This window comes from Impatiens glandulifera, chromosome 2 (genome assembly GCF_907164915.1).
Source record: "Impatiens glandulifera chromosome 2, dImpGla2.1, whole genome shotgun sequence".
Lineage (NCBI taxonomy): Eukaryota > Viridiplantae > Streptophyta > Magnoliopsida > Ericales > Balsaminaceae > Impatiens > Impatiens glandulifera.
The window spans coordinates 57128731-57183847 of NC_061863.1; the positions used below are offsets into that span (position 1 = coordinate 57128731).

Below are 55117 nucleotides of genomic sequence, written 5' to 3' on the forward strand. Positions count from 1 at the left end.
ATAATTTCTCTCTCTTCTCCTACTTAATAATTTATATTTTATATCTTTAATCTTTATTAATAATTTATTTTAAATATTAATAGGAACAATAATAAATCAAATAAAAAAATAGCAAAAATATATATTATATTTGATAAATATATATTTAAGAGAATAAAAAATTAAATATAATTTTTTTATATTTTTTAATTAATTATTTTTGACACCCTCTATATTTTTTTATTTTTTATAATATATATTTTAAATTTAATCAATTAACTCAAACGTTTATATATTATATTCTTTTATATTAACTCTTATTATAAAGTTTTTTTTTTTTATTTAGGTTAAATAGTAATAGTGGATAATTTGAGTTAGATGTAACAAATTCTTATTTTTTTATTATAATTTATTTTAAAAACAACAAATTCTTTTTTTTATTATAATTTATTTTAAAAACAACAAATTCATATTTTTTGTTATTATAACTTATTTTAAAAATAAATAAATAAATAAATTATTAACCATATATATATATATTTTAATAGAGAAAAGAAATAATTAATTAAAAAAGTTAAGAATTTTTATATTTATTTTATTATTTATTTATTTGATTTATTATTGTTCCTATTTTTATTCTAATTTTTTATAAATAAAAATGGTAAATAATAAAATATATAAATATATAAGATTAAAGAGATAAAAAAATAAATTATTAATAAAGGGAAGAGAGAGAAATTATTAATAAACATGAGAGAGATAAATAAACATTTAAAGTTATAATTAGTCATCCGCCTAGTCACCATTCCACATAAGTTCGCTACACATTCGCTGCAAAACTTTCGCTCCCCCTATCATTACTCATATATATATATATTTCATAACTCTAATAATTAATTAATTTTTTATTTTCGAAGAGAGATAAAATACACAAATTAATTATATATATATATATAAATATTATATTTTATCATTAATTTTATAATAATAATAAAAAATATATTGTCTTAAAAATAAATTTTATATTTATTTAAAAAATAAAATTTTAAAAATCAATATTAAACATATTTCTACACATTTTATAAGAATTTCTCTCTCTTATCATAATTACCTATATATAATTATTAATTTATTTCTCTTACTATAATTATTAATTTATATTTCCTAATTAAATTTTATTTTATTTTATTAATTTTTCTTTCTTAATTATATTTTTTTTATTATTATATCTCTTATATATATTATTTTTATTTATTAATTTTATATAAACTTATATTTAATATTAAATATTTTTTAATTTTTTATATAAATATTTATGATATAATAATAATAATAATATATATAATGACGTTTAATATGATTGATTAAACTCACACTAAAATTACAAATTTTTCCATCTTAAATATTAAATATTCATTCTTTTTTCATATTAATAATATATCTTTCTTAATTAATTTCCTTTTATACTTTCTTTCTCATCCTATATATATATTTCATAACTCTAATAATTAATTAGTTTTTTATTTTCTTCTTCCTTAATATGATAAAAGAGAAACAATTATAAAATGTTTAAAAAATATAATAAGCATATGTGAACTGTGGTGAGAAAGTGGATGTCACCCTACATTTATTTTCGTCATAATATATTATATATACTGTAAGAGATAAAATACACAAATTAATTATGAGAGATAAATTATATATATATTTATACATAATAAATATGAGGAGAAAATAAATATATATATTTTAACTATTTTTTTAAAATTAATTTAATAAATATGGAAACTAATAATTTTAAATAAATAATTTTCATTACTTAAGAAGGAAACTTAATATATAAATGAAAAAGTGATAAAATAAAAAATAAATTAATTATTAGCTATACAAAATTAATTAATTATATATATACATACAATGAGAGAGAGAAACTCATATAAAATAAGGAAAATAATAATTATATTAAAGAAGAGAAATATATATATATATATATATTAGGAGAGAGAAAATAATTAAAATAATTAAATTAGGAAAGAAAAATGACTTGATTTGTGAATGATTGTGAAGAGAGGTGTTGTTCACGTGGTCTAAAGAGGGAGTGAAATCTTCGAAATCCATCAGCTCCAATTCGAAATTGGCAACTGGTCAGAGGTTAGATTTAACACAAAAGGTTCGAAATTGGCAACTGTCAAAGGTTAGATTTAACACAAAAGGCCAATGAGACCATTCTCCCGTTAGCATTGTATCCTCATAACCGTAAAAGATAAATAGTTTAGGGTTCATAAGATATATGTTGTTTATTTTTTTAAAAAAGAGAAGGAATAGAAAACTTACCACAGGTAGAGGAGAGAGTGAAATTGCTTTTAAAATTTATCCGCTCCAGTTCAAAAATCTCAACGTTGAAGTTGTCACTCAGCGTGAGCTCATCTAGTGCATGATAATGATAGTGTCTTGCCCGTCCAAAATCCTAAGTAAAAAAATGAATAGATGAGAAACTTACAAAATCCTAAGTAAGAAAATGAATAGATGAGAAACGGAAAAGTAAAAAATGAAAATGTGAGAATGAAAAAATTCACAAATATTTGTATTATTTTTCTCTTATTTATGTTTAATTCTCATTAATTTATCATTTATTAAATTTAACGTTTTTCTCTTATTTATTTCTAATTTTTCATTTAAAAGATAAATAGTTTAGGGTTCATAAGATATATGTTGTTTATTTTTTTTTTGAAAAAGAGAAGGAATAAAAAGTTTACCAAGGAGAGAGTGAAATTGCTTTTAAATTTTATCCGCTCCAGTTCAAAATCCTCAACGTTGAAGCTGTCCCTAGCGCCTGCGGATCGAAGATCGCTCATCTAGTGCATGATAATGGTCTGCGGATCGAAGATCGCTCATCTAGTGCATGATAATGGTCTGCGGATCGAAGATCGCTCATCTAGTGCATGATAATGATAGTGTATCGCCCGGAAAAGTAAAAAATGAAAATGTGAGAAAGAAAAATCCTAAGTAAAAAAATGAATAGATGAGAAATGGAAAAGTAAAAAATGAAAATGTGAGAAAGAAAAAGTTCATAAATATTTTTATTATTTTTCTCTTATTTATGTTAAATTCCCATTAATTTATCATTTATTAAATTTAACTTTTTTCTCTTATTTATTTCTAATTTTTCATTTATTAAATTGAACGTTTTTTATATTAAGATAAAATAATAAAAATAATAATTAGGAAAGAGAAATTAATAAAATAAAATAAAAATGAATTAGTAAAGATAAATTAATAATTATGGTAATTATAATAAGAGAGAAACAGTTATAAAATGTTAAAAAAATATAATAAGTCTATGTGAGCTGTGGTGAGAGCGTTGATGTCACCTTACATTTATTTTCGTAATAATTTAAAAAATATTTTTCATTACTTAGTAAGGAAACTTAATATATAAATAAAAAAAGTGATAAAATAAAAAATAAATTAATTATTAGCTATACAAAATTAATTAATTATATATATATAATGAGAGAGAAAATAAAAACAGAAATTAATTAGGAAATATATTAGAGATAAATTAGTAATTATGAAAATATAAATATGATAGGAGAGAGAAACTCATATAAAATGAGAAAAATAATAATTATATTACGGAAGAGAAATATATATATATATATATTTATGAAATAAATGTATATATATATATTAGGAGAGAGAAAATAATTAAATTAAGAAAGAGAAATGACTTAATTTGTGGATTATATTATTGATAAATTAGTAATTATGGAAATATAATTATGATAGGGGATAGAAACTCATATAAAATAAAGGAAAATAATAATTATATTAAAGAAGAAAAATATATATATATATATATATTATGAAATAAATGTATATATATATATATTAGGAGAGAGAAAATAATTAAATTAGGAAAGAAAAATGATTTGATTTGTGGATTATTGTGGAAAGAGCGTCTTGTGCACCTTCAACATTTTAAATTAAGCGTCATTAGTTATATATAGATTTGTAAATAATTTAATTATTGTTATATTATTTAATATAAAATTTTATTTCTAGATTATATTAATTTTAGTATTACTTTTAAATTAAATCTATATAAAATTATAAAACTAATTTAAATTTAATATTTAATTTATTGAAAAAATATAAAGAGTCAAATTTAAATTTAAAGTGTAACCTAATAATATTACATAAAACTTGTTAATAATAATTAAAGATAAATTAAAAAATATTTAAACATAAACAAATTTTTATTATCAATTAAAGAACTTTATTTATGAATACTTGAATTTTATTGCATTTTCATCCTTTCTAAAAATAAATTAGAGATATGAGTATCGTGGATTTGTTTTTGTAACAATATGCCAACCTTTTGAGGTATTATCTTTAACATAAAACACTTGTTTTGCTTGAGTGGCTAAAACGAAAGGTTCATTAGATTTCAGCATTCTTTGACAATTGATACTCACAAAACCATATTTATCTTCTTTGATTCCCCTTTCCGTTTCAACATCAAACCACCTACATTTGAAGAGCACAATACGATTTCCACCAAGATATTGCAATTCAATAATATGTGTCAACACTCCATAATAGTCAATAGTTTTTATGCCATTGTTCCCAACCACATAAATATCACTATTTTGTGTCGTTAAGCCTTCATCGTGCTCTTCTGTGTTGAATTTATACCCATTTACTTTACAACATACTAATGTTTTTGCATACTCCAAAGGACCCCGTGCCAAAGATAATAAATCTTCCATTCTCTGACTTTTTTCTTCTCGGTACAACTCTTCGACCTATCAAATTAAAAAAATTAAAGACAAATATTAAATCTAAAATATAATTATTTTAAATATATTAACAAGTTCATAAAAATTATCACTCACTTTTGTTTTGAACCAATTAATATATTGGGTATCCCATTCCTCTTCGGACAAAACCATTCCACTAGAAATACGTTTTTGCAAATACTCACTACACAGAAAAAATTAAATTTCATCATAATTGAAAAATATGTATAGAGAATATTAGATAAGTTAATTAAAAAAATACATACTTGTAAAATGGTTCAACTTCTTCACAATTTTTTAATACGTATATACGAGCCAATTTTCGATCAACACGATCCAAATTAATTCCTACTCCTCCTGATAAATCTTCTATGGAAAGGAATATAGAAAGAGAAGTTTTGTTTTCAGTTAATCCACAATCTGATGTGTCAAAATATCTTGAGCATAAACTGATACACTCATTTGTGAGATAACTCTCAACAATTGAAGCCTCGGGATGGGATTGGTTTCGAACATATGATTTCAATGTACCCATATATTGTTCAATTGGATACATCCATCTATATTGAACAGGTCCCCCAAGTATAGCTTCCGTTGCTAAATGAATTGGTAAATGTACCATGATATCAAAAAATGAGGGTGGAAATATTTTTTCCAACTTACAAAGTGTGATAGGAATTTGTGTTTCAAGTTGTTTCAAGTCCTCCATCTTGAGTGATTTTGAACATAACTTAGAAAAAAACATTGATAGCTCAACAAGAGCTTCATATATTGGTTCCAAAGTTAATCCACGTGTTGCAAGAGGAATAAGATATTCTAGTAAGATGTGACAATCATGACTCTTTAAACCCGAAAACTTTTTATCATCAACATTTATACAAGGTGCAAGGTTTGAACAAAAACCTTCAGGCATTTTTAATTGTTTAAGAAATAAACAAAGTTGTTTTTTTTCATCGGAGGATAACATATAAGGAGCAACTGGAATCTGAAGAACACCTCCGATATCAATAGGATGTAATTCAGGTCTTATATTCAAGAGTTGTAAATCGAGACGCGTTTTAAGATTATCTTTAGTCTTGCCTTGAAGATTCATAATTATTCCAAGAATGCTATCGCAAATATTCTTTTCAATATGCATCACATCCAAATTATGTCGTAATAATAATGATTCCCAATAAGGTAACTCAAAAATATACTCTTCTTATTCCAATTATCGCCTCGTTTCTCATGATATAATCTTGTCTTCTTAGTAATATCCCTACTTAAAATTATGTCTTCCAAATCCTGAACTTGACTTAAAATATCTTTTCCTGAAAAAGATTTAGGTGGCAATCTCTTTTCAGCTTTACCATCAAACAAGTTTTTATTTGCACGCCATTTATGGTCCAATGGAAGAAAACGTCGATGACACATATAACACTCTTTACCACCATTTTGCAATCTCATTGATAAAGTGTCCTTATTACAACATGGACAAGCTAATTTTCCTTTTGTACTCCATCCAGATAAGTTTGCATAAGCCGGAAAATCATTAATTGTCCATAATAAAGCAGCACGCAAAGTAAAATGTTGAGAAATTGATGCATCAAATGTAACTACTCCAATGTTCCACAACTCGCTCAATTCATCTATCAACGGTTGTAGAAATATATCAATTGTATCTCCAGGACTCTCTGGGCCTGGAATGACCATAGATAATATGAAATTAGACGAATTCATACATATCATTGGTGATAAATTATAAGGAATAATTATCACAGGCTAAATACTATATGATGTTTACCCATTTGTAAATGGTTGAAACCCATCACTTGCGAGACCAAGTCTCACATTACGAGGCTCTGAAGAAAAATCTTTATATTTTTCATCAAACGATTTCCATGTCATAGAATCAGCTGGATGCCTTAAAATTCCATCATTAATTCTTGTATCACTATGCCATCTCATTGAAGGAGCTGTTTTTGAACACAAAAATAACCTTTGTAGTCTTGGTATTAGGGGAAAATAACGTAATATCTTATTCGGAATATTTTTTCCGTTGGCCTTAACTAGATTTTTTCCATTCTCATTCTTCCACCTAGATATTCCACACACTTCACAAGATTGTAAATTCTCACGATCTTTCCAAAATAACATACAATTATTTTTACACGCATCTATACTTTTATAAGATAGACCGGTATCTCTAATGAACTTCTTAGCCTCATAATATGAATCCGGGAGATTAGCATTTTCTGGTAATATTTTTTCCTTCAACAATTTTAACAACATGCTAAAAGACTTATTTGAAATCCTTGATTCTTGATATAAAGGTTCTTTCGAATCATTTAACAATCTGTAAAACTTTTTTGCATCCTCATGCGGTTCTTCATTATTATTAAGATCGCGGTTTGAAGCGTCGAAATGTGGATATAAATCATTTAAAATATCTTCCATGTAATCATCATCATTATCATCTTTTTCGTCATCAATGACATCTTCTTCATTATTATTATCATCTTCGTTATCATATTCTTCATTATTATCATCTTCCAAATTATGATCCTCTGTCCTTTCTCCATGATGATACCAAAATGTATAATTCGGAAGTATTCCCCGTACTATCAAGTGTGATGTTACAAAATTTCTATCCCCGAAACTAGCATTACAACATTTAACACATGGACATCGAATTTGAGTTGTTACACCCGTTTTCTCATATGCATAGTCTAAAAACGCTTCAATTCCTTGCATATATTCTTCTGTATTTCGACCATTAATGGTAAAATTCATCCATTTTTTTATCTGGTGTCATTCTCTCCCAAAAAAACTACAAACACATTTGAAATAATAGAATTAAAGAACAATTAAATTTAATAAGAAAATATTTTCATAAAACTATAATTTGTCTAATGTTAAAAAAATAAATAAAACAGTTATTGAGTCTGTAATAGTTTATGCATAATTTCATCAAATACAATATAAAATATTTTCTTATAAAACAAGTTCAATAAACATAACTTATTAGATGAATTAACAATGAAAAAAAACATTGAAATTGAAGGACTACCTTATTAGATGAATTAACAATGAAAAAAGAAGCAAAGAAATTGAAGGACTACCTTATTAGATGAATTAACAATGAAAAAAGAAGTAAAGAAAAGAAATTGAAAGACTAAGAAATATTATATTGAGATTTCATATTTATATATAACTATATATCTTAAAAAATCTGATTTAACTTATAAATAATACTAAAAATAATATTAAATCTTGTTAAAATATTTCTCTCTCCTAATTAATCACTAATTAAATAATTGATTAATTCATCCCACTATTATATTTTTAAGTAAAATAAATTCTAAAATAATGACTTATTATTAATTAACAATATTAAAACTTTTAAACGTAAATGTAAATGGAAATAGTCTTTTCATTATTTCAGGAATTTAATAAGAATATAAGAAAATATTTGTATGAATCTATAATGTTAAATATTATACTAAGACTTTATATTTATTTATAATTTTATATTCTAAAAACTTTATTTAATTTATAAATAATAATAAACTCATTCTTTGACTATTTCATCGCACTATTATATTGCACTATTATATTTTTAAGTAAAATAAATTCTAAAATTATGGAAAAGTAGTTATTTTTATTTCATTAAAATTTTTAAAATAAGTTTGATGGATATTTGATATGTAATTATATTCTAAATCATTATTTAATTAACAATATTAAAGAGACTTTTAAATGTAAATAGTCTTTGCAACACATCTGAAAATAATAGAATATAAGAAAATATTTTTATAAAACAGTAACTTGTCAAATTTTTCATTATTATAAATTCATACATTAAAAAAATTAAAAAATAAATAAAACAGTTATTGAGTCTGTAATAGTGTATGCATAATTTCATCAAATACATAATAAAATATTTTCTTATAAAATAAGTTCAATAAACATAACTTATTAACTTATTAGATGAATTAACAATGAAAAAAAACAAAGAAATTGAAGGACTACCTTATTAGATGAATTAACAATGAAAAAAGAAGAAGCAAAAAATTGAAGAACTACCTTATTACTTATTAGATGAATTAACAATGGAAAAAAAGCAAAGAAATTGAAGGACTAAGATAACGAAATTGAGATCTCATATTTATATATAAATATATATCCTAAAAAATCTGATTTAACTTATAAATAATACTAAAAATAATATTAAATCTTAATAAAATATTTCTCTCTCATAATTAATCACTAATTAAATAATTGATTAATTCATCACACTATTATATTATTAAGTAAAATAAATTCTAAAATAATTGACTTATTATTAATTAACAATATTAAGACTTTTAAATGTAAATGGAAATAGTCTTTTCATTATTTAAGGAATTTAATAAGAATATAAGAAAATATTTTTATAAATCTATAATGTCCATTTTTTTAAAAAATTAAAAACTTTATTAAGTTAATAATTTAGTTTATGCACAATTTTATCAAATACATACTAAAACATTATTTTATTTCAATAAACCTACCTTATTAGATTAATTAACAATGAAGAAAGAGAAAAAAAAATATTATTAAAGGATGAAGGACGAAGATAATTAAATATTATAATAAGACTTTATATTCTAAATTTTGTATTTAATTTATAAATAATATTAAAAATAATAATAACTCATTCTTTGACTATTTCATAGCACTATTATATTTTTAAGTAAAATAAATTTTAAAAATATGGAGAAGTAGTTATTTTTATTTTATTTAAAATTTTAAAATAAGTTTGATGGATATTTGATATGTAATTATATTCTAAATTATTATTTAACTAACAATATTAAAGAGACTTTTAAATGTAAATAGTCTTTGCATTATTTCTGAAAAATAATAGAATATAAGAAAATATTTTTATAAAACAGTAACTTGTCAAATTTTTCATTATTATAAATTTATACATTAAAAAAATTAAAAAAATTTATTGATTCAATAATTTAGTTTATGCATAATTTTATATAAAACTGTATATTCTACACATCTTGATTTAGTTTATAAATAATACTAAAAAAATATTAAATTTTATTAATATTTTTCTCTCTTATAATTAATTACTAAATAAAATAATTGACTAATTCATCACAAATATTATATTTTCAAATCAAATAAATTCTAAAAATATGAAGAATTAGTCATTTTATCTCATTTGAATGGAGATTTGTTATAGTCAAGATTATTTTCTTATTGATTAATGGAGATTAATTGTTATTAATTATTTATTTATCATATATTTTAATTGACATGTACTTTTTATCATTTTAATCAAAATTTAAATCTTAATTACTTTTATAAAATAATATATATATATATATATATATATAACTTATCATTTTATCTAATTTAGATTTCTAAAATATATTTAACGAAGATTTGATATTGTAAAGATTATTTTCTTATTTATTAATGGAGATAATTTTTTTATTAATTATTTACTTAACATTTTTGTAGTATTATTATTTAAATTTATTTTCTAATTAAATTCATTAAATAATATATATATATATATATATTAACAATGCTAAAACTTTTAAACCTAAGTATATATATGACTAATATATTTATTAATAAAAATGAGATATTAAATACTCAATTAATATATATATAAAATTTGAAAATAAATGTTAACTTGATTTTAGGAAGTTAAATAAGATTATTTCTGGAAATTAATTAGAATATAAGTTACTAAAAAGTAATGGAATCAATAATTATATATATTATTATAAATTTAAATATTAACCTATTATATCGGTTAAATTTAAATTAAATTAAAATTCTTAATTTTATATTCATTTAATTTATAAATAATACTAAATATAATATTAAATCTTACTTATATTTTTCTCTCTCTTACTTAATCGCTTATTAACTAATTGACTAATTCATTCATCGCATTATATTTTGAAGTGAAATAAATTCTAAAAATATGGAGAATTAGTCATTTTTATCTCATTTACATCTAAAAACAATTTTAATGGAGATTTGATATTGAAGAGTGAGCATAAAATCCCCTGTAAACAATTTTAATGGAGATTTGATATTATCAAGACTAAGAGTGAGCATAAAATCCCCTATCCAAGTCCTTATCCGATTTTTTTTTTCAAAGATTCGGATAGTATTCGGAATTAAAAAAATATTTTTGGATATCCAAATTATCCGAAATTAAAAGTGAGTGCTGTTCACAACCAATTGACAAGTCATTTTTTTTTTTTTTTTTTTTTAAAAGATGCACGTGACTTTTTACATTTAGGGATGGCAATTTGAAACTGCCCCGCGAAAACCGAACCGAATTGCCCCGTTTGGGATGGTTTTTCCCCGAAACCGAATGGGAATGGAGCGGGGATGATATTTGTGTCCCCCGCCCCCCCCCCAATTTCACCCCGAATCTGCCCCGAACACCATAAACATAATTAAATATATTAAATTATCAATATATTTATTTATTCACTATATTTTATAAGAGTAATAATGTTATTTCTTTATAATAATATAAAGTTTAATATATTATAATATATATTATATTAAAAAACTTGTTTATATAATTTTATTTTAAATAAAAATAATTATTAACGGTGCCCCGCGGGATTCCCCGAAACCGAAAAAAACCGAACGGGGCGGGGATGGTATTAAAAAATTCTCCGAAATTAAAACGGTGCGGGGACGGTAAATGCATTCCCCGACCCGAACCGCCCCATTGCCATCCCTATTTACATTCTTTATATAATATTTTTGATTTTGACTAATTTATAATTGTGTGGATCATTATATTTGAAATATGTGGTGTTTTGACATATTAATTTCTTTAATATTTTTAATAGTGATTATTGCATTGTGCAAAATATTTAGGATAATTTGAATTATTTGTATTCGTACGAAAAAATTCTAATAGTTCGGGATTGGATAGTTCAAGACTCGAACTCGTATAGTTCTGACTCAAACTCAATGCAGATAGTTCGAAATTCAGATAGTTCAAATTCTCTTAGAATGCTCACTCTTAATCAAGACTATTTTGTTGTATTATTTTTAAACTTACACTCTAATTAAATTACTAAAATAATGATATATATATATATTAATTAATAATATTAAGAATTTAAAATTTAAAATAAATTTAATATTATATCGATTAAATTTAAAATAAATTTAGTTTCATAATTTTATATAAATTTAGTTTATATATAATATTAAAAATATAATTAATATTTTTCTTTCTCATAATCATTATTAATTATTATATTTATATATATAACAAATATCATAATGATTATTAATTTATTCAGTGCATCACAATTATATAAAAGATTTTTTATTTTTATTTAAGATTAGTTCATGTAATTATCACAATTATATATATATATATATATATTATTTATTTAAGATTAATTCATGTAAGGTAAATTTTAATCACATTTACAAATAATATTATGAAAATATAATATTTTATATATATATATATATATATTATTTATACATTTGAAGTGACAATAAACTTTATCATTTTAATCAAAATTTAAATCTAAAATACTTGTATATATATTAAAATAAATTCTTTATTATTTTGTGTAAACTCATATAATATTTAATATTGAGGTATGCACTATTATCTATTTAATTAAATAAATTCTAAAAATATAAATAATTAGTTATTGTATTATTCCTAAAATATGTTTAATAGAGATTTGATATTGTAAAATTATTTTTTTTTATTGATTAATGGAGATAAATAGTTATTTAAGACATATTATTATTTAAACTTATATTCTAATTAAATTTCTGAAATAGTGTGTATATATTATATTAATTAAAAATATTAAAAATTTTAAACTAGTTACAAGTATACATATGACTAATATATTTATTAATAAAAATGAAATATTAAATATCTAGTTAAAGTATCTTATCATATATATATATATATATATATATATATATATATATATATATATATATATATATATATATATATATATATATATATATATATATATATATATATATATATATATATATATATATATATATATATATATATATATATATATTGAAAATGTATTTGTTTTTGAATTTATTTTAAACACAAAGGTATTTAAAATTGTTGTTTGCTTAATTCTTAATAATATTAGTGTGTATTTTTTTATAATATTTGTAATTATAAGTTGATAAAATAAAATAATTTTTATAATTTTTAAATATTTATAAAAAAAATAAATATAAGAATTATTTAAAAAATGAAATGCATACAATATTTTTAATTATATAATGTGTAAATTTATAAATATAATTTAAAATTATTGCATTTAATATTATGTAATTTTTAATTATATAAAATTATAAAATATTAAGAAATTAGATTTATTCCTCCATTTCCTTCTCCACGGTTTCACCATCCTCTTTGTGCGGAGCTTAACCTACTCATGGTATGCACTTGCTACTTTACCCACTACCTACCTTCCCCATTCTCTTTCGCGCTTTCTCTTCTCTTTTCGCGCTTCACCCTGCTGCTCCCCCTAAGTACATTCGAGAAGAAATTTCAGAGATGCACCATTTTCTTTTGCGCTTTCTCGCGCTTCACCCTGTTCCTTGAGTACATTCGAGAAGAAGATTTCAGAGGTGCATAACTGTAAGTAAGTATAGTACATTTTTGTTCATAATGATTATTTTTAGATTTTACCTTTCTTCATCATGATTATTTGTAAGTTTGTGAGGATGCATTTATTTATTAAGAAATTCTTTGCTAAAAATTTGAATATAGATATAAGAATATAAGGGGTCCAAAAATGGAGTCATTGAATATAATTAACTTTATTTATAAATTTCATATATACCTTTCAAACTAAACTGGTTGTCCTTATTATAAATTTGAAATAATTGCTTAATGTTGAAGGGATAAATTTATTCCCTCATTTTTTGCTTCATATTTGTTTAAGGGCTAAATTCGTTTCATCATTTTTCTCCTTATTTATTCAGGATCTATTTTGGCCTAGTGTAATTTCAAGAGAAGGATAAATAAAGGGAAACATTATCAGGTTAGTATGAACTCTCAAATTAGATTATTACATGTATTTTTTTGGGTGATATTTATTTAAGTGTGAAAATTTTGAAAGTAATTAGTATGGATGACTAAGTATAATTCAAAAAATATATTTTTTTTCATTAATAATTTTTTACTTTTATCTTTTTTCATATTTTTTCTCTTTTTAAAGAAATAGTCATCATCGTTCATTGTATCCAAATGTGAGAATTCCATTTTTTGAACCAATATTCATAACTTGTGAATGTTAGATTTTATAAGATTAATGTATTACATTAAAAAATTTAAACTTTGATTAAAATAATTGGTCATATTTTTTTATTGTTTTGTTATAGGAATAATGGTTAAGAAAAAAGACAATAATATTGTAGCCCCAGGTTTCATAGGGATGATAGTTAATAAGAGGTTACGTGCGACGCCGACGCCGACGCCGACGCCCACGCCCACGCCCACGCCCATTTTGAATGTACGAGAAGATGCTCTTGAGCCTCCATCACATCATGATTCTCCATCAAATCAAGGTATGTAAACTAATTTAAAGTTGATTTAGATGTTATGTTGCTAATAATTGTTCTTATATTGAAGCATGTACAACAAAAAACACACGACGAAAAAACAAAAACATTTTTGTGTGTAAATTGAGGCCGGGAGAGAGGCTTCCAATAATATTTAATAGTAAGAGAAGACGTCCTATTGGAAACAATCAAGATAAATTTTTGCGTCATTTAGGCATGATTGTTCGAGATCCCACAATTTGTCCCATTAAGGTTCTAGCATGAAAATACATTAGTGAAAATGATAGAGAACACATGTGGGCGTTAATAAAGGTGAGTTAAATTTATTTTTAGAATATATCAAATATTTTTATTGAAACATTTTTTTTTTGTTCTATGAAAAATTCTATAGTGATGATATTGATGAATATCGTAAGGATATCTTTCAACACATGCAAAAGAGATGGAGAGATTGGAGATGTTTATTGTATACACAATATGTAAAGAAATGTGATAGAAGACGTGGCACAATTCTACAAAATGTTCCACCTGGAATTGAAAAAGGAAGATTGGCAATGACTTGTAACCCATCACTTTTTAAGCGAAGATTACAAGGTTAAGTAATCTTATCTCATTTCTTTTTGTTATATATATTGTTTTGTAATTTAAATATTTATATTTTCTAAATTATATTAATCGCAGAAAAAAAGCAAAACAAATTCAAACAATAACAAATTTAAGAGTATGGTGCATCGAACCGGAAGCAAGTCCATTCCACAACTTGAATATGAAATGGTAAGACATTATATTTGTTTTTTAGATTATCTACAACATAAAATTGATTTTGTGTTTTTTTAATATTTATAGGAAATAAAAAATGGACAAGCTCCTAGTTATCAACAACTATTCTTAGAGAGTCGAAGAAAAAAAGACAATACAATTATCTTGATACACAAGAAAAATATGTAAGTATTATAATATTTTAATTTTTATATTTTTTATATTTTTATAATACTTAATTCATGTTGTGAGTATAATTTTTTGAAGGATACGATGTGCACGATCGTAGCAGAAGATCCTATGATTTCAACCATTGAGTTGGTTGAAAGAAGTTTTGGACCACAAATACATGGTCATGTAACCGGCATGGGAAGAGATATAAGGCCCAGTACTATGAGGAATTCTATTCAATCAAGATATCATGAAGGCTAACCATGCAAGGATGCAAGATAAGCTAAATTATTTGATGAGTCAATTTCCGCTTATGGAGACACCTACCACATCCACTTCCAATTTTAATCAAGGTTAGATTAATTATTTACCTAAATTGTTTATGTTAATGACCTTTATTTTAAAAATATATTCATTTTGTTTTATAAATATATTTGTATTAGGTTGAAAATAAATATTATTTTAGGCTATATATATGTTTTTAAATGTTGATATGATTATTTTATTAGATTGAAAATAACCTTTAGAGGTTGAAAATAAACATAATTTTAGGCTGATAATTGTAATTGTGTTAGATTTAAAAATAATATTTGTTTGAAGTTGAAAATAGCATTTATATAAGGTTAAAAATAACTTTGTTTTATTTTGAAGTCACCATTTATTTTAGTTTTAAATTGCTATTTTTTTGGACATAATGTTAATAGTGAATGTTATACTCACTATTAGAATTTTAGTTTTATTTAGTTAATGAACATTTATTTGGATTAATTGTGACTATTAATTGATTATAGTTGATAGAAAATGATGTTACGTATGTTTTAATTATTATTCCTTTTTATTTTTTATTGTGTAGTAAAATCATTTTAATTAATTTAGTAATGGTTGAATGGTAATTGGTTGCTAATTAATAATTTTTTATTTCAACGTTTTATAGGTACTGATGAAGAATGAAAGAGATTGAAGTATTTTTTATTGATATATTAGTGTTTATTTTGTATGATTTTGAATACTATATAATTATATTTTGATGTAATTATATTTGAATATAATTATATTTTTAGATAATATTATATTATAAATATTGAGAGTTAATTATATAATATTATTTTGAATAATAAGTTAAAGAATATGCGTTAAAAATACCGCCCTATACTAACTATTAACTACGGTTTTTAAACCGGAGTTAAAGACTATTACTTGCGGTAAAAATACCGCCTTTATATATAGTCAACTAACTATTAACTACGGTTTTTATACCGCCTTTATAGCCAAATGACTATTAACTATCGTTCTTATACCGCCTTTATAATTACTATTAACTGCGGTTTTTAAACCGCAATTAGAAATTATTACTTGCGGTAAAAATCCCGCCTTTAAAAATAACAATTTACTACGGTTTTAGGAACCGCGGTTAGAGACTATTAACTACGGTCTTATAAACCGCAGTTAGAGACTAATAATTACAGTTTTATAAACCGCAGTTTTATAAACCGCAGTTAGAGACTATTAACTTCGGTTTATAAACCGCAGTTAAAAACTATTAACTACGGTAAATTTACCGCCCTTAATTGTCACAATCTCTTTAACGGCAGAACTATTAACGACGGTTGACTACGGTAATTTTACCGCCGTAATTATCTTTTAACAGCGGTAAACTATGCAATAACGGCGGTTAAAACCGCCCTTAAATGTTACTTTTTTTACTAGTAAAAAAAACAATACCCAGCTCTATCTCTCTTTCTCTTTCTTTCTGTGTGGATAAATAATAATAATAATAATAATAATTTAGACGAGCATGGCGGCCATGAACTATAGAAATTAATATCGTGATCTTAGACAGACAGTACGTTACGTACGTACTAGCTACATGCGTAACATGCCCCACACATTTTTCTTTTGACAAATCCCGCAAGGAGCATCTACGTACCTAGCTAATTAACTAGCTAGGTTTACTAATTTGGTCAACTTTGGTGTTTTAATTGATGTTAATTTGGCTATATATATATTTGATAATTAATATTGTGCATGGGTCGACATTGAAGGGATGATTTCGATCCCTTTCCCTAACTTATATAATTGTGGGGATTCTTGATTGGGTACCAAAAGAACCATCCATTGCCCTAATAATTAACTTCATTTCTTAGCTACAATTATATATCTCATTCGGTCATTCTGCAGCATGAGCTAGCTAGTGAGAACTCGTAACCCTAATTAGTTAATGATTGTTTTACATTTTCATGTAACCCCAAGAGATTATGGCAATAGTAGGTCATGCTAGCTAGATACAAGAAATTAAAAAATAAAACTCCTAAGAAATCTACAAGATTCTGAATCTTAGGTTTAGAGATTTGAGAAACCGTTTGAGAAAAAAGTAATGGCTCCTAGGGTGCCATCTACCCCTTTTTGTATATTATTAACAAATGTTAAAATAGTCCTTAAACTCTTACAAAGAATACAATCTAACTATAAAGTTATTTAACATACTAATCAACTAATTACAAACTCAATATAATTGGGCATTCCCAACTTACATATACAGTAATTAACATAATTCTGATATCCCCTCCTCAAGATGTAGATCTTTAAGATTCATCTTGTTCCGAAGTAGATAAAAAGGGCCGGAATCCAATGGTTTGGTAAAAATATCGGCTTCTTGTACCTTTGAATATACATGTTGAGGAAGAATAAAACCTTGCTTGAAATGATCACGTACAAGATGACAGTCTATGTCTAGATGCTTTGTACGTTCATGAAAAACTGGATTTTCAGCGATATGTATCGCCGCTTGATTATCACACCGCAGCGGAATTGGTAACTTAAGTGAAACATTCATGTCTTGTAGTAAAAATGAAATCCATTTGAGCTCACAAACTGTTGTAGCCATATTTCGATATTCTGCTTCAGCTGATGATCGAGAGACAGTGTTTTGTTTCTTTGTCTTCCAAGATATTAGTGCATCACCATACTTGATACAATAACCTGTGACTGATCGTCGGCTATCAGTGCAAGTAGCCCAATCTGCGTCTGAAAAACTCTCAAGTAGATTGTTAGATACACAAGGATAAAACAACCCCAAACTAGGAGTCCCTTTCAGGTATCGCACAACCTGAAGGGCTGCATCCCAGTGAATTTGTAAGGGTTGATTCATGTATTGGTTTAACTGTTGTACGCTAAAACCAATGTCGGGTCGCGTAAAACTAAGATAAATCAAACGCCCAATAAGCTGTCTGAACCTCTCGGGTTCAGATATCACAGTACTGTTTTTTTCATTCAATTTAATCCCCTTTGTCATAGGAATTACAGTAGGTTTACAACCTGTTAATCCTGTGTCAGCAAGAATATCTAAAACATATTTTCGTTGATTAACATATATTCCAGCATCAGTACGATATATTTCTAATCCTAAGAAATACTTAGCATTTCCTAGGTCTTTAATTGTGAACCTTTTGTCAAGTAAATGTTTCACACAATTAATTTGATATAAATTGTCTCCTGCAATTAGAATATCGTCAACATAAACTAATAAAACTAAAAAGAAATCATTGGTTTTCATTGTAAACAAGCAATTATCATGAACAGATTATATGAAATCATAATTTGTAAGACAATTTGTAAATTCTAAATTCCATTGTCTAGATGCTTGTTTTAAACCATAAAGACTCTTTTTAAGCTTACATACTTGACCTGTTTTAGCTTCGGTATAACCTTCTGGAGGAATCATATAAACATCCTCATTAAGATTACCATGGAGAAATGCGTTATTTACATCAAATTGTTGTAAAACCATTTGTTAGCAGCAGTTAAAGCAAGAAATAACCGAACAGTTACCGTTTTGGCTACCGGAGAGAAACTATCGTGAAAGTCAACTCCATTCTTTTGGTTGTATCCTTTTGCCACCAATCGAGCTTTATATTTTGCTACTGATCCATCTGGTTCCAATTTAGTTTTGAATACCCACCTGCATCCAATTGACTTTTTTCTCTTTGGAAGAGAAGTTAAAATCCAAGTTTTATTTTCTTGAAGAGCAGTTAACTCCTCTTTCATGGCTTGCTGCCAATGATTAAATTTTGAAGCCTCTATGTATGTTTGAGGCTCTTTAATAGTAGAAATATTACCTAAAAATTCTAGATAATTTTCTTTTTGGCATTTGAATGTGTAAGGAAAAGTATTAGGAGTATATGTTTTTTATTTTTTGTAGATGAATCAATATTTGAACTCATCACATAGTCATTACACCATACTGGTGGTTTTCTTTGTCTTCCCACTTTTACATGTTCATCTTGGGAAAAAGAAGTTTCATCTTGTGAAAAAGAAGTTTGAGAATTTTCAGATTGTTCTTGAAAATGAGTGTTTTCACTTTGGGGTTCAAAACTATTTTAATTTTCTGTTTGTGACTCTTCTAAAATGTTATATGTGTAAGTATCATTATCAGAATCAGTTTCAGAATCAGTTTCAGAATCAGTTTTAGAATTATACAAATCAAAAACAGTTTGGTTAGTACCAACATCATGATTAAAAGAATTTTTTTCTTTAACTTTAGATTTGTGAAAAGGGAAAATATTTTCATGAAAAACAACATCTCTTGAAACAATAATAGTTTCTTGTTTTAAATCAAAAACCCTGAATCCTTTTTGTCCTGAAGGATAACCTAAGAAGACACACTTTTACCCCCTTGGTTCAAACTTTGTTTTATTTGAAAAATTATTTTTGATATAACATAAACATCCAAAAACTCTCAAATTAGAATAATCTGGTTTTTGTTTATAAAGAATGTGATATGGACTATCCCATTCTAAAATTTTGGAAGGAATTCTGTTAATAACATGGGTTGCCATTAATATTGAAAATGGCCAGAATATTTTAGGCATTTTGGCCTGAAACATACATGACCGAGCTACTTGAAGAAGATGTTGGTGTTTTCTTTCTACCACCCCATTTTGTTGGGGTGTGTAGACACACGATTTTTGATGTAAAATCCCATTTTTCTTTAAAAAAGATTGACATTCGTTATTAACAAACTCACTACCATTATCTGTCCTAATAATTTTGACAGCCAAATTGAATTGAGTTTTGATCATGGCATAGAATTCAATAAATGTTTGGATAACAAGATTTTTGCATTTAATCATGTAAGTCCATGTGAATCTACTATAATCATCAACAATGGTTAACATAAAAGGACAATTTATAAGTGAATTTTCTTTGTATGGACCCCAAACATCCATATGAACAATTTCAAAACAGTGTGTGGTTTTAGAAATACTACTACTAAAAGGCAACCGTTTCAATTTAGAGACAGGACAAACATCACAATGAACAATATCATCTTTATTAAAAGAAAAGACATGTTTTAATGCTACATCAGAAAGGTGTCCAAGTCTCCTATGCAGTAATTTGAAATCAGTACAACTATTTAGTAAAGTATTTTTTAACCCGGATTTAGATCCTACATTTTCAAACAAGTACAAGTTTTGAGATAGTTCTCCAGTTCCTATGGTGCTGTTGTCCTTAAGATCCTGCAATATACAACCAGTAGGCGAAAATTGACATCTAATATGATTTGTCTTAGCAAGTTTAGATACTGAAATTAGGTTGTATTTAAAGTCTGGAACAAGCATAACATCAAGAAGTTTCAATTTATCAGAAAGTATTACATTTCCTATTTGTTTCACATGTTTGGTTGTTCCATCAGGTAAAAATAAAGGTATATTAGCAACATTCCTAATTTCAATCATTCTATTCATATTTGAGCATATATGACAACTAGCTCCACTGTCAATAATCCAAATAGGTTCATTTTTAAAAATATCATGAACATTAAGACTACAAGCACCATTAAAATTAGAAGTTATATTAGGAGAAATTTGTGTACCTTCATAGTAATGTTCTTTACCTTTTCCTTCTGCAAGAAGATCTTTCATCATTTCTTTGAAGGCAGCAGCAATTTCAACTTTGCTGATTTTGATAGATGATTTTTCAGAGGATTCTGGTTGTTCTTCATAATTGGAGAATGGAGTGTCTGCCATATTAGCCACATTTTTTACCTTTTGATCTCTATTTCCCTTCCACCAATCTGGATACCCATTCAACTTGAAACAACCATCTTGATTGTGTCCTTCAGTTCTACAATAAGTACAATACATCTCTAGAAGAACTTCCTTTGTTGTTACCTCTTCCCATAGATTGTCTTCCTCCTTTTCCTCTATTGAATTTTCCAGTTTTCTGTCCTCTTTGTTGCTCTATGTTATCCTTCAAAAGCATAGCGAAATTCTCATTTTGATTAATCATTAATGATTGAACTTCTCTTTGTCTCTCAATACTTAGCAACATAGCATATACTTTGTTAATGCTAGGTTTTGGATCCATCAGAAGAATCTGTTGTCTAGCATTGTCATAATACTCATTTAGACCCATCAAGAACTGTGTCAACTTGTTTGATGTATCTTGTTGAATGACTAATTTTGTCATTTTGCAGCAGCAAGTACTTCTTGGTTCACAATCACAAATGGAAGAGGTTCCAATACTAGAAGTTCATCCCATATTTTCTTGATTTTAGAGAAATATTTCTCTAATATTAATGGTCCTTGACGCAGATTACTAATCCCCTTTTGAATTTGAAAAGCTTGAGGACCATTATTCTCTTGATATCTTTCTTGAATATCATTCCAAAGATCTAATGCAGTTGTAGTAGAAGAGTAATTACCTTTAATTTCATCAGTAACAGTATTAAGGATCCATGAGCGGACCAAGCAGTCGACCTTCCTCCACTTATCAAACTCTTCTGGTTCAGTTGGAGCAATACATGATCCATCAATAAGCCCTAATTTCGATTTTGCTTCAAGGGCTAGTCGGATTCCACTACTCCAGCCTATATAGTTTGAACCATTGAAGATTGTGGTGCAGATAATCCCTCCTGGATTATCTGAGTTATGAATAGTCATTGTATCTTTGTCACGTTTTTTCTTTCCCATCATTATGACAGTTTCTTGAATCTCCTCTTTACTCGAAATACTTGTTGAAGAAGAATTCGAAGAAGGCGAAGAAGAATCAGTACCTGAAGAAGAAGATGTTGTCTCAATATCTTCTGATTCTCCTTGTTCTTGAAGATCTTGCTCTGATACCATAAGAAATCTACAAGATTCTGAATCTTAGGTTTAAAGATTTGAGAAACCGTTTGAGAAAAAAGTAATGGCTCCTAGGGTGCCATCTACCCATTTTGTATATTATTAACAAATGTTAAAATAGTCCTTAAACTCTTACAAAGAATACAATCTAACTATAAAGTTATTTAACATACTAATCAACTAATTACAAACTCAATATAATTGGGCATTCCCAACTTACGTATACAGTAATTAACATAATTCTGATACTTATGATGATGGGTTTACCTCTATATATATGCGATCATGATTAGTAAAACTCCTTATGTTTATTGATATTTTGGCATGCCATTTCAAAGAAAATATTTGAACTCCACAACTCCTATTACCTGTGAGAAAAAAAATAAAATAAAGATCAAATATGTGTACGTACTAAAATATAGGGTTTTATGAATATAGTTTAATTTGAGTGTAAACTATTAGAAATAATCTTAAAAATTAAAGTAAGTGTTCTACAAGTTGGAGCACTTCAATATGGACAATGATGCTTGAATTAATGTATGAAGAAATAAGAAGAAAAAAAAGGAGACTTGAAGTTTATTATATAAAAAAAAAAATGAAAAGATAAGATTAATAATATTTATATCTTTAATTAAAACCACTAAACAGCTTATAATATATATACTGCATGTTATTATTTATAAAAATGAAGTTATATACAAATTTAATAGGTAATAACAAAAATTTGAACTAGGTTAGATGTATTATTACAACTCTTAAATAGATCTGACCATGAATTACGGTAATTACAGACACTTTGTTTGAACTAGGTATCTATATATGTTCAAAATGAGTTCTAACAATGATTTTAGAAAAAATTGAGATGAAAGATGCAAATCTATTTCTTATATATATATACATGTCTATGGGATGAAAAACCTATAGGCATCATCACAAAAATTTAAGCATGATATTTCAATGATAAATTCTAATGATAAATTATGAATTTTCAAATCTTGGAATTTATAATAAAAAAAAATAAATGTGAACCAGTCTAGTGACAACATTAATTATTTTGTTCCTTATACATTAATTTATACTTTGGTTAGCTTAATTTCATGGAAAAACTCAAATACAAAGTTAATGATATTCAATTTTGTTGAGGTTGACTCAGCCTACTATACAATGTCGGATGAAAATTAAAACACTATATTTTTATTTTACATGCTATTACACCACATTTATTTAGATAAGACTAAGATTGATCTTATAATTAATTTATATGGTGAAAAATGATGTTAATGATGAATTAGTGTTAAATAATACTTATTTAATGATTGTGAATTTGTGATCATTACATTCGAATGAAGAAAATACTAATTTTATTATTCAAAACTTAGAAATTATGAAGAATTTAGAATGAAGTTAAAAATTGTACAACTAATTAATTAAGTTCAATTTGAAACAAAATTATTAAATGAGTAATTTGTTATTTTGCATTAAATGAGTTGCAATAAACATTTTAAAAACATGTTGTTTGTCTAGGCTGGTTGTATAGTACCGCCATTCATGCCTTCTGAATTAAATCAAATTAATGGTCCTATCTTTTTAAATAAGTTTTGATCATGTAACTCACAATCATTTGTATTTTATTTTCACAATATTTTTATTTATTGATAAAAGATTAAACATTTAGAAAATAAAATTAGTGAGATTCTAAGTTTGTTTGATGAGAAAGGGTCTTTTATATGTTTATTTTAATTAGGTAATAAACTAGAATGATATTAATTATACTAATTATGTCTTCTATCTCAACTTAAAACATTGTAAATTTTAATTTTATGCAATGGTTGTTATCACTCAATCAATTAATTTCAATTAATTTAGTGAGTTTACATCATTCTAAATTTCTAATAATCAAAGGACGGTACCTTCTATGTATCATTTGACAAAATAATATGAACAACTCGTATTTTAAATTTTTGATATTTGTCTTTTTCTACAATTTTTTTTAAATATTTTTTTCAAATAGTATATAGAAGGTACATGTCGAGAACAGTTTCAAACAAATTTTGTATTTTATTTATATTAAATTTAAATATTAAATACGTAAAGACATTTTAATAACTAAATTAATTAAAAATTTCATATAACCTAAAATTTCTTTACATGTATGGTTATATAAACCCAGACATACAGATTACTGATATGCCACCTGCTATACCAACACCACCAACATCATCATAATGGTCATTATTAATTTATTATTAATACGTTTGTTTAATTGTTCTAGAGTTAATTACATGAACTGATGATGAATATGGAGAAGAATATTTAGCTACAGTGTTCACTCTAATCCAATACATAAAATAAAGAGAAACGAAATCTAATGAAACCAATTTGACATCTAAACGATCTTATTCTATTCAATTTAATTCAGTGGTCAGCAATGCCGAATATGCGAATTTTATGCATATAACAACCACTAGAACCACCATAATAATTGTGTTGAGGATGAACATTGAATTTCCGTAATTTGTTGTGTAACAAACAATAAAGTATATGTAACCAATTAACCAACGAGTAATGATAGGGGGAGCGAAAAATTTGTAACGAATGGGTCAGCGAATTACGTGGAGCGTTGATTAGATTGTTGACTAGGTATATATTTGTTGAAAAATGATAGAGAGCGCGACTTGAAAACGATGCCTACGTGGGTTGACAGGTGGAATATTCTTTCTCCTATTATTAATTATTTTCTCTCTCCTATTATTAATTATTTTCTCTCTCTTCTTATTAATCGTGAGAATAGAAATATTAAATAAACATTTATTTATAATTTATTTATGAGTAATAAAACTAAAAAAATATTAATAAGTCAATAGAAAATAATAATAAAAAAAAAAGAAAAAAAGACCAGAAAAAATATTTGATAAATAAAGGAATTGAAAAGTCATAAAAATAAAATAAAAATAAAAGAGATAAATTCATAATATCACTAATCGGTGATATTAATTAGGTTTAGGGTTTAGAATTTAGTATTTAGAATTTAGAGTTTAGAATTTAGAGTTTAGAGTTTAGAGTTTAGGGTTTAAGGTTTAGGGTTTAGGATTTATGGTTTAGAGTTTAATAAAATAGAGAAATTATTTAATAAAAAAAGAGAGAAATTAATTAATAAGAGGAGAGAGAATATTGTACAAAACGTGTTTTAATTATTATTATATTTTTATTTATTTATTAATCCCACCTGTCAACCCACGTAGACATCGCTCTCCCAGTCGCTGTCTGAGAGTCGTAGACATCGCTCTCCCAGTCGCTGTCTCAGAGTCGCGCTCTCTATCATTCCTCATATTTATTTTTATCTTTTATCTTCATTAATAATTTTATCTCTCTTCTTATTACTTACATTTTCTCTCTCTATTTTAAATAAGACCGGTTAAATAAAACAAATTCAATTTTTATTATTAAAAAATAGTTAATAATTTATCTCTTTAATTTTTATTATTATAATTTTTTTTTAAATTATTATAAACACATTTTAATTATTTCATCTTGTGAAGAAATTGATTATAAAGGCTCGACAAAAGGTTTGATTTATTATGTTTTAGACAATTATTTTTAGTATTAAAACATAATAAATCAAACCTCTTAATTCATCTTGTGAAGAAATCGATTATAAAGGCTCGACAAAAGGTTTGATTTATTATGTTTTAGACAATTATTTTTAGTATTAAATTAAATTGTTTTTATTTTAAATTATATATTATTTCTAATTTATCTTATAGATATGAAGTTTTAGATGTCACTATGTTAATGATAGAAGACTCGTAAAAACTATTATTGCATAATGATTAAAGATAATTTATGGATTATATTATGGTGTTTGTTTTTGTAAAAGTAGATGTTATGTTACATTTTGGATCATGTTTTTTTGGTAAGTTTATTTTATTTATACTATTTAAATTATGGAATTTATTAATATAAAATAGTAAATTAACTCAAGTAAATGTTTTTAATTAAATATAACACAATTAACTATTATTTATTTTAATTTGAGTCATTTTTGTTATGGATTTTAATTTTTTAAAAAATAAAAGAAAATAAATTATTGAGAGAGAAATAATTAAAATGTGTTTATAATAATTTAAAAAAATTATAATAATAAAAATTAAAGAGATAAATTATTAATTATTTTTTAATAATAAAAATTGAATTTGTTTTATTGAACTAGTCTTATTTAAAATAAAGAGAGAAAGTGTAAATAATAATAAGAGAGAAAATTATTAATGAAGATAAAAGATAAAAATAAATATATACCTAGTCAGCAATCTAATCAGCGCTCCACGTCGTTCGCTGCCCCATTCGCTACAAATTTTTCGCTCCCCTATCATTACTCTTAACCAATATATGTCAATGAGATCTATGTATAGCACATTTCAACCTTAATTAGAAAAAAGACATTTATATTATATAAAAAAAACAACCACTAACTTTATTTTTGACATTCTATTAAACATTTTGCGTGGTATTTATATAACCTCTCACTTCAAAATTTGATACGCTGATTATCAAATTAGAAATAAACGCAAAGTTATAAAAGAAATAATAAATAAAACGTATAGCTTCAAAAGAACACTGAAAAATGTATCATTTTTACTTCACAAGAGCTTTAGAACTGTTTGACATCGAGATGATCTAAAAAGAAAAGATAGGTGAGCAAATGGAAGACAAGATTAAGAAACAAAGAGACTCGAGCAAACAGAAAAGAAGAAGACAAAGAGACGAAAACATTTGATGTATTTTTATCTTCAAAATAAATAAAAACTAAGTAACGAGAGAAATAATTTTTCAAATTAAGTTTTAGGCGAGAAAATTTTTTTCATTGATATTTTGGCATGCCTCGTTGAATCTCAGCCCCTTCCATTTCTCTATAGAAATAAACTATAATAGAGGGATTGTAATGTTTTCAACAAACTCATGATGAAATATTTTTTTGTATGTGATATAAATTAATAGTTATACTAAAATTTATTAATATAAATAGCATAAGAAACAAAATTCATACACTATAAATGCACTAAATATGACATATCTTTTATATATTGATTAAATTACAAATTAATAAATATTTTTAAAAATTATATAATTTATTTATTTTCATTTTATAATAAAACATAATTAAATTTATTATATAATATATTATTGAATTAAAATATTGCCGGCATTTTTAATAATAAAAAAGTTGAAAAAATACAGAAAGAGTGATCACTAAAAATATTTAATCTAAAAAATTAGTTTTGTTTAAAAATAGTGAAGTTTGTTCATAATTGGCTACGTACTTTTTGCGGCAATTTATTGCCAAATAAAAAACCACTTTAAGTCTCAAATTCTATTAATAATTTGTAATGAAACCTTTTTTAAATCTCAAGCTTTATTCTCAAATTAGTTTTGCTTAGAAATAGTGATTTTTCATAATTGCTTGCTTTTTAGGCAATTTATTGTCAAATTAAAGACTGAATAATATAGTATTATTAGAGCCAAAAATAAAATTTATACGGACATTATTAATAAAATAAATAATAGGTCGGTAAATAAGTTGAATTTTAAATGATTTAATTTATTATTAAAAATATTAATAAAATAAATAAACAAATACAAAAATATATATATATATATTAATATTAATTTATTTGCCTAAATAAATAGGTTAAACAAAATAAATGTATATTAATATTTATTTATTTTTTTTAAAAGAAAAAAAAGAAATTAAAAGAAGAAAAAAATGAAGATTATTTAAAGTTACAAATAACCTTTAATTGGAAAAACTAATAAAGGTGTTATTTACAACAATAAATTCCAAACTTTTTTTCTTAATAACCCATCAGACCATCTCCAACCCTCAACACCATTTTCAACTCCAAAATGCAGTAAACATCACATCAAACAGCAATTCATCTCCAACCCCAAAACCCTATTCTCAGAATATTCTTTTTTATACCAACTTTTTAACTTTACTAATATTATCTATATATTTATCAACTTTATAAATTTAACCCCAATCTTTTCTTATTTGTTTATGAAACAAAATTTAATTATAAATTAACAATACACATAAATATAATTTAATAATATTTTAAACAAACAAAAATTATATTAAATTAAATATTATTAAAAAAAAACTTACACAGTACAAATAAATAAATTATTAAATACTTAAATAAATTATATATAAATATAAAAAGATTATATATTAAAGATTATAAATATATAAAATTAGAGAAATGTTTAATATAAAAATAAATAAAGAAATTCTTAATTAAAAAAACACAAAAGTTGGAGGACATGATTACATTTTATGCCTAATTGCAGTGATGAACAGTAGTACGCCAAATTTGTCGAATTCTCTCCATATTTGTCGGATCTGCATTTGAGCAAAATGGGCTACAGCAAACCCATTTTGCAGTAGGGTTGGAGATGCCCTCATATATAGAAAAAAAAAAAAAAAAAAAAAAAAAAAAAAAAAAAGAAAAGAAAAGTGGAAGAGAAAAAAAAAAAGGCAAAAATGTTGAAATCATATTTATAATTTTATTTTTATTTTTTGTGTATAAAATTGTTTAGGTTAATTATTTGTTCAAGAAAATTCTAACATTTTATGAATAATTTAAAACTGAAACTATAAACTCTCATTTTGTTTTAATGTTATTTATAATTTATAATTTAATATTTTAATTTTATTTACCGTTTAATTTTTTTAGAATTGGTTAAAGAGAGCTTTTGTTCAATACCCTATTTATGTTTCAGTTTTATTTAAAATTAAATTACTTAAACAACTTTATAAAAAATAAAATAAAATAAATCAATAATAATATCTTTAATCTAAATAAATTTTAATTATTTACTTAATAAACTATAAAAATAATTAAAAATTATGAGTAACTAGAAAATTTTATTTAAATTTATTATATATTAAAGTTATCAAAGTGACAAAAAAATATTAGGAATAAAAAATAATTTAATGTTAATTATTTCAAAATTTTCGAAAAAATTTATATTTTATATTAATTTCTAAAAATTCAAATAAATCACTTTTCGAAGTGGACGTTTTTAATGCTTTATTTGTTAGTTGATTATGTTAGAACAATAATCTGTAAACAAACATTTCTATTTCAGTTGGTGAAAGTTTCAAACCACGGTTCAACCCCCCTAATAAAGTAACAAGAATTCTCCATTTGCCCTGAAAACCAAATGATAAAAAGATTTTAGCTGTTATAGTAAAAAAACAAAGCCAAAACAATAATAATAATAATAATAAAAGAAAAAGAAGACTACATTGAGGCCAACTGGGACCAATATATATATGGTGTTGTTTTCTTCTGCAGTTACATGCTCCCAGCATCCTCGTCATCATCTGATAAACAAACTACTTCATTTGTCTTAGCAGGCGCACTGGTCTCGGCTTGAACTGTAACCTCCCCAAGTTGTGTTTGGATTGTAGGCATAACAATTGGCCGTGCTGAGGCAAAAGCAGATGGAGCAATTGGAAGTGCCTGCCTATATGGGTCTGCAACTGAGCCAACAGGTGTTAAGAGCGGGTTTATGTATTCCGGCCGAATTCCACAAACATTAGCTCTGACACTGACAGGCCTGCCATAATGGTCAGAAGGGTATGATGGTAAACCACGTAGGTGTGGTGCTGGTGAACGCATCTCTCCATGATCTTGGCGATTTATCATAGTAGGGGGAGTTAAAGATGGTCTATGTGGAGGAACCCAAGAAGTCAAAGATGGTCTATGTGTAGGAGCCCAATTAGTCAAAGATGGTCTATGTTGAGGAACCCAAGCAGGAGTCAAAGATGGTCTATGTGGAGTCCATTGACCACGCATGTTTGATATCATTGGAGCTTGCACACCACTATGTGTGACCGGAGATGGTGCTATCATCTCATAGTTTGTTAGGACTGAGGTAGAAGAAGTTCGAGTAACATCTGTAGTCTGTCTTCCCAACAATCGTCCAGTAGTGAATTGCTGCATGTTGCTGATAGATGGGGAAGCTGCAATGATACAAGTTTAAATGCTAAGTAACAATCCAACATGACCACAATGGTACAAGGATATAACTTACCAGACTGCGAGATATTGGACTTGACAGCATTTTTAGTGTGGAAAGACAAAGCTGTAGTCTTGAAGTGGAGAAGTCTATCTTTTATCACTTGCAGCTGGTTTATATTTGAAGAAAAAGCAGTTTCAGTTTCATGAATTATAGCATTGTACTTTTGGTTAATTTCTTCCAGTTCCTTTGCACGAGCCGATTCTAGTAATGACATCTGATGAAGGAAAAAAAATAGTAAATATAAAAATGAATGCTATTAACAGCCAAAAGATAAAAAAGAGAAATAGAAGAACCAACCTTAACATCCATCGAATTTTTATACTTCTCCATTTCTTTAGATATCCTATCCGTCTCATTTGACAGTGGATCATCGACTTCCATATTATGGTTTGGAAAATTAAGAATCATTGGTTGAGCACTAAGCATTGGCGGCTGTGGTTGCAGTTGTGTTCCCTGTCCCAAGGGAGAGACACTAACAGAATGAAGACTTCTTAAACCTCTAGAAGCAATAAGTTGTTCTGGAGGTTCTCCTCTTATGCCTTCATACTGATGGTGCAGAACTTCTGCATTTAGAGGCAGTACTATATTTGTCCGATTGTGCATGGAAAATTGATTCTGAACAGTGGGTGGTCCATGCATATTGACTGGATGATGACTTACTGGAGTTTGAGTAGTTTCTTGCAACAGCACAGCTGAGCCCTCAGCTTGTACAGAGGTGGTCATGACTTGGCTAGAACTGCAAATATTCATAGGCTTGATTGCGAATCCAGAAGCTTCATTTGAACCAGCTATTAATGAAGCTGGTGTCGGGATAACATTATCTGTTGTTGTTGTTGTTGTCTCTACAACATTGGAAAGTCTCGGTAAATCAGCCTCGCCATTACAAGAATCAATTCCAGCTATTGATACTTGTGAGCTACCTCTGTCTACATTTCCCATATCTTTACCACAATCTTGATCTACAGCTTCGGGAACTCTAGGTAAATCAGCCTCGTCATTACAAGAATCAACTCCAGCATGCGATCCAGGTATTGACACTTGTTGTGAGCTACCTTTTTCTACATTTCCAAATCCAATATCTTCACCACAATTTTGATCTAAAACATCTGAAACTCTAGGTAAATCAACTTCGTCATGACAAGAATCAACTCCGGCTTGTGATCCAGCTATTGACACTTGTTGTGAGCTACCAATGTCTACATTTCCAATATATTCACCACAATTTTGATCATTTCGAACAGACACGTTGCTTGAATCAGTTACAATAGTTGAACCAGCTAATGTCTGTTGTAAGCTTTCCATTTCTACAGTCCCAGGTTCTCCACCATGAGTTACACCAATTGGTCCAGGATTGTTGGGAAGCAATGGCAACTCCACTTGGTGTAATTTATCGCAGCTTGCATCATTTGGTCCAGAAACAGTATGTGAGTCAACTGTAGCTTGTGAACCAATTATTGATTCTTGCTGCAAACGCTCTATATCAACAATTCCAGGTTCTTCACAACAGATGTTATCAGAGTTGGCTGAGCGAGAAATTTCATCATTCTGGTTTCTCATTTCATCAATGACCACCAAACTTGGCTTGTCTGTTCGACAATTCTCTGCAATGAGTTCTGTGGCAATTATGTAGTTCCTAACTTCCATCACCATACTCGATGACTTAGAACAATCTAGTGGTTCTTGCTGCAAACATTCTCTATCTATACTTCCAGCTTCTTCACAACAGATGTTATCAGAGTTGGCAGAGTTGGCGGAGCGAGTAATTTCATCATTCTGGTTTCTCATATCATCAATGACTACCAAATTTGTCTCGTCTGTTTGACAATGCTCTGCAATGAGTTCAGTGGCAGTTATGTTGTCACTAACTTCCATCGCTGCACTTGATGACTTAGAAGGCTCCTTTGATGGATCTTTATCAGGAGCTTGTTGCAAAGGCAGGTTGGACTCTTCAAGGTTATCAGCAGAGCTACAGTGAGGTTGTTGCTCTGACTCTCTATTGAGGACTCCAGGTAAAGTATCTATAGCAATGTTTCCTCTTGGTTTCATAGTAAACCCTACTGCTCCATTAACCGTTTGTATATTTGATTGGTCATCAATACACGTTGACTCACTGGAAACCGGTTTAAGCTCATCTGATGGTTTATCAGTTTTCTCTTTTGCACAGGTGGCAGACTGGGAGCCAATAGATAAAACATGCTCACCAACAACTACAGGCTCAAATCTATTTAAAGCCGAGTCACCAGGAAAATCTGCAGGTAACAAAGATTTTAATTTATCTGTGGCCTTCTTCGTTTCCACAATCCTTTCACCTTCATGCTTTTCCTGGAGTTCTCTAAGGCGTGCCTCCTTCTGTTGGTGGTGTACCTCCATCCTTTTTCTGAAATCTTCTACAATTTTTTTAAGTTTATCTGACCTCAGAGAATATTCAACATTAATGGAGCGAATAACACTTGCATGTACTCTGTAATCTGTATTTATTTCTTCTCTCTTTTGCTCCATATCTTTCTCCATGTCATGGATTTCTTCTTGCTGCTGCAACATAAGTCTTTCCAAATGTTCTCCATAATTTTCCTCTATCTTCTTGAAATGGCTTTCAATTCCTTTCTCTAAAGGGCACTGTCTGAGAAAATTTTGTAAAAGTTCTGCATAATCTTGTTTCATTTTTCTAATTAAATTATCTGTTTCTGCATTCGACACATTTAAAGCCTGCAAATGGCAGGTCCCTCTCTCTGCTAGTGGCAGGCCAATAGGGCCATCATCTGTTACGGAAACCACATCCTTCGAATATTTAGGTTCTTTCAAACTATGTATGTGTTTCGAAAACTTTTTTCGTACATCCCGCATCTTCGAGTAAGCATGATTAGCTTCTTCTTCTGTGCAGCTAAACTTCAGAAGCTTCTTCACTGTTGCAAGTGACTTCTCCTTGTAAATTTTATTTTTGACTAATGAAGCCGCATTCCAACACTGAAACGTCAAGCAACAATGAGTAATAGCAGTCAATTTTATTTAATCTACTGTCTCACAATAACAGATATCAAATATGAATGAAGGGCACACTTGTGTGGATTGTCTCAGCAGAGTAAAAGAGGTCTTACAGGACATGTTGTTTAAGCCTTTACAGTGCATGACGTAATGTAGAGATATGAGAAATTAGATAATACTAGCTGGTATGAGAAGAAAAAGTTGCAAAAGTGAAAGACAGCTAAGGCCAAAGCAATCAAAGCACAAGCAAGCAGTGTTGCTTTATAGGAAAATATTTACCAAGCACAATCAAGATTATAGTATTCTGGAGGCAAAACAATCTCAAAGAACTAATAGGAAACTTATAGCATAAATGCTCAAATAAGCTACCATATTTTTATCAACCACAATTAATGCTGTGCCGAAATACATAATATTCTGGTGCATCACACCCAGGAGCATGCCTAGCCACTTCTCCCTGTCATAGCAGTGTTCTAAATGGCGGCCGCCTAGGCGGTCCAACACCGCACCGCCTATACATGAGGCGGTCAGATTATTTAATTATTTATTATTTTTAATTAATTAATTACTAATATTAATATATATATAAATTTAATAAAAAACACTCTTTATCTCCCACTATTTATTTAAATTTTGAAACGACTCTTTACATTCCAATTCATTTCTCTTCTTCATTTCTCTTCCTCATTTCTCTTCTTCTTTTCCGTTTTTTTATCTCATTCACCTCACCTCCTTGATCATCTACATCTTCTTCGATCATCTACCTCTTCTTCAGCTAGTCTACATACTTATTTTTATTAAATGTTACTATGTTAGATAGAGAATATTAATTTTACTTTTTGGTAAAATGATAATTATAGAACATCTTTATTTTATTTATATTTATATTTATATTTATATCCAACCCCCTAGGCACCGCCTAAGCACCGCCTAGGCACCCGAGGCAGTAGGCAGTCACTTACCGCTCCGCCACCGCCTACCGCCATTTAGAACACTGTGTCATAGTTAATGTCGAAATGCAATTTCTAGGTTTCTCTCTCAGCATTTGATAAACATGATGAAGAAAATACATTTAACTGACCAGATTTACAACAGAACCTTCTGCAGTTGTTACTGTTTCAGATCACACCACACAAGAATCCACTAAGACCATGTATGCATCAGACAAGACTAAAATGTAATGGCAAAAATAAAAAGAGAGATGTGAACGTACCAGGGAGATTTGAAAAGCCTGGAAAATGCTTTCCGGTTCCATATTAATACTATGGTTATCAATAATGTAATCAAGAAGATCTCCAGCCATGATCTTGACATCATCCTGCAAATACAAAGAACACACCAATCATGACAGTCAATAACACATGATAGACCCACCAACACTGTGATGTAAGTACCACATCTAGATCTTCACTAAACTATATCTTAAAGGAAAAGTGAGGAACAAATAATAGTGACAAATATCTTCATTACTGAAATAGAGGCAAGTATACTCCTAGACAAGAGTCACATGGTGTCAACTGAAACCAAAAAAATGTCTAATGCACCCCCCATCCATACACTAGAAATAGTTGTCATGCAACTTACATTTTTGTGAAATTAGATTTCAATTACACATTTTTCTGCTTTGGTATTATTCATAAACAGATTGCATAAAACAGAAGATAAAAAACATGACATGTGAGAGTAAGTTTATCATGAGAACTGAAAGTCAGCATCAAATGTTAACTGAAGCTTGAAATGAAGGGAGAAGAGAATATGCAAACCATTGGGCTTTGATCGGTTTGGGTTATTTAGGATTAATCTCAAATACATCCAATTGCCTCCCCTCATCAATCACATCACTCAAATGATCAACCAGCATACCCTCTATCTCATTTAATTTTTTTTTTTTAATTCATTATATATTTATACCCCAAAGAACCCACTTTTTATAACCTATACTTACCAGTTATCAAATTAACATATAAACAAATAAGGCCGTCGAAAGAACCATAATCAAACTCAACACCCCTATTTCATGATAGTCACTTAAATATATAGCACTAGAATAATAACTGTTAATAACTAAAAACCTTTTTTAAAGGTCAACATTTCATTGCATAAAAAGGCGTGAACACAAAATGCGTTCACAAGTTAATCCTTTCGCTCTTGAAGGTGAGACAGTGAGCAAGAGAATATAAATAACGAGTATCCACAGTGTGGTATTAGCAAATATATTCCCGTCGGTTTAAGGTTATAGATCGAGGTTAGGTATCTCAACATCAGGTGGGTATATAAACCCATTACCATCATAAGTTGAAGAGAATTGTTTTAAAAAATGCATTAACCAACCAGAAAATCACTGAAAATGCTAGGGATAAGTTCTTACAGGAAGTTGGAGAACATCAGAGACTTTTTCCATATTTGACTTTAGAAGCAAATGAACATTTTGCGGCATATCAGAAGTCTCTTCTTTTGAAGACTCTGTACCACAAACAGGTTGCAAGCCTCCTAAATCCACTGAAGAATAGATTTTGGCATCAGAGATTGTAAGAGACAATGTTAGTTATGAAAGCTCTATCACAAATTGCATAAACAAAAATTATATTGATTATTCAGTCATTTTATCAAAAAGATTTGGTGACAGTGTCAAAACTGATAAGAATATAATATACACTTACATCCACCCTTCTCAATTGGTTCTGTCTCATTCCTTCCAAGTTCAGGAGAGGGAGAGATAGGAATATTGTCAGTTTTCTTCTTCTTCTTTACTACATCAAGTTCATCCTTTGATGCCTCAATGGGTTGATTAAAGTTGTTAACTCTCTTCCTGTTTCTCTGTAGCAGTCTAGATGGATATTTCCATCTGGGGTTTCTTCCATCCAACAGATTTGCCCAGAAAAGTTGTGATTCATCTAAAACATTCTGCAATTCCCGCTCACCAAGCAACTGAAGGTTCTTACTATAAGTCCCCTCACTATGCTTGACCTTGACAATTAAAGAGTTCTCTATGTGGACGTCATCATGTGAACTAACTAAACCAAGTATCTCATGAACCACATCCTTGAGAATTGGTGATACCAAAGACATATCAGAACAAGCCGTGTCAGCATCATGAAATAGATCCAACTTTTTGAATAAATAAGATGCCCCCCACTGAAGTAACTGGTGACTAGTGCTCCTATTTATATTATGCAAACTGTTATCAAGAGTCACGTTTTGTGCTGCAAGGATCAGAACTTTTTCTTCTAAAGTAAATGGTGAATATAGGCGGAATATCTTAATCTGTTTAAGAGATGAGTCAATTGGCATTCGATTCAGTGCTCTTAGGTCAAGTGAAGGATTCCAATCACTATTAAAAATAATTATGGCATCCACAGATGAAAGTTTGATGCTTGATTGGCAGGCACGAATTTCCAAAAGAAAAACAAATCTGTCACTATTCTTGTCATTGAATCTGTTTACAGAAGTTTGTTTCCTGTGATTGGGAAGGCCTTGATCAACACGTTCATAAGAATCTTGGCCAAATCTTCCCTGAAGAAAGTCATCCAGTATATCTCCAATACCTCTTCCAGAGCCACTAATATTCTAGCAAAATATGAGGTGTGTTAGGCCAATACAATATCAGATGCATCACCTGTTGCGTGCAAATCTAAAACACATGGCACTGATAACAAATCTGACTAGTGTGTTTAACCACAACTAGCCAGGTCAAACACTTTATGAAGATTTCAAGAATAAAAGTCAACTGTGAAACTTATACATCTACTCAGCAAAACTGAATTCTGACACATTTATTCAAAATCAAGACATATTTGGTTTATGGATTTTTTATTTTAAACATAACTACTCCTATTAAGTTATGTCATTTTCATATCTAATTTGATCCATATAATACAAAAACAAACAATTCAAACAAAAAATTAAAATTATATATATTTTGTAATTGTTTTTATTAAAATATTACGCAACATAATATCACCTAAATCATATTCTAAAAACAATTCTATGAGACGATTTCAAATAATAAGAAACCATGAAAAAAGTAGGTAAACATGGGTTGAAGTACAATAATAACATGTATCTAGGAACACAATGGATTTGTGTGAAGTAAGACATTAAAAGCTTAAACATCAGATAATCTACCTTGAAAAGAATGAGCACTCTAAGCCCTTTGTTTCTAATTTCTGAAAGTATTGTATCAAGAAGTTGCAATTTGCCACTTGCTTTGATACCCACGTCCAAGATCTCGGGTTGAAAGAGTTGCTTCATTAATAATCCCTCTAAAGCTTGATCTACAGTGTAGGGGTGATCACAGCACTGTGAGAAGAATCAGATAAATATCATTATAATAAGTGTTAGATTGTAACAGATATCAAACAATGTTTGAAAGCTGTAACATATTATATACTCTAATGAAGTGTTAGAAAAGTATTCCTAACCACACTAATTATTTATTCTATCACCTCCATTGCACAAAAATGAAAAACATGTCATGGATGAAAGACAGCAGATCTAATTTATATGTCGTATGTAAACATATACAGTATAAAATATAGAGTTAAACCAAAGGACTTCATAAATTTTATAATGAACTCAAAACTCTTATCTTTAGTTTTGAGAAAATACATACTATTATTTTTATTTGAAATAGTTAAAATGGGAATTAATCCGATTGAGTAGTAAGCTAACGAATACAAAACATAATCAAAGAAATATATTAATATTAAGGAGAAAATTGTTCATACACCAACTCCTTCGTCAAAGGATTAGCTGACCCACTTACATCACCATAATTTAAAAAAATCGATTTCTGTTACTAGTTAGCCACTCATATTAAGTAATCTGAGTACTCATGTTTTATGTTTATCCAAATGCCTAAATAAATGAGTCACATGTCCACACAATTAAATTGTTCATTTGGCACCGATTATCTAGCAAACAAAAACAACTTAATTTACAAAATGTAGTTCATTTTGCAGGAAAAAACATACAAAGTAAGGATGCAAAGTACAGTACCAGACCTTTCGAGTTGATACTATAACATCCTGCAATACCCCAAACAGTTCTTTCATTGAAGAACGGAGAGTGCTTGAATTTTCAAGAAGAACACCACAGTACTGTTCAAGTTGAACAGTGGATATTGAAACCGGTACCCAGTATTCCACATATCTTGAAGATAGCTTCTCCTCTATTTTTTCCTGATTCACCTCCAAGGCAGTTTCCAAGTCATTCTTAATAGCAGCACTACTACTACTACTTCCCTGGTGTGCACTAAAAAGAGCCTTGTAGGTCCGACTGCTCATCACTTTCCTTTTTATGCTCGATGGGTTCGACATAGTCTGTTTTTTACTCCTTTCAGAACGCCTCAAGGGAGAAGGAGTTTCCTTCTGAGTTTCCAGCTGAGATTCTTGTTCTTCGACCTCCTGTGATTTCTTCTCTACTGGAGTTGGCAAAACCTTCTCTAGACGCTCCGACTTCCTGCTGCTAGATGGCTTTGAGATAGTTAGATAATCAGACTTTGTTGTTAACGGAGTTTTGGATATTGGACTTGGTTGCTTTCCCCATGCATTTTCCCTAACTGACCTTCTCAATCCAGGGGAATCTGTTGAACCATTTCCCGTTGATGAAACCTTACTTGCACTGTTGCTAGCTACCATTATCTTCACATAAACTAGGTCTTCTTCTTGAAGAAACCAATGTAAAGAAAATGATGGGTTGCATAGATTATCGGAAGCTTAACCTTCTTTCATATGGGGGATAACTGAATTCAAAGAACAGGTTCACGCGACCATACAATAATAAGAAAGTACGATCTCGCCTACCGACTTAGAGTTGACCAGACAGAACACCGAGGCCGCGATCAACCAAGAACACCGTGACTGCAATCTCAGGCGGTAGGATGAAACTAGAACACCGTGGCCGGTCGAGTATAGACCCGATGATAAGCAATGCAAGTACTTGGACACAGCAAACCCTGAAATTGACACAAAACCCTAATTTCTACTCTTATGCAGAGAAATGTCCGATTATATTGTTAGTGCATTCACGGGAAGATGTCTAAATTTATATATATATATATATATATATATTATTTTATTTTATTTAGCTAAGATTCATGTCTGGTCTAATTGTCTTCTTTTGACTTATTTTGAATATTTTTTTAAAAGATAAATACACAAATTTGTTGGATTAGACAATAAAACAAATAAAAAAATTGATTGAGAGTGAGTTTAAAATATTGTAAAATAAAATATACAAAAATTGGCTAAATTTAAATTTTATAATTTCTCAATTAACTTTATAAAGATAATTTCTTCCTCAAATTCATACAATTTGAGATTTGAAACCATATAGTTTTCTCAATTCTTAACAAAATATGAATATTTACCTATTAGATCATTATAATTATATATATACATATATATTTGAAGTAATTTTTAATAATGTATTCACATTAATATTCAAAGTAATAAGAATGATAGCAAATGATTTTTCAGATATATATAATTTATAATTAATTCTAAATATAATATAAATGAAAAGGGAACTTATTTTGCACGTCTTTCGAAATCGAGATTACATTTTTATATCAGAAACAATTCTAGTATAATCATAAATAAATTGTATAAAACTTGTTTGTATAGATTTTCTTTTTATATAATAATTGTAATAGATAAAGTATCAAATTGAATGGACTCAAAAGTCGCCGCATATATCGGAATTTATTTATTTTTTTAATTTTTGGAAAACTATTTAAGTACTTACGAGCTTATTTTAAATTGTCAAGTTACCAATAATTAATTACTTGCAAATTCATTTTAAATTGTGAAGTTACCGATAATTAATTACTAGAATTTAATTATGAGTAATTAAATAGTAAAATAAATTCTATTTTCAAAGATGTTCATAAAGGATTGGAATTGATTCTATCTTTTCCTATATAAAAAAAGTAGAGCTCCATTATTGCTTAGTCTTTAAGGAAAAAATGCTTGTGAAAAAAGATTTATTATTTTAAATGAAAAGGTAATAATAATCAATGTTTTGAACTCAAGTATTATTAATTTGTATCCAATATATCACATGTATCTATGACCTTAGTCACCTTACCCCAAAATGGATTGATCCAAGGACTATATGAATCTTGTGTCCAATGGCAGAGTCATCTTCCAAGCTTGAGTGCACAATACGGATTGTCGTACGAACTTGTGATGCAACGATAAAGAAGGAAGAGAGAGTCAATTAAGCAAGCATACTGCGGTCACTGCGATGGTCACAAGCTCTCACTTGAAAGATCGGAACACACACCAGCCTGGGCCTGCCTTAGTAAGCGAACCCTAAATATGACTACTAATTGTTTATAGAAAATGATTGAGTTAATAATGGTGATTCTCATTTATGAGGATTATGTTTTTTTATAAGTGGAGCCAAAATCTCCATTTTAAATATTCCTTTTATTGAAATTTCTACATGTCAATCAAAAGAATTACTTTTTCAGATTGTGGTATGATGGGGGCTAAGATGTAATTCTAAGATGAAATTAAACGAAAAAATTAAGTAAATTGATCCTACAAAAAAATATAAGAGGTTTATTGTTGATTAATTTATTTAAATTTTAAGGTATAAGATTTGGCCTTTTGTATTTAATAACTAAGTCAATATGTGGTATTCTACAAAAACTAGAAACAAATTATAATGTGTTAATATTCAACTAAAATTGAATATAGGAGGAACATGAAAACCATTGTTTGTGAATTACCCATTTTACAAAGTTGCAATTCATATAATAATTTTTTTTATGAAATAACAACAAAAATTAACATTATTTGATTAGATAATTTTTTTTTGTCTCGTGACTCATTGAATTCTCACAATGGTTTTGAAATTTTGACAAGATATTAAATCTAAGGAGCAAGTTGAATTTGAAAGATTTGTATATGAAAAAATCTACATGTTTCATTAATGTTTGGTATATGACTTATTTCTTTAAAGCCCTATTTGTAAATTATTATATAAACTATATAAGTATATTAAGAAAATGTGTAAATATTTTATCATATTGAATTTAAACGATAAAAAAATTTCAGTTCCAAATATGAAATGAACCAACAAATTATAAGTATTTAAATTCTTAATTACCTCTAGGAGATCCCTTGAAGCTTTTCTTTAGAACTTTTCATATTGTTGGTTCATTGACTTGAATCAAAGATAAAATCTTTATATTCAAGCAATTTATGAATTTTCTATGGTTCCAACCTGTGAATCCATAATGCCTCCTATTGGTTTTAGGTTTTCTATGGTTGCAAATGATGTCGTCAAAAGCTAGGATGGTGACCCCGACTGCCCTTCACTTCCAACCGATGAACCAACATTGAATGATGTCGGACCTTCTTATGTAAGGTAGATTTGTAAGACTTCATATCTCAAGACGACAAAGATGGCGACCTTCACTTCCAACAGATGAAATGAAACGTGACTGTGATTCCACATTGGGCTTTAAGAATCTATATTAAAATCAATACATGTAATATGGCTTGGATGCATCTAAAGATGATATCGAAGTTAAATAGATTATTTGCGATTGGATCCATGAGCCAGATGACATTGAAGATCGACATAGAAATAATCTATCGACGTAAATTTGGATGGAAATAGTCATTCAATCCTAACTTTATCATTTCGATGCCCCAAATTTTGAATCAATTTTTGGTAGAGACACAAATTTTAACTTGAATTCATTTACTCTTGTTTGTATAGATAAATAAATCAAATACATTTGTTACACATACTCTTCATTTTTTCTTTTATCAATGTTTGCGAGATATGTGTTTGTACATATAAATGGGGAAGATCAGTTGTCTGTCCCTAACACTGTCCCCTCCTGTCCCATTTGAAAAGAATGCCTTGAAAAATTGTTTGATGTTGGTTGCTTGAGGATTGAGGATTGATGTTTAATGCTTGATATTTGTTTCTTGATGCTAGATATTTGTTTCTTGATGCTTAATGATTAATGCGTTCGGATTGGGGTTTTTGAAAAAATATAGAGAGGGAAAAAAGTAATGATTGATGATGAGTTTGAGGAAGTGGTGATTATTTTTAGTAAAAAAACTTAATGGGTATTGATATATATGAATAAAATAAAAAATAATAATTTAAAATAGAGTGTATTTTAGTATTTTGGTTAATGAAATGAGTGATGTGATTGATTGAAAATTTGATTTTTGATGAATTTTTTAAAAAATCCAAAGAGAACAAGGCCTTGGTGTTTGTTGTTTGTTTCTTGTTGTTTGTTGTTTGATGCTTAATGTCTTATGTTTGATGTTTGTTGATTAATGCTTGATGCTTGATGTTAAATGCTTGATGATTGATGTTTGATGCTTGATGCTTGATGTTTGATGCTTGATGTTTGATGCTTGATGCTTGATATTTGATTCTTGATGCTTGATGCTTGATGCTTGATGCTTGATATTTGATTCTTGATGCTTGATGTTTGATGCTTGATGCTTGATGCTTGATGCTTGATGCTTGATGCTTGATGCTTGATGCTTGATGCTTGATGCTACTAAATGCTTGATGATTGATGACAAATGTTTGATGCTTGATGGTTGATTCTTGATGTTTGATTATTGTTGTTATTTAGGATTAATCTCAAATACATCCAACTACCTCCCCAAATCAATCACATCACTCAAATGATCATCCAATTGCTTCTCCTCTATTTTTTCCTGATTCACCTCCAAGACCGTTTCCAGGTCATTCTTAGCAGCACCACCACTACTACTACCCTGTTGTGTACTAAAAAGAGCCTTGTAGGTCCGACTGTCCATCCTTTTCCAATTTAAGCTCGATGGGTTCGACATAGTCTGTTTTTTTACTCCTTTCAGAACGCCTCAAGGGAGAAGGAGTTTCCTTCTGAGTTCCATCTGAGATTCTTGTTCTTCGACCTTCTGTGATTTCTTCTTTACTGGAGTTGGCAAAACCTTCTCTAGACGCTCCGACTTCCTGCTGCTTGATGGCTTTGAGATAGTTAGATAATCAGACTTCGTTGTTAACGGAGTTTTGAATATTGGACTTGGTTGCTTTCCCATGCATTTTCCCTAACTGACCTTCTCAATCAAGAGGAATCTGTTGAACCATTTCCAATTGATGAAACCTTACTTGAACTGTTACTAGTTACCATTTGATTTGATAGAAAATATCAATATCCTATTTATGAATTTATACCTAAAAATGCAACGCAATCTTACAAGCCATCACCCAGATTAGGTTGATCTCCTAAGACTGAGTGATATTAATCAGTCCTCTGTCTTGACTGGGAAGAACAGAAGTTGAAGGAAAAAGAAATCCTAAGACTCCAAAGATGGGGTTATTTGACCAGATGCAAAAGATAATTTTAATTGTATTTCATGGTTTTTTTTTTTTTTTTTTTTTTTTTTTTTTTTTTTTTTTTTTACTGAATGACTCCAAAGATGAGGTTATTTGACCAGAAAGATAATTTTAATTGTATTAGTGGTCTTTTTTTTTTAATTAAATTGTCCTTTTCGCGAAGTGAATTAAGGTTTAGTATAAATACTCTAATTTTTCTATTTCATTTCTCTCTCTTCTCTTGTTCTCTCTTTGACGGCGACTACGGCGGGGCGGCGGTCCACTTCATACAAATACAGATTTATATTCTTATTTACCTGATCTTTATTTCAAAACCTAACCTAAATCAATTTATGTTTTTATTTACACGATCTTCATAAACTCTAACCCTAAACCTATTTTGCATGCATGTCAGGTGAAGGATTTTAAGATTTATGTTTATGTTTTCATTATCTTCATTTCAATCCTTCGATTTAATCTGTTCTTATTTGGTGGTTCATATTGGTTATTATTTGTTATTTGGTTCATATTGGTTTATATTGGTTAATATATGTCGATGATGATATTTGCAGATAATCTCGGATTATATGGGTTCCGTTTCAGGGAAGATTCGCTAAGGACTTACCGTTTTGATGGAAATAGCCATTCAATTATAACTTTATCCTTTGTATGCCTCAAATTTTGGATCAATTTTTTGTAGAGACAAATTTTTTAATTTGAATTCGTCTACTCTTGTTCGTTCGTAGAAATAAATGAATCAAATAGATTTGTTACACTTACTCTCAATTGTTTCTTTTATCAATATTTTGAGATATATGTATTTATATGTTAAAACACATAAATGCATTTAAAATTTACTAAATTAACTAAAAAGATATCATACTGAATTTGTAATATTAACACAATTAATGACATCAGATAGTGAGCATTTACATGATTAAGAAATAAAAGATTTAATAAATCTTAATATTTTTTAAAAAGCCATATCATATCCATATAATTTTTTTTTTATATTAAATTTATTTGGATTTAAATTAGTTTACATGTCCTCAGCACTCATTAAGGTTAAAATTTAATCTCTTCATTTACATGTTAGGTTGATGTAATTTTATTTTATTTTATTTTAATTATAGTTTTCTAACTAATCTTTTCCATGTATTTAACTTTTTCTTTTTTTTCTACTCTTAGCTTCTTTTTTTTTTTTTTAAATTACAATTTTGTTTGACCTATTTTCATTTTATTTTATTCTATGTTAAAAAACAATAATTTTAATATATTTTTTAATAATATTGATACAATATTTTGAAACAGAAACTATTGTGTGTAAGTGGTTCAGTATTTCACAATTTGATCGAGGACATTTTGAACATTGATTTATTTTTATTTTTTTAATAATTAGTCTAGCTATAAGACTTGTTTGTATGAGGAGTCACGCTCATAATATTAATATTGTGAGAATGTGACTTCCATCACGCTCATACAGGTCTCCTTCCTTCCCCAATAGAAACACCACCAGCACAAGTCAGGCTCGCCGTCGCCGTCGCCGTCGCCGTGAAATTCATCTTCTACTCTGCCGGATGTGCAAAACAAAAACGGCAACAGACGTAGCAGAGCCGTCTCAAGTTGCCGAGGCATATCGAAGAAGCTCACCGATCATTACGCCACGAACCCCAAAGTCTCAACCAACATTCATTCCCTCAACCACATCAAGCTCAAGCTACCTTCTCAACGCATCTCAGATCACCACCGCATCTTCTCTTTCTAGCGCTACATCTCAACTCTCCACCCTCCGTGACTCCTTACCGGAAAACACTCAGTTCTACGACTATTCCGAGATCCGTTCCGCTACCAACAATTTCCTCGCCAAGAGATATTCCTCCTCTTCCACTCCATCATGGCGCTGCAATCTTCGCGGCAAGGATGTAATCGTATTCCAGCGTAAGAAGTTACGACGACGGTTACTAATCAATCACCACGAATCTCAATTCAAAGAACGGCTGACAGCGCTATGTAGCACTCACCATGCTAGTATAATTAGCCTTGTTGGAGCAACTCTCTCCTCCTCCGAATCCGATTACGTTTACCTAGTCTACGATTTCGTCTCCGGCGGATCAACTCTTGCGGACTGTCTACGAAATCCTAAAATCTCCAATTTCACGTCTCTTCCGACGTGGATGTCACGGATCCAGATTGCGAGTGATCTCGCACAAGGTTTAGATTACATACACAACAATATCAGAATAGGATCGGAATTCAATTTTGTACATAAACATATAAGGAGCAGTAGCGTTATCGTAACGGAACCATCTCTTAACGCTAAGATCTGTCACTTTGGAACCGCCGTTCTCACCGGAGAGATCGGATGGTTGAATGAAATCTCGTCGGAGAACCGGTCGATGCAATTTGAAGGCGATCGAGGATACATGTCGCCGGAATTTCAGTCGAATGGTATTCCGACGAAGAAATCCGACGTATTCGCATTTGGAGTAGTGATTCTGGAACTTCTATCTGGTGAGGAGCCTGTAAAGTATAGATTTGATAGAGAGAGAAGTAATTACCAGAAATTTTCTGTGATTGACGCCGCTAAGGAGGCTGTTGACGGAGGAGAAGGGAGGCTGAGGAGTTGGATTGATAGGAGGCTTAACGACTCGTTTCCTGTTAGTGTTGCGGTTAAACTGACACGCGTCGCGCTTAGATGCGTACACGTGGATGCGGTTGAGCGACCCGATATGAGGCGGGTCGTGGGAAAGATATCCGAGTTGTATTTGGCGTCTGCTGATTGGTTGACTAGGGTTAAGCCGCATCCATCTGATCATTTTACTGCCTCATTTGCCCCTCGTTAAGAGTTTTTTCAATTTTAATTAGAAAATTAAGTTGACATTTTGTTAAAAGAAATAAAGTATGGGCTCTACCTTAGATAATCATTAATGATGATAATAATAATAATAAATTCAATAATGTCAGTGATGTCTTCATCGTTCAAGATTAAATTTAATTAATTAAAATATTATATATATTATAAATATATATTTATAAAGCATGTCATTTCAAACTGATTTTTCCTAAACAAACTTACTTAGTTGAACAACATGGTTTATGCGCTGCTAAACTCACACACATTCATTTGTTTCCGACCCTTAGAATTTCCTTTCCCTAAAAGTAGGTTCCCAATAATAGGGAGAGGATACGACGATCAGCTATACAACTAAGTTGTGTACCATCGGTTTGCAATCCCTACTACATCTGCCTTTACCTTTACGATATTTGCTGTATTTTGTTCGTTGGTGTTATTAACCGACTAATCAAACTAGTACAAAATTGAGCTACTCACGACAGCTTCACTCGTTTACCTCCCTAATTATACCCCAACCAAAAGTGTGTTATCCGGTACAATAATTTTAAAAGTGCTAATAATTATAACAGGACGAGTGCCCACAGTGGAAAAAGTCTACTTGAAGCGTTTTGAATGGGATTCTTCTTAATTCAAAAAAATAAAAAATAAATAATAATTATAACAGCAGTTGCTGTTGCTGCAAGCCTTTGCTCTTCCTTGGATATGGGTACATAGCAGCTAACTCTCTAACACGTTCTTGAACCCACTTTGGTATGGCTTGGGCACCTTGCTGTTGCTGCTTTCTTCTCCACTGAACCTATCAAACAAACAAACAATTAAAACCCTAAACATGTCTCCTAAGCTACCCACTTCAACAATTTCAGTAGATATACCTCTCGCTTTCTCTGCAATGTTGGGCAGCTGGCCCGAAGGAGATTTCTCCATTTGTCCTGAAAACCAAATGATAGAAAAGATTTTTAGCCATTACAGTAAATGTTACCAAAAACAATCAAAAAGGTTACCTTTAAGTCAACTGATGTGCGGTTTGCCGATGATTGGAAGAGTTGTTTTTTAATCTCACTCCATCTTCCCACGCCACATCGAGAAACACCTTCCACCAACTTCAACACCTCTGACTGTGACCAATATATATGGTGGTTTCTTCTGCCCTTACCTGCTCTCTGCTCCTTGTTGTTATCTTCATCCCGCGATTCGCTTGAAATGGACTCGGTATAATAAGAATAATGTCCCTGGACATACAAATTTCAATTTGGATACTATTATTAAGTACAAAAGAGTAGAGTAGAGTAAAGCAATCACCTTCACTATTTCCTGCCCAGGAACTGGTTGTTCAACAAAAGGAAGCTGAATAGAAGAAGAAGAAGCCCTTTTCTTTTCTTGCTTGGGAACAGCTGGTTGTTCACTACAAGAAACCTTAAAAGAGTTTCTTTTCTTTTCATGCTCAACAACTGGTTCGCCAAAAGGAACCTGAATACAATTTCTTACTAAAGGATTCTCCTTTACCGGCAATAACAATGATCTTCCGCCAAATCTTTTTTGACTGCGCTTCTGACGTACCGTTTCTACATTCGAATTGGTATCCCAAATGGCACATCTCCTCTTTTTATGAGTGGTGTTCTTCTCCAACGATTCCTCAATAAACCTCTTGGGAGGCTTCCGCAATCTCTTTTCTGAAATAGGCGAGCAGATTACTTTAACTTCTTGTTCAGAAAAAACTGTATCAATCGATTCAATCCTACCACCACCAGCTTCAGAAGAGACGTTTATTACTGTTGAGTCATACCCACCGCATGTTTCCCATGTTGAATTTCTAATTCTAGGCTTTGTTTTGATAAAACTGTTTAAGGGATTTTCTGATTCACCCCCAAAAAAGGCACCGAATATGGGCAAGGTTTTTGTGGTCTTGCATTCACCAGAATTTGAAGGACATTTTATGTGTCTCAAATCGCTGTTGGGGACACCAAAGGAGAGGCGGCGCTTCAGCCATTGCTTGTCTGTGACTGTGGTTTCACGCCCAAATATGCTGGTGAATGCCAAATGTAACTCTTCAATAGACATTTCATCAAACAATGAATATCTCTCATCACTTGCAGCCTGGTGGAGCAAAGGGTCATTTTCCATGGACAGTGCTGATGTCGGACAACCATAGCTTTTAGTTATGTTTTGCAGTTCGGATCCTCTAACAAGACTTGCTTTGGGGACTTCATCACCAAACTCATTATCTGGGGAAAGATTTTTCTGAAAATATTAATAACACCATACAAGGGGAAAGGGTTTAGGGTTAATGCCCTATGGTAACACAACAACACCACTTCTCATTTCTTTATTCTCAATTCAAGTTTATATTTCCTAATCAATTACCAAGTAGATAATCTTCACATGTATCACGGGCAATCCGTCTCTCGTAACAAGCCATTGTATCGGTTTCTCTTGAGACTCCATTAGCCAGCTGCAAAAACAGTAATATGAAAACTGAATACCAATATCTGTACGAAATCCATAACTTCAAGTAGAACTAAAAGGAAAGAAATGCACTTCCTGAGCAGCTCAAACTAGATGACTTCCCTTACTACAGACTTTCAAAGTCGAATAGAATGTACGAAAAAGATTGCAGTTTCTTATGCAAATTGTTGTCCCAATTGATATATTGAACCTATTTGGAAACTCATATTTTGTCACAATCAAGATCCCATTGAAAAATCGCCAATTAAACCGATCATGTAAATAGGAATTATACTGTACATTACTTCCCTATCACAAAGGCAGGTATACATGACCAGATCACAGACAAAATCATTTGAATTAGAAGATTTTTACACCAAAAAAATATGTGCAATGCTTGAAGAGAAACATACTTCATCACTGCGCTGTTGTTTATTTAGATCTGGCACATCTGAGAGAAGAACACATGAAACATTGTGTTAGAAAAAAATAAACTAGGAAAGGAATCTACAAAAATAGGAATAATGTTGAATGTTGTTATCTTCTCAGACAGTGATGAGAACAGTTTCCAGTGGACCAATTTTACCTTAATCGTCTAAATTCACATAGGCCCCATTTCAAAATACTTTTTATTTCTGTTTTTGTATTTGGATTTTGGATACTAAACTTCTTTATTTTCTTTTTTCTTGTGACCGGAGTTTATTCCCTGGGTGGCTAGCATGACACCCCATTGCCATGACGCCCTTTAAATCAAAGTGTTCTTAGCGTTCTTAGTGGAAATCGAACCTGAGACCTTTGACCTCTTAGGTAAAACTCTTTGACAATTGAGCTACGCTTGTGGGTTAAAGAGAGATTTAAAAGTTCATTTATGTTTCTGTAACTGGATTCAAACACGAGAATAATTTAAAAGGTGTTTTTGTTGTTAATGATGAGACAGCCATAATCATTTTCTGACTATACATATCTAGTCTAAACCATAAAGGCATGAACTAAAGCGGAAATCTTCAAATAAACAATGTGTACAGCTTATAAATCAACAAAAACACTCTTACCATCTTCAATTTTCACAGAACCATAATCAACAACTGAAATTCCTGGGACACTGTAGCACTTCTGATTAACAATGGAATGAAAACTCAGAACATCATCAACGCTTAAACTGTTGCACTTAGGTTCCGACAAGAAATGTTCAACCCCCACTAAATCTTCTGAAGAGTGAAAAAACCATGGATCTCCCCCAACCTTAACGAAAAAGAAGACATTATATCAACAGACATTTTTTTAAACAAATGTTGATTATAAACATGCTCTAAACTTTTGTATACATTGCTAGGATGAGCATCCCACCCACCATAACCGACAAACCCGTCATAACTGACCGACCCTTTCGATTTATCAGATCCACTTGGATACAGCAATGACTGGGTTTAAACTATGAATACCTTTTAAACTGAACAAATACGTATAAAAATACTTAAAACAAGAAAGAGCTATAACCATCTTTAGATTATGTTTTCAGTTACTTCATTCAACTCTCTTATCTACTATTACTTATTCACTTAAACCAGTGCGTAATTTTCAGACATTGATTTCTTCAGAAAACAAAAAACTTATATAGGCCTTGTTTGGTTAACGAGTAGGTTATTTCCAAATTATCTTTTTCGGTACAAGTTATGAAAAGTGGGTTATTTGGGTAAAATGGTATTAGGGATAAAAATCATAATGAGTTTTTTTTAAATAGAGGATATTTTGGTTGATGATTTGAATTATTCTGACAAGAAATTCTTTAAATTTCCTGAAAAAGTTCTAAAAGGGATAGAGTAGAGTATAGAAACACACACAAGGAGTCAACTATATCAACAAAAAAGTGAGACATAATTTAGGTTAGAAAATGAATAACAGAAGCTTTATTAGAAGCAGGAACTATGCATACAATTCACACCCAGGTCCTTGGACAATCTCAGAGAAGACTAACCTCACAATAATTCATTTTAATTCAAGCTTTAAATTTCCAAACAAAAACAGAAAATATCAGAGAAACTAGCAAAACACAGAACCCATATATGCCTATTTGGAAATTGGTATTTTCCTCTTGCATCACATTGGAAAATCACCAAAATTAATATTTAAAGTGATTTTTTTTATTGTTCAGTATAAGATTGTTTACAGGATGATGATACATATATTTTCTAGATCATGAATATAGTGTGATTTTTTTATTTCATTTTGTATAAAAATGATGATCTAGAAGAAGACTAAACAAAACACATAACCAATATTTTCCCTATTTGGAAACTAGTATTTTTCACAATCTCTAACACAATCATCACTATCACCTTGAAAAATCACCAAAATTAATATTCAAAGTGATTATATTTTGTTTGGTATAAAATTAATTTTCTGGATCATGATATATATATTTTCTAGATCATGATCTAAATTATAGTGTGATATTTTTACTTCTTTTCATAAAAGTCATGAATTAGATTAGTCTTTGGATCATGATCCAAACTATTTTTTTAGTCATAGTAATTTTGGGAAACAAAACAAATGTATATTTTTTCGGATCATGATTCGATTTAATACGTAATAAGAAATATTATTGTTATGTACCCGTGTGATTTGAGTAAAATTGCCAACCCACTTGTAATGGGTTCTTTTAATACTAAAAAGTTGTAAAATGATTGAGTAGCTAGCTCATTGTAGATTTATGAATTTCACATATCCGCCAACAACAACAGAATGTTATGCAACCACATATTGATGCAAAATTATTTATCGGGTATAACAAGTCTCATGGAGAAAAATAATAATAAGTTGGGATGTCTAATAGATGAAGCCAAGGTGTTGAACCGGAAACAATTGCCAAATATGATATGGTTTGGTAACTCTCTCCATCTTTCCATTTCATATAAAGTAGATATCATAATGTGAATTAAGGAGCAGTTGATATAAAATTATGTATGACCAAAGACCCTTTCTTTTCATTAGAGTAATTTGAAAGGTGTTGTAGAGATTTACATCAAAATGGTGCTAATTTTCTTTGATTGGAGAAAGAGACAAGAATAACATCTGATCTAAAATGGGTCAGAAAAATGATACTTAAATTACCTTACTCAAAGTATAATACATCAACACTAGATATCGAAAAACAGCTAATTGAGTATAAAAATATCTAGATAAAGAGATCATTAATACCTGGGGAGGATTATCAGCAAACATGTTAGGAAGTTCATCAAAAACAATTAAATCATCTTCAGGTCCAGTTAACATTGGTCTAGATTTGGTAGCCTCTTGCCTATCTTCAGACATTGTCTAGAAATAGCTGGAAAAAAAGACAATAAACCATCATCAACAATAATAAAAAAGAAAGAAACAAAACCAACAAAGCCTCTATGTTTTCATTTACCAAAATGCCAAGGGAAATGCACTAAATGATGTCTTTGAACCCACTCAGGGCAGCTCAAACTATATTAGTGTTGAAACTAAAGGGTTGAGTTCGAAAATTGCTTCCACCATTGGTGGGTCTAGACTAGAATCAGTATCTGCTCAATCACCAAAAAATAAGTACTGAAATGGAACTTATAATACCATAAATTCACCTGATTTTGCTTTGCATTCTCATTTTGATTCTTCTGTACAGTAATAATGTTGGGTCTTTCTCTACTCTATCACAAACAAGTAAATCCTCGACCCAAGAAAACACAGTATATATATATATATATATATATGCTTAATCAGTCATATCAGTCAATTTTCTCCAACTCTAGGGAGATGAAAATCTCAATAGAAGCATGGTCAAGTGAAACAAGGTACATATCTCATTACAATCGAACAAGTTCAATAAACAAGACATCATTCAAGGCGCATGCATGCTCGTATGTTTAGTTTTGAAGAATGTAAACAGCATATAAAGATGAAGGGAAACAGCATCAGAAAAAGAATGCACTATATAAAAAGTTAGACAGCAAGAGAAAAGGGAAAAAAAAAAAAAAAAGCTCAAATGATTCAAGAAAGTACCTTGTTTTGTCCGAAGGACACACGCAGGAGATGAAGGGGGGGAAGAAAACCCAGTGAGCTCTACTACTAATGATGAAAATCTTGAAAAGAAAAGAAGTATTTTTTAATAGATCTTGTCCATAAGAGATGAAGTAGTAGTCACATTTGGAAGGTGAACACCAGTTAGAAGATGAGAAATGAGAAGAAGAAAAAAGGCAGAGGGGGAAGGGGGAAGTAAAGAAAAGAAAACTCCCCTGCTGCAACTACTGACGTATTTTTGCTATTCCAGGAACGGACTTGAAGTAATTTCAAAGGTGAATTGCAATAAGAACCTTTTGGAGTCCGTGGAAGACACGTGGCGAAGTGGGTCCTTGCCGTCGATGATAGAACCATTTCCTGTCCTACCCGCGTTTCAAACAATTTTTCCCAAACTACCCACCTTTTCATTCATATTCCCAAACTACCCACATTTCTCTCTCTAAATCATTAATCAACCCATTAATTAACTCACTCTCTATCTTAACCTACTAATTAACTCACTCTCTCTTTCTAAACCCATTAATTAATTCCTCTCTCTTTCAACTATTAATTAATATCCTCACTTTTAAACTATTAATTAATTCAATTGAAATATATTATATAAATATTAAAATAAAATAACACATATGTTTTATTTTTATTTAAATCTATAAATATAATATATATAGTTCAAATTAAATACACTAAATTAAATAATTTAAATAGCTATTATAAATTAAAATAAAATAGAATACATTACATAAACGGGAACTTGAAATAAAATATATTACATAAACATTAAAATAAAATACATTACATCACAATAAAATACATAACATAAACATTACAATAAAATAAAATACATAATAAATATTAATCACGTTCAATATACAATAAAATGCATATTTTATCTTTATAATTCAATTTTTTTTATATTTGAAACTGCGACGTTTAATGACCTTCAAAATGGTCAAACTTATTGTCAAAGGTCAAGAGAATTATTTAAAACGGTTGAGAAAAAAACATCATCACACAAGATTATTCCATACAATGAACAAAGAGGAATCTTCGAAATCGTTACTGCACAATACAGAACCATAAATGGATATTGGAAGGGTGGTAACAAACATAATGTGGATTTATATAGAGGTTTTTGCTCTTGTGGAAAATGGAGTAGATATCATAAAATTGAATTATAAAGATAAAATATGCATTTTATTGTATATTGAATGATTAATATTTATTATGTATTTTATTTTATTGTAATGTTTATGTTATGTATTTTATTGTGATGTAATGTATTTAATTTTAATTTTTATGTAATATATTTTATTTCAAGTTCCCGTTTATGTAATGTATTCTATTTTATTTTAATTTATAATAGCTATTTAAATTATTTAATTTAGTGTATTTAATTTGAACTATATATATTATATTTACAGATTTAAATAAAAATAAAACATATGTGTTATTTTATTTTAATATTTATATAATATATTTTAATTGAATTAATTAATAGTTTAAAAGTGAGGATATTAATTAATAGTTGAAAGAGATAGAGGAGTTAATTAATGGGTTTAGAGAGAGGGAGGGAGTTAATTAGTGGGTTAAGATAGAGAGTGAGTTAATTAATGGGTTGATTAATGATTTAGAGAGAGAAAGGTGGGTAGTTTGGGAATGTGAATGAAAAGGTGGGTAGTTTGAGAAAAATTGTTTGAAAGGTGGGTAGGACAGGAAATGGTTCTCGATGATAGAGAGAATTCAGAACATAATTTTTTCGTACACCGCCCTTATTACGGCTAGTACCGACTGACATATGACGATTGGTTCATGTTCATCAATATTTATTTATTTTTATTTCAATTTTAAAATTATTGATTTTTAATTTATATAAGTTACATAACATATTCTTTTTAAATTATTTTTTACTTGATACAGTTTTATTTTTTAATATCTTTTAC

At 29.0% G+C, this 55117-nt stretch overlaps 4 protein-coding genes across 7 annotated transcripts; 1 reads left to right on the forward strand and 3 right to left on the reverse strand.

Annotated features, from left to right (window-relative positions):
- Positions 1-4310: 4310 nt before the first annotated feature.
- LOC124925022 lies at positions 4311-6473 on the reverse strand. The gene is made up of 5 exons (XM_047464998.1): positions 5978-6473; positions 5445-5861; positions 5048-5378; positions 4878-4965; positions 4311-4787 (listed from the first exon to the last, which is right to left on the reverse strand). Exons 1-5 carry the CDS (start codon positions 6471-6473, stop codon positions 4311-4313), a joined length of 1809 nt encoding a protein of 602 aa, XP_047320954.1.
- A 23073-nt stretch (positions 6474-29546) lies between these two features.
- Positions 29547-39499, reverse strand: LOC124924022. 2 transcript variants are annotated; one of them, XR_007098288.1, is made up of 9 exons: positions 38503-39499; positions 37625-37798; positions 36160-37066; positions 35868-35998; positions 34713-34817; positions 30815-33481; positions 30530-30731; positions 29738-30458; positions 29547-29642 (listed from the first exon to the last, which is right to left on the reverse strand). XR_007098288.1 is itself a non-coding variant. In XM_047464055.1 (8 exons), the coding sequence occupies exons 1-8, from the start codon at positions 39136-39138 to the stop codon at positions 29788-29790; spliced, it is 5493 nt and encodes a 1830-aa protein (XP_047320011.1). In that variant the 5' UTR covers positions 39139-39499; the 3' UTR covers positions 29547-29787. The 2 variants fall into 2 exon arrangements, 1 of the variants encoding a protein (XP_047320011.1); XM_047464055.1 differs by having other exon boundaries at positions 29547-30458.
- A 5781-nt stretch (positions 39500-45280) lies between these two features.
- Positions 45281-46753, forward strand: LOC124926698 (lysM domain receptor-like kinase 3). Its single transcript, XM_047466978.1, has one exon. It carries the CDS (start codon positions 45421-45423, stop codon positions 46684-46686), a length of 1266 nt encoding a protein of 421 aa, XP_047322934.1. The 5' UTR covers positions 45281-45420; the 3' UTR covers positions 46687-46753.
- A 425-nt stretch (positions 46754-47178) lies between these two features.
- LOC124928012 lies at positions 47179-53376 on the reverse strand. 3 transcript variants are annotated; one of them, XM_047468536.1, is made up of 9 exons: positions 53160-53376; positions 52338-52454; positions 50192-50381; positions 49553-49590; positions 49059-49146; positions 47997-48919; positions 47699-47926; positions 47570-47626; positions 47179-47493 (listed from the first exon to the last, which is right to left on the reverse strand). In XM_047468536.1, exons 2-9 carry the CDS (start codon positions 52449-52451, stop codon positions 47353-47355), a joined length of 1779 nt encoding a protein of 592 aa, XP_047324492.1. In that variant the 5' UTR covers positions 52452-52454; positions 53160-53376; the 3' UTR covers positions 47179-47352. The 3 variants fall into 3 exon arrangements, with proteins under 3 accessions (XP_047324492.1, XP_047324490.1, XP_047324491.1); XM_047468534.1 differs by having other exon boundaries at positions 52338-52464; XM_047468535.1 differs by lacking the exon at positions 53160-53376 and adding an exon at positions 52549-52570 and having other exon boundaries at positions 52338-52464.
- Between the last annotated feature and the right edge of the window lie 1741 nt (positions 53377-55117).

Bases quoted from the DNA above. Each gene is read 5' to 3' on its own strand.
- LOC124924022 (XM_047464055.1), bottom strand. From the start codon at position 39,138: ATGGTAGCTAGCAACAGTGCAAGTAAGGTTTCATCAACGGGAAATGGT. The intron at 33,482-34,712 runs GTACGTTCACAT...TTGACGTTTCAG, and splicing joins AGGCTTTTCAAATCTCCCTG to TGTTGGAATGCGGCTTCATT. The intron at 30,459-30,529 runs GTAAGTTATATC...GTATCATTGCAG, and splicing joins GTCCAATATCTCGCAGTCTG to CTTCCCCATCTATCAGCAAC.
- LOC124926698 (XM_047466978.1), top strand. From the start codon at position 45,421: ATGTGCAAAACAAAAACGGCAACAGACGTAGCAGAGCCGTCTCAAGTT.
- LOC124928012 (XM_047468536.1), bottom strand. From the start codon at position 52,451: ATGTCTGAAGATAGGCAAGAGGCTACCAAATCTAGACCAATGTTAACT. The intron at 50,382-52,337 runs GTATTAATGATC...TTTTTCGTTAAG, and splicing joins TTGCTGATAATCCTCCCCAG to GTTGGGGGAGATCCATGGTT. The intron at 49,147-49,552 runs GTATGTTTCTCT...CTGTTTTTGCAG, and splicing joins AACAACAGCGCAGTGATGAA to CTGGCTAATGGAGTCTCAAG.
- LOC124925022 (XM_047464998.1), bottom strand. From the start codon at position 6,473: ATGGTCATTCCAGGCCCAGAGAGTCCTGGAGATACAATTGATATATTT. The intron at 5,862-5,977 runs GTATATTTTTGA...TGAATCTTCAAG, and splicing joins CGATAATTGGAATAAGAAGA to GCAAGACTAAAGATAATCTT. The intron at 4,788-4,877 runs GTGAGTGATAAT...TTAATTTGATAG, and splicing joins TTAATTGGTTCAAAACAAAA to GTCGAAGAGTTGTACCGAGA.